Raw genomic sequence first — 72,089 nt, forward strand, 5'->3', positions numbered from 1 at the left:
TTCAGTTAGGGGTTTATTGTTTAGTATTTTGTTTAAGATATTGGTTATGATTGACTATACTGTTGAAGGCAGTTTACGGTTGAGGGCGTAAAGGGGGAAGTGTACATTTCCGGAAAATACAAATGTATTTGTTAACTTCTACATTTTCGCTTTACAGCAACACACAAACGATATAAAATTTATAGATATATTATCGTAAAGCAATCCATGTACCCGGAGGGGTAATTGATTAAAAATTTAAACTTTAATAAGAGGAATTTAGCCATCTTACTACTGTGAAGAAACATTAGGCAGGACAGTGACAAAGTGAGTTGCGAAGTTTATATATTAAAATGCAAATTAGATTTCCTTCCAGATTACAATCCAAACTATATAGGCCGGGAAAAGAGCAATTTATATAAAATGAAATTACGTATTACATAATAGAACATGGTATTGTATTATAAATATTAATAATTCCTAGAACTAATTATAAAACACATTAAAAACTCACAGGTGTTTAAAATTTACGTATAAAATATACAGTTTAATTTTCTTACCTTATATATGTATTATATGTTGTATAAACATTGTTTTATAATTATATCCTATGATCCAAATATACTTGTTGTTGATCAATGAAACTATGAGTAAAACCGCGAATAAATGGGTTATGTGAACGTTAAACAATAATAGTTTGGTATTCAATAGAAGGTAATCTTTTCACGTTTTTTTAAATTCAACACTGAAAATTCAAACATTACTTGAACTGCACACAGATAACATGCACTGGAAATAAAATCTCATTAATAGTTTCGTGGAGTCCAGAGGTATACGTATGTGTTAGAATGTTGTGTGATGTAAGATATAGTAGCGTAAAATAAAAATTCATATACCTATAATATTGAGTTACTTGAATATTGATCTGCTAATGCAGTCTCGGTTGGACTAAATATTTTTGAAGGATTCAAAATAAAGCAATAAAAATTGGTACTGCCTAGCCATGTCCAGTATCCAATACATTAATGGTACAATATACAGTTATTAGGGTAAATAATGTATTGATTGGGAAGGGAAAAGTATTTAAATCTAATTACATTGTAAATAAATGTTGATAGTAGTAACTGGTAAGGTATAATAAATTAGAGTAAGATATTAGTGTGATATTATAATACTAGTATACTAAATATGTCATACAACAAAGTGGTAACTTTCATTACCAAAAAGCAAGATTGCTTGTTCAAAACAAGGGTATACTACGTCAAATTGTTTGGACTTATCTAATGCATAATTACATTTCATAATTTTAAATTTAATTTAGACAATGACAAATAGAAACATCTCTTTTACTCAGTTCGAAGCATGGGGGTATTATGTGAAACATAATGATAATGAATTGTTTTTCACTAACTTTACTTTTGCTGTCTGTGGAACTATAACCTGTATAAGAGTGCTCTCTGACTGTGACACTACACCACTGGATTAAAGTGGATCTATAGTGGAACTTGCTTAATGGAATAGTAAAGGATTCAGGACTACTGGTTAGCTAGTGGTATGGCTATGGTAAAGTGGGCTAACACTGTTGTTCTAATTTGTAAAGATTAAAAAAATGAATAAATTTCCATTTTTTATTCATAAAAATATTTAAAAGTGCGACAGGTACTTTCTAAAAGATACAAAATATCATTGACTATCTAAGTTTAGTTTTCTTATAAGTATGTAGTTTAGGATGAATTAATCTTACCAACCTCTGTCCTCTTCTAAGAAATTTACTTCAAAGATTCCAATAATTGAAGTAAGAATTTCAAGTCGCCAGCAATTTACAGCTCCAAGGGGAAGCAGACAGACGTAAGACCAGACCTCAACATAGACCTACTTATCGTCCTTACAGGAGGCTGAACTTTAAATTTTCTCAGTTTCCGAGGGCTCTGGTCAGGAACTGGATCGATCTCTCTTATATGAAAACATAATATCAGTAATTGAACTAATATAAAAGTGTTCTGTTTAAATCCTACTTTGTATTCATGGAAACTTGTGCAACTTAGTTGATTGTTGTTCAGCTGTTGCATTCAACATGTTTACTGTTTATGTGACAAATATGACGTCATAACCTAGTCGAGAGGCTTTTTTATTGTTTCATTCAATCTTATATTAAACAAATAACCAAATACCATGGTTTCTACTAGCATGCTTTATCGTGCCAATAAGTTATAACATTTTTACGTAACTTTAAATGGTATACGTAACTTTGTAACGTAGGTTCTGAGAACTTTGCCGGATAACAGTTAAGAGTTTGACTTGTAATATTATAAGATAAGACTATGCGTCCCAGTTTTGTTTTTAATATTGTTGCTTACGGGAAGAAGGATGTCGCTGGCATTTGCCGGGGTAAGTCCTAAGGGAAGGTAGTATCTGTAGTGTTACATTTAATATTTCTTATGTATTGTTAGGACGTAATTGTTTTTACATGTATGAATTAAAAAACGTGCGATCCTGATGCGTTTTTTCTAGGAGGGTAATTTATCCAGTACATTAAAGAGATAAATATCCAGGAGGGTAATTTGTCTGTGGCTTGCGTAACAGGCTTCGCTGGTGTTGCATGCGCATGCGCACACCATAGCTCATTTTATTCTCGAGACGTCCCGCGGACATATAGACAGGCGAACAATCATACAGAAAACGTCATACTACTGCGTGCTGATGCTTCAATAATACTTAGCTGAATTTCATGGTTGAACATGCATTACCATACACACCATTCTTGTCTATGTAAACATTAAGTTTGATGCTAAACCTAAAGCCCACAGGTTTTCGTGATATCTCGCCATATGATACATTTATATTTTTATGTATTGAGTTAAATTTCATAGCAGAGAGTACTACAGGGTAAGTGTGGGCTAAAATAAAATCGTATGAAAGAGCTTTGTAACATTGACGTTTCTTTATATCATGTTTATTTGTACATGCAATCCAAACATTACAATTACTAAATTTTAAATTTCCAAATGCTTGTACTCAAGTTGTCTTCTAATCGATTTATTCTGCTATTTTTTATACCCATAAGACCGATGGAAAAATATTCCCTAACACTCACCATCATTAATAAAATGAAGTAAATATTAATGATAAAAATTACACAACTATTAAAAGTAAATTAAGTAATTAAATTCATTAGGCTTATTTGTAAGAACCAAAGATCGTAGTTTTTGTTCTAATTAGGTTTTTTTAAATTAATATTTTTAAAATATCGTATAATTATTTAATACAATTTTTGGATCTTTAGAATCTTACTGAAAGTATATTTAATGATCTTCAATACGTTTTGCTGTTTACGCGTTTAAAAGTTATACACACATTTACACACACACACACACGCGCGCGCGCGCGCGCGCGCGCGCCTCTGGTGTAGTTGGCAGAGACCTCACATTACGTTATCTTACCAACATATTATATAGTACCCTTCTCTAAACTTGGAAGTATAGTCCTCGAGGTCCGTGATGGACATGAGCAAAAATCTTGTCTTAGTCTTCTTTTTGTATTTCCTCCAGGCTCAGATCTCGTGAGTTAGAAGAGCATGTACGAATTGTTCCGTCTATACGGCAAATATTACCAAAAATTCAACAAAATTCTTAAATCATATTTGAATATGTTATACTTATGTCTATAATGAATTATTATTCACTATGATAAACATGAATATTTGTTTGATATTGCCTTTTAGGGTTGATGTTCTAATGTGTATTACAAATAAGGGAGATAATTATCTGTTAACTTTTAAAATGAATTTAGAATAGAAAATTACCAATCTCTTGCTTGATACATTGGGATTGAGACATTCCTTCCAAGGCATGAGGATAGATTCCTTAATGCATCAAATGAAATCTTGTATTTTTTCGGTGTGAAGTGTGTGAGTGTGAAGGTGTCACTTAAAAGGAATTTCTTTGTTTATTATAGATGTAGCCTCGAAAAGTGTTTGATATAAATATACAATAATACACGATTTAACACTTTTTATAGGTTTTATTTTGTACAATGTACATTTTGAATTCAACGAATTCATCAACAGGTGCTTTTTGTAGGTTATGGGAAATGAAGTAAATAAATAATTAAAACCAAATCTTCATATGTTTTTAACTTGTTGGCTAAATTTGTATATTTAATTTCGTATGTATGAATTTATATTGTTTAAAAGTTAACTGTTATAATTAAATAATAATTTGTTAATTTTGTAGCAATATTTACCAAGATAGTCATTAAATGTACTCGTATATGATATATTTATCTTCTTATTTTCTTTCTTTGTATGGTTTTTACAGTCGTGGTGTGGATAATAAATCATTCATGCTTGAAAATTTAACGTCAAAAACTTTTTAAAATTTATTTTTCGTGTATAATTGAATATCCTAAGTTGTAATTTTAATGAAGTTTTTTATAAGCTAGCTACGGTTCTTACCATATTTGGTAGCAAACCAAGACCTCATAGAAATAAATGAATTGCTATTTCATATGAATCTTAAAAATTATTAGGAGGAGGAGAATATTATTGTTAAATAGTAAAAAAATATACAAGAAATTTAATGTATTATAAGTAATTATAAGAGTTACGCTAAATTAAGCTGCAAACTTTGCTCTATTCTCTCATATTATTGGATATTTTCTAGTTAGCAAAACAAAAAGAAATTAAGTAAGTGGTAGAAGTGGACTCGGAGTTGGCGAAGTTGGTCCTTTTACAACTGCTGAGTCCAACTTTGGCCCTTCAGTTTTCTTCTCCGGAGAAGATTTCTAAAACCCTTAAGGCTAAACACAATTAAGATAATTTATATTTTGTAGTTCCATCTCCTTGTTCCTCCATCAAGTGCTTGTAAAGAGAAAGAATTACAATTATTAAACTATAAGAAAAAGGACAAACGCCACCTTATTATTAATATTATATATTAAAATAATGTGATTCTCAGTAGGTGCCTGCAGAAAAGCATGTTGTAAATAGTGTGTACACTTCACAGTATAGTAAAATATAATATGAATTAACTCACTCATTATACAAAAAAAATTTTAATTTATTATTTAGATATGTGACATGTAAATAGTACTTCGTAAAAATTAAATACTGTATCTTTGCTTCTGTTTGATGGAAAAAACACTCAGAAATTTGAACATCACAACGTCTACTCTTATTAATTATTATAAGAAGCGACACAAACAGGGTGTTCCATCATAAGCTGTTGAACAGGTCGCTTTCTGGTCATTACAAATTTATATTATTGCTATTACAAATAAAAATTCTTGTGAGCGTTCATTTTTAGTAAAATGCATCATATATGTAATGAGATAAAAGTTCTTTAATAAGTAGATTGCAGAGAAAATTAATAGTAATATAAAACCTCTTGTTTAGTGATCGCTAAAACTCTTTCGAAGCCTTTTGAAATATGGGAAAAGCAACTAGATGAGATTGGTTTGAAGAGTTTTCCAATCCAAGAGTAATCAATCTCATCTAGTTGCTCAGGGATACATGGAATCCGTCCTAGTAAATTGAGAGAATAAGGAGAGCATATATTGAGGTTGGCGTCAGTGATGCTAGGGCACTTTATCCTTTTTATTTTATAGCATAAAATAATATAATATGGATTTCGAATATGAACCTTCGTGGTTTTTCAGCCGCAAATTGTGATGTCGCATTGTACTATGAAGCCCTCTCATTATTTTGAGGAGACTGATTTTCGTTTGATGATCACAACTCATCTTACTTAATGGGAGGTAGATTATTACTCCTTTGTTACATGCAGTCATGGATTAACAAGATAGTATAGAATGCAAATACTGGTACTTATTCATAGTTTGATTGTATAGAATGACCTCAGAGATGATACGTTGATATTTTTCTTTATGTGACACCCCACTAGCAATCCTAGAACATGGTGTAGATCAATATAAGTTACAGACATGTAATTTTATTCCAATGACCGCCACTTATCTCAAAGGTTTTACAAACATTTTGCTGCTCCTACTAAAATCCCAAGTGACCTCTATGTTTGAGGACATGTGAAATGCTTAACTGTCATCCCAGGATTTTGTAACGGCGTCGGACATATCCCACATCATAAAAAATCTAATTTAGAAAAGACAATAAAGTTAATTGCTTTTCTTGAACTAAGACATAAAAGGCTAAAAGTAGATATTACAAATTGTGTGTAGATGCTATAACGAATCGCAATACTGTAATATGAGTTTTCGAAACAATTGTAAACTCTAGAGTGAATTTCATTCTATAAAAAAACATTCTTATGAACAAGGGAAAAATTAAGTAATGTTATATTAAATATATGCTCTATTATTTTAGATATAATCAATTAGGTTATCATGGAAAGACTGAGCTTAAAACCTACTTGTTTGCTTCAATCAACATAAGTTTAGAAATAAAAGACTTCCTCATATATAGTAAAAACAACAACCGTCTATAGCAAAAATTATAGATAAAAAAATTTACTTAATGGCCCCACCAAGATATCTTTGGTACAATAACTATAAACTGTAAAAGTGTTATTAAATCTGCTGAAATTACATTCACGTACTGAGTAAACTCAGGCAGGCAAAATGCTTTCCCAACTGTTATATTATTTCTTGTGTTACTCGTGTGTAACCAAATTACATAATGTAAATAAATAAATAAATAAATATATATATATATATATATATGTATATATATATATATATATATATGTATATATATATATATATATATATATATATATATATATATATATATATATATATATATATATATATGTATCGCACACTTTCTATTGTCATTTAACTTTCGGGATTCCTGTAATTTATAGTAGCAAGTTTGCTAACGCGCAAACACTATTATTGTAAGACAGAAACTATCAAACTTGTTACGAGCCCTAATTTGAAATTCAAGAGTATCCAAAAATAAAAAATTACAAAAAATGCAACCTGAATCACTGTGATTCTAGAATAATTTCATCTGTACTAAGTTCATACGGAATAAGATAAACCAAACAGGTCATATATTTACAAATAAAGTATGGAAGACTGTGCGATTAATTTTTGGTAGTGATTCACATTTATCTTACAATCTAATTTACCAAATTATTACTACTATCATGTGTAATATTAATTATATTAAGATTATTAACTCTTATCATGTAAACATATACTAAACCAATTAATATAAGTGTGCCATTCTGAAACAACAATTTTAACCAAATTAGTTTAAATATGTAAAGTAGAACAATACATTACCTAGTGTATGTGTCGTGTGTGTATTAGTGTGAGTGGGGCGACTTCCTGCCGCATTGGCCGCATCACCCTGTAACAATCAGAAAATACAGCATGTATTACTGTATCATGATAAACCATATAGTTCCCGATACCAATATAATTATAGAAATATACCTTCATTAAATAAATATTTTTAATATTAAGTTAACATTCAAGGAACAAATATGTATATTAAGTTTAAAATAAGCAGATAAATTTAGTTACCTTAATATGTTGTGTAGTGAAGAATAATTGTTTTCGGTTATATGTAGTTCTACACGCACGCATACTTTCACACTTTTCCATTCAATCATCATTCATACTTTGTGTGTTTTGCAACACACGTGGAGTAGTGTTATGTTGTTATGTGAAAGAGGGGACGTCAAACCAACGCAGGACCGAAGCCACCTGAAAATAATCAGAACAAAACTCTCGAATCACAAATATGACATCAATTAGTAGGCTGATTTATTTATAATACCTTTTAAAAGTCTTGAGATTTGACTAAAAGTGTAGTTTCAGAATGGCATTAAATTTACACCTGAATTGTCCCAAATACTTACCGTACTATGTCATCTCGCATTGAGGATAAGAAATATAGCCTGCTGAAACATGATTTCAAATTAATAGTAAAAAAATAATTATTAAATTAATAAACTAATATTTAGCACAGATAATATTGTAGTGGTGTAAAGTGAATATATATGTATATAAGTTCCGGTAGCCAAATTGTCTAAGACGTTGAACTTTGGACCTAAGCTAGAGATAGCACAGGTTTAACTTTTGCTTTTGCACAGAAAAATTAAAAGATAGTATATATGATATATTTTAAACTAAGTGGGATTAAGGTTTCTTCAAATGTCTGATGGAAGAATCATTTAAATAAAAACAATCTATTACAATTTAATAAAACGTCTTGGCTATTCTAATTACTAGTGACATTTTTACGCAATAAGTTTTGTCAATGTAGATAGTCTTGATGGAGAAACTAAATATCATGATGTTGAAAAAGATAAATGAGGCCTAATCTTAATATTTTATCTTAAGATCTTAATATAATCATTATTACTCATTCAAACGAATTCTTCGAAATCCAACGTGCTAAATTTCGCACTGCGCCCAGTGGACTCCCAATGTGGGTCAGTTGTCATGTTGGCAGATTCCATATTGGAATTAGACTACTCCGCAAAATTCCTTGGAATACTCCTCGATCGAGGGTTGAAATGGAATAACCACATTGACCATGTGTGTTCCAAACTGTCCTCAGGAATATATGTTTTGAGGTCCTTGGCCCGGTATTGCCCCAGTCAGGTATTATGGGCTAATTCACTCTCACCTTTCCTATGGGGTGGTGTTGTGGGGGGCCTGTGCAGGCAATAATTTCCTGAGGGTGTTCAAATTACAAAAAAAGCGATTCGTACTATCGCAAAGTTGAATTTCAGAAAGTCGTGCAGGACAGCATTCAAAAATTTGCAACTGTTGACTGTGCCCAGTCTCTACATTTTAGAAACATCTTTGTTCTGTTTTTCTAAATGTGCCCTAACCAGGGGACGTGACATACACAGGTATGAGACTAGAGGCAGAGATAACTACCGAACTGGAAGACACAGAACGGTGGTTTATGAGCACTTGCCGTCGCAGGCAGGTGTTCATTTCATTAACAGATTATCAAAATCAATGAAAAACGCCCAAACGCCCAAGGCGTCAAAAGCTCGTCTTAAGCGTTTTCTGGTGTCAAAGGCATTCTACAACGTTGAGGAATTTCTGACGTTTAACTGTAAGACCGCCCAATTCGATGACTGACTCCAGTGCTGGAAGTGGGTTGAGATTGGCGAAGAATAAATGAGACTGGAGTGTATGAAAAATTATGTAAGTTTGAATGTGGTAGTAGTGTGGTATGAGAGTTTAAAATTTAGAAATAATTATGACGTTTTCCATACAATGTGAATAAATTGTTGTGAGCAATTAAAGATTTGATTTGATTTCAGGCCACGAAAAAACTGAGGCAAGAAATGACTGACGTCAAGGCAGGCCGACATGAGTACCTTAATCGCCAGTCCGAATCGCGGTCGAGTCCTCATCTGCGCTCCAGCATCCGAAATAGAAGTGACGTCTCGCTGGAGGTTCGGAGACCAAGCTAGAAAGTGCACTATTCCCTGTCAGGACGCTGCCAGACCTCGGGAAATGAGCTGGGAATCACTAGCAATCCCTCGCTAATGTCAATCCACCGTCTCTTTATCACGGGCAGAGTGACCAAACAGTCATTGGAGTAGACATTTGTCCATAAAAAATTCTGCTTTAGTGGGGAAGGGTAAGATTTGAGAGAATTTGCATGGAATATTTCCTCCATCACTTAAAGTCTCTTTACAAAAGATGAAAATAGTCAGGTGCTGTTCTGGATCTGTGACGTACAAAAGAAAAGGGATAAAAACTGTGTATTATCGTAATATAGACTCGCAATTTGTAATATGGTATACTCTTATAACTAAGCATGGAAAGAAGTAATAATAGGCCTACTACTGTGAAGAGTTAACAATGTAAAGCTTAGCTCAAAATTACAGTGTAACTAAAATTAATTTCTATGAGTAACGTACTGAATTCAAATAATTAAAATATGAACTTATGATCAAGAGAAATAAAGTGCTATATTCATTTTTTAGTTGTTTTTTAATTCTGCTCAACTTTGTATTTATACAGTAGCAAAACATTTATTTGTACTTTCACTTCGGTAATTTTTAGGAACTCTACTTACATGTACTCATACAAATTTCACTGTATGCTCCGCAACAGACACTGTTGGAATTTTAGGCAATAGGCAAGGCTTGTGACGTAATGTTAATTGCGTGCAAAACTATGTCTGCCATTGTAAAAAAAAAAAAAAAAAAAACGCTTTGGAGAAAGTCTTTGGTGCAATCTTTTGTATATTCTTTTGTAACTGACTAAGCAATATTAGAAAGGTAATGAATAATAATTGAGCTCTTAGTGTTTCTTCTATAACAGAATTTAAAAGTATACAATAAACAAGTAAGTAAAAAAATCCTAATACTTAAATATTATAATTATATAACGGAAACGGCTTCTCTAAAAATAGAACGAGGTATATCCAGTCAAGGACACGCACTTCAAGTCAGTAGTTTAATTTGTTATCGATATATCCTCCTGATTGATAGGCAAAGCTATTATGAAGTTAATGAAAATTCCAGTTCAATATGAGTTCATGTTTAGTTCAGAGTTCAAGTCTAGAAACCATTTGATCCAACCAGGTTACATAATATATTTCATATAAAGGGAGACTCACCTTAGTATGCTACTGTAAGATTCTAAAAAACTACTTTTAGATTTGTTCTCTATTTTGAACTGAGTAAAAATGTCTGATTATCAAAAGACATAATAAGTGATATTATGTTTTAACGAGTCGGCAAGTTTGAAATAAACTAAATTTTAACGTGAGAAAGTTACAATTATCAGTGATTTTTAATACGGCCTTACTTTAATTCCTTTAATGAACAGAAGTTTCTATTTATTACATTATTCCTTTGCAAACGATTTAAAGTTTTTTATTGTCTCTGAAGTAATGCGTCATATAACGTGTGTAGAGTCCACTGGATCTTGTGATTACGAATATTTATTGGAAAACTAAGTATATATTATATTAAGTGAAGAATATTTCGTAGCCTCAAAAGACATAAACCCCACATAAAAAACTGTAATTAAAAAATCAAAAAACAATAACATAATCTGTTACATTAAAGCAATACTGTAACATTTGTTCCATAGCACGTTTATGTTATTGAAGTCCAGTCACTTAGGTAGACACTCTTTGTTCAGAACATTTAGATGTTACTTTAGTAGTAAGAAAAATATTTTGTGAAACAACTGTTGTTTGGTTTTGATTTTGCTTTGGTCAGTAGAATCTTTTATCTTTTGCAAATTGAAATTGTTTCTGCCCACAAAATTTAAAGCAAATTACTGTGAAAGCAAAGTAAAAGTTTGAATAAGTAAACCAAGCCCGAAAGATACGCAGAATAAACCCTACAACACCATAAAAACGATATATTGAAAACAATCAATAGTCAGAAACAGAAATAAATTACAAATCAGAATCAGATAATAATATGCAGACGGAAAATACGTCACGAAGGAAATGTATATGAGATGGAACTTTCCGATCCCATATAGAGAAGAGAATGTCAAATAAATGTATTAAAATGTTAATTTAAGTATTTAAAATGACCAACCTTGGCAGGGATTGGGACTGCCTGTGCTTAAAACAGATGCCTTGCATTCACCACTGTTACTAGAACCAAGAGCAATGGCTGCAATGACGCTGTTATAAGCACCCAGGTTAGAGCATTCCATGGTACTAGGGCCAGTCCTTGGGCAGGTCGTCACTCTTTTACCATTTAATACTCCCCTCATTTATTAGATTGGTTAATTTATATATGTGGGTTACGTCACGTGTGCTGCAAATCTACCGCAGACAACATGCACTTCCTCGACAAGAGAAGAATGTAGATCCGTAAATTCTCACTAAGACGTATTGAACTTTAAAGTGTAAATATTTGATAACAGCGTTTAATGTTGCCTTATTATTGTTATTATATATTTTTAAACTATTATTGAAGTTTGAGTACATTTATACAAGAAAAAAGTATTTTTTTTATGAAAGACCGCTTGATTTTAAAAGAAAATGTACACCGTTCTCGCTTTTAATGTAAGTAATAAATAAAAATAGGTTACTCCATACGTTCTTCGATTTGACACAAATTTCTGCAATGATTGTACCAAATCACTCAATTGCACAATGTGCTGACTTAAGACATGTAGAAATACTATTATAAATAAGTTTGATCTAATATTAGGATATGATAGGAATTTCACGTTCCATAAGTATAAAACGTTAAGACGAATGCTAAATATTGGATTAACCTTTTAGTTAAGATTATGTTAAAATAGGTTAAATACGACTAAATATTAATGAATTTAGTTTCTATGTATAAGAGATAGGACTTTCCGATCGTATATAGAGAAGAGAATGTCAAATAAATGTATTAAAATGTTAATTTAAGTTTTGAAAATGACCAAACTTGGACGGGAATGGGACTGCCTGTGCTTAAAACAGTTGCCTTGCATTCATCACCGTTACTAGAAAGAACAGAAATGGCTGCAGTGAAACTGCTATGCGCACCCAGGTTAAAGCATTACATAATTAATTGGGCTAGTCCTTGAGCAGGTAGTCGCCATTCTAACATGTAATACCCCCCTCCCATATTAGATTGGTTAATAATTATTGATATATGTAGGTTACGCCGCGTGTGCTGCAATCTACCGCTGATAATATGCACTTCCTCAACAAGAGAATAATGTAGATCCGTAAATTCTCACTGACACTAGTTGAACTTTACAGTATAATTACTTGGTTATAGCGTTTATTGTTTCATATTACATAATGTTTAAGTATATTGTAGTCCGTGTAGATACAAAAAAAGAGCATTTTATGTAACAAAGAGGTTGATACTTAAAGGCAACTTATTCTATTCTCGGTTGCAATTTAAGTAATATTAATATAGTTTTTTTTTTTTTTTTTTTTTTTTTTGAGGGAGAGGCAGTAAAAATGCAATTACGCACACAGGTGGCCAGCCTGTAGTGTGGGACTCCCCTAAAAACGGGTTTACCCACTAAAAAACCTCCTCTACTCTTTAGGATTCTAACCTGGGATTGTTTATCACATTACTTCAGGCTAGGCCTAAATTTGGCTTAAGCCCGTGGGGCTCGCTCCTTATCCAGCCGCTCGGTCAAGGGATCTGGGCCACTTCGCGGTCCAGATTGGGTCTCTTTTCCAGGAGGATGCCCCGGACGAACTGTGACAAACAATCCCAGTTCCCCTCATCCTCCATTATCTTTTCGCAGACCGTATCCACCGAAAAAACCCCGAGTTTTCTTGTGGCCTCCAGGCGGGGCCTTTCCCAACGCGGACAGCGGAAGAAGGTGTGTTCCGCGTCGTCGGGAACGCCCGGGCAGTAGATGCAATCCGGTGAATCGGTCTTGCCCATCCGGTTCAGGTACGACTTGAAATAGCCGTGACCTGTCAGGAACTGCGTGAGGTAGTAATCCACCTCGCCATGCCGCCTTTCGACCCATGGTTGAACCTGCTCGATGAGTCGCGCAGTCCATCGTCCTCGGGTTTCGTGCTCCCAGCTGTGTTGCCACTGCTGGAAGGTTCGGGCACGCTCTTCGGATCTTGCTGCGTCCTTGCCGATCTCGCCTTGTCTCTGATAAATCGCCTTCCTCTCCCCTGCCAAGAGCTTGACAGGGATGACTCCGGCAACCACCAGGACGGCAGGCTCGGATACTGTCCGATAGGCGGAACACACCCGGAGCGCAGCTTGACGCTGAACCCGGGCGAGTCGCAACCTATAACATTCCTTGGTAAGAGCGTCTGCCCACACCTCTCTGCCCCATAAAGGAGTACGGACTGGACTGCGGACATCAATAACCGTCTTTTGCTGGACCGAGGACCCCCAACATTGGCCATCAGCTTACTAAGATAAGAGACCACCTTAGCAGCCTTGTCCGCCGAACGGAAGATCTGGTCTCTCCAGCTAAACTTATTGTCCACCATGACTCCGAGGTACTTGGCGGCACGCGTTGACTGGACCACTTCCCTTCCCACTCGCAGCGGGACGACGGTGTCAATTCTTTTCTTTGTGAGAATCACGATCTCCGTCTTGCTCAGAGCAAGCGAAAGACCGTGATCGGACATCCAGGCGTTGACCACTCGCATGACCTGGTTCAACTTTAGCTGGGCCAGCTCAACGTTGCGTGCGGCGATGAGAGCCGCAACGTCATCGGCGTACCCAACCAAGACGGTTTCCTCTGGCATCTCGGATCTCAGGAGGCTGTCATAAGCGATATTCCAGAGATCCGGGCCGAGTATTGAACCCTGCGCGGCACCAGAGGTGACTTCCACCGTCCGCGCTCCGTCTCGAGTGTCATATATCAGACGCCTAGAACGGAGGTAGTCCTCGATGAGCCGCAACAGATACGTTGGAATTCGGAAGGTGTCACGAAGTGCATCCAACATATCGACCCATCTCGCCGAGTTGAAGGCATTCTTGACATCAAGCGTAACAAGAAGCACTACTCGGCGGGAGAAATGGTTGTGGCTCTCGGCTCTTTCAACTGCTTTATGTACTTCCGTAATCGCGTCGATTGTTGATCGTCCCTTTCTGAAACCGTACTGACGAGGGCATATACAGGGTGTATATTATGTCTGGAAACACCCAAATATATCCTTTAATAATTTAAATATAAATTTGAAACCTCTTACAATCGTGATAGAGGTTGGGCATCTACTTTTTGGAACAATGTTTTGTTATGTCACACCAACGGGGGACGTCCTGCCGAGGGTATCGTGAATATTCTTAATGGAAGCCTATACCTTGTGATACATAATTTTAAAGGTAATGGCTTACTGAATTGAATGCCACAAACCGCATCTCAAAGGAATTATTCTATCAGAAAATAGAGCATTTTTAGTATTGAAAATTTACTGATGTTCAACAATGTAATTTTAACATGGTTCTTGCCACAAAATGTGTTACACTAATTTTTTAGCATTTTTTAAATGTTCAATTAAAATAAAATAAACAATTTATTTTTAAGCTGGTTTCATTAGTACAAATTTACCAGTTTTTATTACAATGAATAAAACTTATGAGTCACTTTCTCTGATTACTTATGAATCTGTACTTGGTGTTTTCCAGTCAGCAGGAAGGTTTAAAGAGACAAAGGTCACTAGCCTATGAGAAACATTATTGTGTTATTAATCATCTGGTCTACAGGTTTCAGTTTGTTGAGCATGGAGCTTTCACTAGACAGGTCTAAGCTTGGGAATTACAAATGGACAAAGGTCATATCATTCCTGTCGAGTTAATCAGTGTCTCTGAAGCATTGCTGTCAACAAGTTATCTAATTACAGTAGTTCAGTTTTTATTTGGCATTTTAATGGAATTGTCTGAAAGAGAACGAATTACTCTGTTGATGATGCGAGGATATGGCGATCGTCAAAGATCTTATCGGGAAGTTTGTAATTTGTTTAATGACACTTTCCCAGAAAGGAATCCCATAAGTGTTTCAACAATATCAAAAACTATTGAGCGTTTTGAAATGACAGGGAGTGTACGTAATCGGCCAAAGTCGGGTAGGATACAATCTGCAACAGATGAAGAACATGCACTAGATGTTTTGCAAACATTTATTGAAGACCCACATACATCGCTCAGAAAAGCTGCACAGCAACATGATATGCACCCTATGTCTGTGAGTAAGATTTTGAAAATTAATAAATACAAACCATTTAAAGTTCATTTAGTCCAACAGTTAAGTGCGGATGATTACGACAGAAGAGTTGAGTTTTGTGAACTTGTGATGCGCAAGTGTGATGACAATAGAGATTTTCTGACCAACATACTATTTTCTGATGAGGCAACTTTTTTCCTAAATGGCAATGTTAACAGGCACAATTGCCGTTACTGGGCTAGTGAAAACCCACATTGGATTACTGATTCCCATTCACAGCAACCACAAAAACTGAACGTATGGTGTGGAATTTTAGGTAACAAAATTGTTGGACCCTTTTTCATCAATGGAAATTTAAATGCCGAACTTAACTACAATTTGCTCCAAAATGAAATAATCCCAGCTATTCAAATTGCATCAGGAGAATACTTTGATAATGTATGGTTTCAGCAGGATGGTGCTCGACCCCATTATGGGAGACAGGTAAGAGAGTATTTGGATTTAAGGTTTCCTCATAAATGGATTGGCCGAAGAGGAGAAATCGAATGGCCTCCAAGATCTCCGGATTTGTCACCAATCGATTATTTCCTATGGGGTCATTTAAAATCCAATGTTTATAGAAGAAAGCCTCATAATTTGGAAGACCTAAGAAACAGGATTATAGAGGAGATTGCTTTGATAACTGAAGAAATGTTAGGCAACTCTGTCGAATCATTTTACACAAGATTGGCTCATTGTCAAACCGTAGAAGGAACACAGTTCGAACAATTGCTTTGACACCAAATGCAGGTAAAACGTTTGTTGTAAGACTTTTCTAACAGCATACATTATTTTTTATTTGTAATAAGAAATCAATAACATAAGTATTTCCATAATTGTACTGTAATAAAAACTGGCAAATTTGTGCTAATAGAACCAGCTTAAAATGAAATTTTTGTTTTATTTAATTGAACATTTAAAAAAATGCTAAAAAATTAGTGTAACACATGTTGTGGCAAGAACCATGTTAAAAATTACATTGTTGAACATCAGTAAATTTTCAATACTAAAAATGCTCTATTTTCTGATAGAATAATTCCCTTGAGATGCGGTTTGTGGCATTCAATTCAGTAAGCTATTACCTTTAAAATTATGTATCACAAGGTATAGGCTTCCATTAAGAATATTTCACGATACCCTCGGCAGGACGTCCCCCGTTGGTGTGACATAACAAAACATTGTTCCAAAAAGTAGATGCCCAACCTCTATCACGATTCTAAGAGGTTTCAAATTTATATTTAAATTATTAAAGGATATATTTGGGTGTTTCCAGACATAATATACACCCTGTATATATTAATATAGTGCCTACCCCATATATAATGTTGTTACGTCTGACGAAGGATTTTTTATCCAATTCCACCCAGTCTTTCAAGTGCACAGTATGCTGACTTGAGAGACGTATCAATATTATTATTAAATAGTTTGATATAATATTAGGATATGATATGAATTTCACGTTCCCTAGGTATAAAATTTAAACATTGCACTAACCTTTTAATTAAGATTATGTTGAAAAACGGTTCAAAACGAACAATATTGAAAGAGTTATGAATTTAATTTCTATGTATATGAGATAGAACTTCCCGATCTATATAGAGAAGGAAACGTAATATAAATCTATTAAATTTTTAATTTAAGAATTTAAAAATGACCAACCTTGGCAGGGATTGGGACTGCCTGTGCTTAAAACAGTTTGCCTTGCATTCACCACTGTTACTAGAACCAAAAGCAATGGCTGCAATGACGCTGTTATAAGCACCCAGGTTAGAGCATTACATATTTACTTGGGCTAGTCCTTGAGCAGGTAGTCGCCATTCTATCATGTAATACCCCCTCCCTTATTAGATTGGTTAACAATTATTGATATATGTAGGTTACGCCGCGTGTGCTGCAATCTACCGCTGATAATATGCACTTCCTCAACAAGAGAATAATGTAGATCCGTAAATTCTCACTGAGACTAGTTGAACTTTACAATATAGTTACTTGGTTATAGCGTTTATTGTTTCAGATTACATAATGTTTAAATATTATTGTAGTCCGTGTAGATTTAAACAAGAAAAGAGCATTTTATGTAACAAAGAGGTTGATATTTAAAGGCAATTTATTCTATTCTCGGTTGCAATTTAAGTAATATTAATATAGTGCCTACCCCATATATAATGTTGTTACGTCTGACGAAGGATTTTTATCCAATTCCACCCAGTCTTTAAAGTGCACAGTGTGCTGACTTGAGAGACCTTATCAATATTATTATAAATAAGTTCGATATAATATTAGGATATGATATGAATTTTTTCGTTCCCTAGGTAAAAAATTTTAAGACGAAAGCTAAACATTGGACTAACCTTTTAATTAAGATTATGTTAAAAACGGTTAAACACGAATAAATATTGAAATAGTTATGAATTTAATTTCTATGTATATGAGATAGAACTTCCCGATCTATATAGAGAAGGCAACGTAATATAAATCTATTAAATTTTTAATTTAAGAATTTAAAATGACCAACCTTGGCAGGGATTGGGACTGCCTGTGCTTAAAACAGTTTGCCTTGCATTCACCACTGTTACTAGAACCAAAAGCAATGGCTGCAATGACGCTGTTATAAGCACCCAGGTTAGAGCATTACATATTACTTGGGCTAGTCCTTGAGCAGGTAGTCGCCATTCTATCATGTAATACCCCCCTCCCTTATTAGATTGGTTAATAATTATTGATATATGTAGGTTAAGCCGTTACACTGGCGTAATTATTATAGATACTTTTGTTTTAATATTTAGATCTGATATGATAAGAATTCCATATAAATGATAAGATTAAGATTAAAACGATAAGACTGGTGCTAAACATTGAACTACAACGGACAAGTTTACAACGATTCCAAGCGAGTTGATATTGAAACCATTGTGAATTTCGTTTTTGTAGTAACTTTCTAACAATGGAATTCATAGATTTATGAACCTCATGGAATCTTTCCTTTTATTAAATATTCTTAATAATATCCTCTGTTAATAATTTTTATCCTGTTCTCACTGATACTGTGTTGGAAGTTAGCCACGACCACAGGTAGCGGAAGTTACGACCATTACCAACGTCCTGGTGACGTCAAAGGAGACAACACGAGGACCAACTCGTAATTGAATATTTATTTGAGTCCCAGCAGTGGAAAACGAATTTAAATGGGCTGATATCACAGGAGATTTGGAAACTAAACCGGTAAATGTACCAAACCTTGTCAGTACCCCATCAAAGTCTCGGGAAAAAGCCGGGGATCACTATTAGCGGCTAGTGATCTCGCACTAATGTGATTCGACCGTTTCTTTTACAAGGAAAGATTGAAGAACAAACTTTCCGTAGAGACCTTGGAGCAAATGTATATTTATCCCAAATCTCTGCTATATAGGAGAAGGTTGAGGAAAAAAATTTGAGCGCTTCGCAGTAAATAACACATGTATTCTTCCTGTGGTTTGGTGACGTTGAATATATATTTCTGACTCAGACTACCCTTAATATGGAGTTTAATGATAGCTAAAGTAGCCAAAACCCATTATTGATTAGCAAACTTCTGTTCCACTATGATCAACTAGTGGATGACACTCTTTGGTTGACAAAAAACCTGGCTTTTGTTAAGTTGTATGATATAATGTTAACGCTTGTAACTTTTGTATATTTTGATTTAATCCAAATAAGAAAGGACTAACAATAATGCTTTAAAACATAAACATCTAGTAAAGCTCTTACAACATTGTCTAGTTGAATCAGATAATACAGTTACAACGCAGGATGACCTACGCGTGTTCATATAAAGCTTATAAATGACACAATCAATCTAAGTTTACTGGTTGACCTGGAATAAATCTATTGTTAACCACGCTACTCTTAGTGGAATCAAAACGACACAGCATAGAACGAGATACAAAATATAAAACTGAAACTTTCCTTAAAATTATTCCGGGCTCTTTATACTTAATACTGACATTTAGGTAATATTTTAATCACTGTCAGGAAATTAAAAGGGAGAGATATCGTTAGTTAAAATGTCTACATATAATTACAAACATAGTTACTTGTCTGAGGGTCAGTTTTAGTGTGTAAAGTTTAAGAAATATAATTTTAGAAAAACAATTATTTTTTTCATATTTTTAACCCTATTGATACTTTCCTATGTCGACCATTACCACAACTCCCAAAACTATTTTTTTCTCAGATAAACTTTCCCAATAAATTCAAGAACCAGGTTGAGTACTTGAACTATTAAAATTGGCTCTGGAATACTGAATGTACACCACTTATAACAAGAAGAAATGAAAAAATACTTTTCAAAGTAAATATCATAAAAGAGAAATTTTATAATAGGTTTTGGCAACAAGCAATGGTGGCGCCAATTTGACAGTTAAATGTGTTTATTATTACACTTGTAAACTCGCAAGTTTTTCTTTTCGTTTGTTTGTGTCTACTATACTATACACACTTTCTTGCAGTATAAAAAGCCTAAATTAAGTACGTCTGAGGAAATAGACTTAAATTTTGATTGTGATCAGTGCAAAACAATCGCGTGTATAACTTCATTGAAGTGTAATATGTTGAGTTTTTAATTTATGCAAATATTTAATCAAATTTATTGCCTCAGCGGTAGTGATAATAATGTACTTGTATCTGAAGTAGTGGCCGGAGTCAATACAGTAATTACGTACAGCTAATATACAGTAAAATAAGTAGGTTATAGTACTTCTGCTGTTCTACAGATAAATAAGTCAAAGTCATGAGTTGCTACAGAATAAACTCAAGGATTAATTGTTTAACACAAAAATTCAGACAACAAATACAGCCATAAATACAAGACAACATCTACGTGAATTTTATTCAATGAAAAATTTTGACTTATCTATTTGAAGAATATTCCAGTCAAAGCGGCACAGGTTCAGCCGTGGTGTTCAGGTCGTAATTCGGAAGAAGACTGAACTCTGCTAACTTTGTACGTTTCAACTTGAAGGAAAATTATTCACGATGCCTCTAAACCAAAAATTTTTCAAAGAAATTAGGTTTTAAAATTGTGTTTTCATGGTAACGAGGAATAATTATTGTTGGTTAAGAAATATACTATTCGTATGGCGTAAGTTAGTTATAGAAATTATCAGCAAGAACATTCTTAACGTTTACACCAGAAAAACTTATTTCTCTAATTTTGTATAGATTTTTACAACAGAATGAGTATATAAAACCATTACAGAAAGTTGTATTAAACAAATAGGTAATGCCAGTCGTATGCTGGAGTAAAATTAAATAAATAGTTTCATTAATTAGACCATGTTTGCTTTAGTTTTTGCTGAAGAACTATAATTTGACCCAACTCAGAAAATAGTTATTTGCAAAATGGTAGTGTGGCCAAGCTAAGCGATATACCAACCTGCCCAAGCTGGGATTATTGACAAAATTTACCCTCTTTGACTCTAATTTCTAAAGTAATTTGTATATATTAAATTAGAATATTCATAACACAGTAAAACATAACGAACAAATGTGTAATCCTTAAGCTAAGCAACATGCTTGCTCGACAAGGTTGATTTTGTTATAAAACCCCTTATTTTTTCTTGTCGCATGTAACTCTTGTTTATTATTGTTAAAATATTCAAATAATCTGTCGGAAAATATTTCTTGAAGTAAATTTCTATTGGATCTATTATAATGTTTACAAATAACCAATTTTAACAGGGATTGGGACTGCCTGTGCTTAAAATAGTTTGCCGTGCATCACCACTGTAACTAGCATCAACAGAAATGGCTGCAATGACACTGTTATGCGCACTCAGGTTAGGGCGTTACATAGTGCTCTGGCCAGCCCTTTTTCAGGTCGTCACCCTTCTACCATATAATACTCCCCTCCCTTATTAGGTTGGAGGATTTTGATTTCTCGGCATACGTTACCTGTGCTGCAATCTACCGCAGACAATATGTATGAGAATAACGCAGATCCGTGAATTCTCACTGACATATATTGGAATTTGAAGTGTAAATACTATATAACTGCGTTCTGGGGTTTCTTATTATATATTTATTAATTATCATTATCACACACATCATCATGATCTTTAAAATTTGTATGATAATTTCTTTCTACATAAACAACATTAAGTTATATGATTGTGCATATTCAACCGTGGAATTTAGTTGAGCGCCATTGAAGTACTTAGTAGCCTGAAGCATTTCGTTTATGTTTTCTGAGGTGATGTTTAAGTTTACTTTTCCGCATGATCTGTCTATATGACCGCATGACGATAATAAAATGAGCTACTTGCTTAAAATTTAGCATGCAACCTTAGTGAAGCCTATTATTCGACACGTATTGTAGCGCACTCGTACCTTTTATGTATAAACAAACAATAAAATAAATGAATGTGGTCCATGTAAAAACACGTGAATAGTGAAGCATGTAAAGTTAGGATTGTTTTATGAGAATTCACAATAAACTATGCTGGACTAACTTATCTCGTAGTTGTGTTCATAGATTCTAATAATTCTGATGTAATATATACAAATTAAGTAAGTTATGTTTCAATTGTTATATATGTTGAATTTTAGAATTGAAAGGAGAGGGTAAATTTTGTTCAATTTCCACCAGAAAAGCAATAAAACCCATCGGCAAGGTATTTTAAAAATCGTAAAAAATTAGCAGAGTCTTGACTGTATGGATTGATAAAATACCAACATATCGTGACCTAATGAAAATTGCAGTAAATTACAACTTTAAGAAAAAACAGAGCAAGCTCATTAAAATTATGTTACAGATAAATATACCTTTGGATTTTAAGAAAAGTTTGTCTATAATTTCCAAGCGTTGCTGGATATACAATTTTTTGTCAATACTATTTACTTAATTTATGTCAGCTGTGCCACAGAGATTTAATTGAAACATTGTACACCAGCTGGCTTTATTAAATGTTGTGTTATGTTTACATACAGATTTTTTATTAATAGCGTGTTTCTAACATATTAATTTGTCGTTTCTAGCAAATCAAGAAACAGTATAAAAAAATTTTGCAGTAACCTATTTCGGAGACGTAAATAATTTAGATTGCTTTAGGGTGAAACATTGTTTTATTTAACAAAGCATACCGGTGTCTTCTGTATGAAAACCAATTTTTAAATGTTCGACATGTTGTCGTAGTGTCTTGATATAACGTGGACTTATATGTGCATTGCTGTCTCCCAGTGAGAGGTTACTGATTTCTTGTTTCACTGAACGATGGCAAATGTCCGGAAAAATCCTGTTTCCTTCACAATCATTCCATCGTCAAAAATAACCTTCAAACAAAGAGGTTACAACAGTTAGTGAAAGTTAACCCACTCGTACACTGAAATATGGAATTCCCACTAGATCTTTAACCCATTAGTGCCCAGGAACTTTTTTTTTTCTCAGATTTAGATTTTTCTTTAATATTGTAACAAATTAGTCCTATAAACACCAAATATATGTGTATTAGGCTCAGTATATACTTAAATGCTATATTATGAGGTGCCAACAAATGTGGGGCACTGGGCATACATGGGTAGGGTCAAAGTTATTAAGCAATTGTTAAAAAATACAGAGTTAGTGGTTTAGGTTAGGTAAATAACCACTACAATTGTATCATATATTCTGTTTATTTTATTACAAAATATATAAAAACCATTAAGGATTAAGAAAAATAAAAAAAATGTTACAAATGGCAGGACTATTTACATACATGTTGTCAAGTTCAGGAGTGAAAGTTTTCAAAGCATTTTATATGACATCCAACAAGACACTGTTTACACTTTTTCCATGTGTTCTTTCTACAGAGGCCACATCGTATTTTCTGTCGGGTTAGTTTCCAGGACATGAAGACTGTTGGAAAGCCGCACACTTTCTTCAACCCGTTCTTTTCCAGTGACAGACACACGGGAAGCTCTCTGACGTTGTGGGGTATATTTCTGGAAGTATGTCTGCACAATATGTCTTATACTTATAAAGGACAGTAGGTCTTTGGGATCTTCTCTTCCTTTTGGGGTGAGCCTGTATAATTGCCAAGCATTATTCATTGTAGCATTTAAAAGGTACGCTAGAAGTGCCCAATACCATTTCCGATTTCTAATGCCAATTCTATAGGTTGATATATTCTGGTCAAGTTGATCAAACCCCACCCATGTAAGTGTTGTAATTATGATACAGGCAGGCTGTTGAACATCAACTTGACGCTTTAGCCACACGACACCATCTCTTGGCCTTACACATGGGCTGTACGCCACATCTTGTTGAAGCAAACAGTTACAACATTGTTGTCATTATACCTTACCAAGGTGAATACCTGTTTTTTGTTCAGTAAGTTGATCGTATGAAACCTCGTGATTCCTTTTTCAAAACAGTTGCTTCCTTGAGTGGGGGCATTTTCAACTCGGTTAGCCTTTAATTGTGCCTGTAGCATCGTGCCCCTTTTCTGACAAATAATCTAGTAGTTTTAAAGAGGTAAAAAAGTTATCCATATAAATACTGTATGTCTTGTTTTGAGGCAGCTCACTAAGGATATCTATTACAACTGAACCACCCACTCCAATTTCAGGGATGGTGTTACCTGTTTTCTTACCTTGGTATGGTTTCAGCCTGAATCAAATACCCCAGGCGGGTACATACACACCAAACTTTTGTACCCAAACCGTATAGGTTTCCCGTGTATATGCTGTTTAGCACCATGTCGTCCAAAGTATGGAACCATTGATTCGTCGATGCTTATATTTGCATCGCCAGGGTAAGCTTGAAGCCATCGTTCATTCAACATATTCCACAAAGGACGTATTTTGGCAAATTTATCTGAGACATCTAAATTTGCATTATCACAGACATGAAAAATATCGAAGAATCTCTTCAAACTTGTTTCTGCTCATAGCTTTTGACACAGTGTCATGATGAGTGTCCGGAGATAATTCCCAGTACATCCTCTTCCGTGGTACAATACAATATCCACTCAGAAACAATATTGCCATGAATATTCGCACTTCTTCTATTGAAACATTAAAAGATTCATTACCACTTTGCAAGGCATAAATATTAGTACTCTCAACAACATGTTCGATCGATATCTCATTAGTTAAAAGTTTTTCAAACATTTCTGTTGGAGTGAAATCTTTTTCGAGCCACGAAGGCCTTCAAATTCCCTCTCAGGGCTTATTAGGAATGTCAACATTATTCCATGTTCTTTGTTTATCTGTTTTTTGTCTTTTTTCTTGCATTTGACTTGTGGGAACTCGGTTTTGTTTTTAATTTTTCTTTTCAAACTTGGGAGCGACTGAGATGGAAGGTATTGTGATTGATTTATATTGTTCACTTGTAAAGGATTGAGAAGTGCTTGGTTCTGTAGGTATGTATTGTCTTGTAAAGAGTCTGATTGTACCGATTTAAATGTAGACACAGTTTTTGCTTTCGGAATTACAGTTATAGGTAATGAAAACTCGCCGCTTAGATTGTTATCAACTATGTCTTGTTCTGTACATACATCTACTTGTACAAATACCATCATTTGTGAACTGTTTTGCCTTTAACTCTGCGGCTCCACGCAGTTGATTTCCTGTGAAGTGAGTGAAGTCGGTGTCGCCATCGTCAACCGCTATCCTCATCACTCAATAGAGGGTTTTTTCAGGCGGTTGAATAAAAACATCAGCCTCCAGAAATTCGACTTCATCGAATAAGGCAGTGACTTCTTCAATGTTTAACCTGTAAAGGAGCAAAAATATTACATATCAACCATAAATTTATATCATGCAGCAAAACAATAGTCTTGAATTCAAAGAACTCAAAACCCACTGATCAATCTTAGTTTTACGTATTAAAAAAAATAAATGAATCACATTTTTACAGTTACATAGCCTCTATTTTTACTACCCCCAGTGAATCATAATTTTTACCAGTTTGATTCATGTTATATACCATTAAATAATAATAAAACACCACCAGCATATATGCCTTAGATTGATGAAAAAATACCCCTACTCTCTTGTGCCTCACTGCCAACAAAAGTGGGCAGTTCACTTTAACTAACAAATTATTCTTACAATTATTTGAATTTAAGGGCTAAACTATAAAAACATATTAGTTTAAGTCCTATGTAAAAAGCAAACATAACATTATGATTTTATAAGATTGTATTTGAAATATTATAGTATTACTTACCAGTTGTTTTGATCCATTGAGGTTAGAATACACAACAAAACAAAGCTTGTAATTTGTAAACAACTGCCAACTACAGTACACCAGGTGCTTTAGTGAGTGCAGAGAGTGGCCAACCAGACATATTCCAGCACCAAATTTTCCCTCGATAAATTTTTAGTGTATTGTGACGTATTTTAAAATGCAGCGCCCACAAAAGTGGGCACTGGGCACTAATGGGTTAAATCCGAGTGTCCGCAAGAAGAACCTGAAGGTCCGCTTGGTACCTCTCCAAATGGTAAATCAAAATATTTTATTTGCTTCCTCGATTGTAGCCCTTGTTGTGTATGTATAATTTTATGTTTATTATAATTAAGATTAGCATGAGTTACAGAAACTATCATTAGTCTACATAATAATAAAACAGCTTAACTATTGGTTTTTATAAAATATTTATAAATTCGATATTTTTATCGGATAAAAAGTACACTGACACTTATAACATTTAGAATTTTACAAGTTCCCAAATTGGTTTAATTAGCAAACTGATACCATGCGATCATAAATTTTAAATCTTTGGTGTTTCATCTAAGTGATAACCATGTATGTAGACTTGTTAAGAGGGTATTAATTTACCTTTTAAGTTAGGGCGAGGTAATGTTTCAGGTTAGAAGCGGCACTACTTTTATTATTTTAGATTCGTTTAGAATAATTTGCTTGTAGTTGTAATAAAATTAAATCTTTTCTGAGTAAGAATAGGATATATATGTAAATTACTTCAACTTTAATCTAATAAAATATTACCCTAAAGTTGGAAAGACTGATTCTTAAACTTCATGCACGGCTAATATAAGTGATGAATAAACCGTGTTTCATTCTTTAGCAAAATTAAACAAAGATATTTTAAATGTTATTGCAGTCAAGTCAGACAATCATCAATATTGTTCTTTAGAACTGTAATAGATTATGTATAAATACAAAGGGAAAAGCGCACTATAAGGAAGTAAATGACGTAGATCTCATAACAACCCAACCCTATCATCACAGTTTACTATAGGAAATAACAACTTATTGCAAGTAATGTGCTTTGTACTTTTGTGATGTTCTGTTAACTATTGCGTCTATAGAAGATCGTTACGAATTTATAATTGATTGATAAGTGACAGAGAATCAGTTGATTTCTCCCTGCAAACTAACTGTAGGTAATTAATACACCTTATGTTTCTACATCGGTCACAGCAGCCAGAGATTATCATCAAGTTATCAATTGTTTATATAATGATCACGTTCAAGTACAGAAACTATTAGATCCAACCATTGAAGATCTTCTCTAAGATTCTACAAAAAAACTTTGTGATTTGTTCTCTAATTTTAACTGAGTAAAATGCCTGTTTTCCAAACGAGTTAATAAATGAGATTATGGTTAGATGACCCCGTACGTTTGGAACGAATTAAATTCAAAATATGAAATAATTTATAATTACCACTGATTTTAATACAGCCTCACAAAAGTTCCTCTAATCAACAAACGTTTCCATTTATAATGTTATTCCGTTTCAAAAGATGAATTGATTTTCATCGCCTCTGAAGTAATGCGTCTAATGCGTTGTGTGTAGAATCAACTGGATCTTCTCCTTACAAATATTTAAAAAAAAACTAAAACCGTAATTTATGTGAGAACTAATTCATTACCTCAAAACATATTAACTAAATTCAAATAAAAGAATAAATTGGGAAAGTTCAAAAACAGTGAAATCCTCTGTTATATTTAAAATAAATACTGAAACACATAATCACTTATACGTTAATTTTATTTAAAGTCCTGTCACTTAAGGAAACATTTTTCGCTTAGGATATTAAACTGTTACTTTGGTAGGTAAATAACTAATTTGTGCAACATCTGCTGTTTGGTTCCGATTTTGCTTTGGTCGGTAACATCCTTAATTTTTGTGTAAGTTGACATTGTTTCTGCACATCACTTCAAAAGAAAATTACTGTGAAAACAAAAAACAAGTAAGAACAAGTAGACCAAGCCTGAAAGATATGCAGAGAAAAGTCTTCATCATAAAACACTTTACATGAAAAGCAACCAACCATCAGACACAGAAACTAAGTGTCAAATCACCATATATTACCTATTTACTATATATGTCAGGTAATAATATATACGAAAAATATCAGAATCACGAAGGAAATGTATATGAGTTATATTAAAATTTAACTTTCATAATATTTAATGAGCAATCTTAGCGGGGTTTTCGAATGCTTGTGCTTAAAACAGTTGGCGTGCATTTACCACTGTTACTAGAACCAACAGCAATGGCTGCAGTGACTCTGTTATGCGCACCCAGGTTAGAGCAATACATGGTACTAGGGCCAGTCCTTGGCCAGGGCGTCACACTTCTACCATATAATACTCCCCTCCCTTATTAGTTTGATTATTTGAGATATTTAGTTTACGTCACTTGTGCTGCAATCTACCACAGACAATATGCACTTACTCAACAACAACAGAATAATTTAGTTCCGTAAATTCTTACTAGACGTATTGGACTTTACCTTATTAATACTTGATAAAAGCGTTTAATGTTTTCAGATTACATATATTACATAATTTCAGATATTCTATTTGCAATTTAAGTAATATACATATAGAGGTTACTCCATATTTTGTTCAATTTGACCTTGAATTACACTCCTAATTGCACCCACTCTTTCAAGTGCACAATGTGCCGACTTGAAAGATGTGTCAATATTGTTAAAGATAAGTTTGATTTAATATTAGGATCTGATAGGATTAGACTTAACTTTTCATAGAGATTAACTTCACAACGGTTAAAAATTACTAAATATTGAAACCCTTATAATTTAGTTTATATCTATTATTAGATCTATTAAAATGTAACTTTAAAAACTTCTAATGACCAACCTTGGAAGGGATTGGGACTGCCTGTGCTTAAAACTGTTGCCGTGCCTCCACCACTGTTACTAGAACCAACAGCAATGGCTACAGTGACACTGTTATGCGCACCCAGGTTAGAGCATTCTATGGTACTAGGGCCAGTCCTTGGGCAGGTCGTCACCCTTCCATCGTGGAATACTCCCCTCCCTTATTAGGTTAGTTAATTGAGATATGTAGGTTAAATCACGCGTGCCGCTATCTACCGCAGACAATAAGCATGTACGCTACAAGAAATAATGTACATCCGTAAATTTTCACTCAGATGTTTTGAATTTTACAGTATAAATACTTGATAAGGGACTAGTGGTTCAGAATATATTTTTTTAGGATTATTACTGAAGTCCCAGTAGATTTAAACAAGAAAAGGGTATTTATATTTGACAACTCGGTTGATATAAAAAGTAAATTTATTCTATTCTCGGTTGCAATGTATGTAATATAAATAAAGAGGTTACGACATTTGTATTTTGATGTGATGTCGTTTTCCGTCACCTCTCTCGCCAATCATTCAAGTGCACTATCTGCTCGAAAATCGTTTGCCAATTTGTCTCTTAAATACGAGTGTCCTTAGATTTTTATACTCAAAACGTTTTTATTTTCCTTTGTGTGTCTTTACATTACTACAAACACTATGGTTCAGTGAAAAAAAACCAAGATTAATTACTTCTGAGGAATACATTTAAATTTAGAATTGTTAACAATGCACAGAAATCGCCTGTATAACTTCATTGACCGGTGTCAAGAGCGAGTAGTTATATTTTTAATTTATGAATCTATTTAATCAACTGTACTGTTTCAAGGGTTGTGATAAAAACTGAAAGGTATGTGGTGTAGTGGATGGAGCCCATACAAGTAATTACATATAGCTAAATATACAGTAAAATAAGTAACTTCTAGTAATTCTGCTATCCTCCAGGTAATAAGTCAAATTATTGAGTTGCTACAATCTAAACTCAAGGCCTAATTGTTAACATCAATATTAAGACAGCATCTACAGCCATACAACACTACATATAAGTGAGTTATATTAGAATGAAAAATGTTATGTTTTGACTTATCCATCTGCAGAAGTTTCCCGTCAAAGGCTCAGCCGTGGTGTCAGGGTCACAGCTCGGAAGAAGACCGAACATTAACGCTGCTAACATTGTCCATATTAACTTGAAATAATACTAATTAGGATTCCATTGTACTGAAAATTTTTTTGAAAATATTAGATTTTAAAATTGTGTTTTCATGGTAACTAGGAATAATTATTGTTAGTTAAGAAATGGACAGCTTACAGTTGTATAAATTCTAAGAAAGAGAGATAGTGTAGATCTTTGCACTAGGATATGAAACGTTCAATGTGTACTTACGGAACGCTATGGATTGTAGATAAAATAATATCAGTTCCTTATGTTTTGGCCATCAAAAATATACACGTTTTTGATTTGGAAACTTTTTGCTCAAAATCCGTGTTAACGCGCTGTTTTTCCTATAAATATTCTGAGGGAGAAAGCAGGTTTGCATTAAAACACATTCTGAATATATGTATTTTATTGTTTAATCCAGCTGTATAGGTTGGTTATAAATAAGGTACTTTGAATAAAGATAGTTTGAACGTAAAGGCGAATTATAATATGCATTTAAAAGAAAAAGGTTTATTTTGGATAGGGTAAATAAGAAAATCTAAATAGATTTATCTTACCCGAGGAAACATTTTTATTTCAAATTCTTGTCGTCTGTAACTTTCTTGTAAAAGTTACTTATTAAAAAAGTTATCTTATAAGCTTCTCTTCTATTAACTCTGGTGTAGTGTATTTCGAATTATATTTTTCATTTTTAAATAACGTCGTCTTTATCTTCATAAGATCGAGTTAAAAATGTATAACAAATGTTTAATCGCATCATATAAATTAAGCACTAAATCAAAATTAAGTAAATTGTGAAAATTGTCATCAATTGTTACACTTTTCGTCTAATTTTAAATAAAAATTAATGTAGCTAATAAGGATAGCCATGTTTTTATATCATTATACAAGTACTCTGATAAGTTTATTGAAACGAAGAAAATGAGATTTTAAGTTCACTATTTACTTGTAATTTATTAAGGGTGACAATTATGTAAGGTCTATTAATTATAGACACATCTCTCTCCAAAGATATTTTTTAATTGTGTTATACAGCGTTAGTTTTTAATCTCATCTGTAGAGCCGTCCTCTTAGTATTATCATGTATATGGCTATTATTTATGTAAGCCCTTTTCTTGCTGTTGTATGTCATCTGTTTTCTATAATTTGTGTTGTTGTGTGTTTTTCTAATAAGGAACAAATTTAATCCCAAAATACAATTTCTGTACATTTCTGATCTTTGAGAGTACTCTATACCAATAATAGCTGGTAAAATGACAAACAATAACGCATTTTCCAGTAAGAAGAAATCCTGTGGTAATTAGTTTGTAACTTTTCTAAATCTATAGTCTTCAAAAACTTACTTCTATTTCTAAAACATTTATTTTAAACGTAGCCCAATCTCCTAAATTAAAAATAAAGTCTTCCCTATTGATTACAATGAAATTTTCGATAGTTTTTATATTGTGCTTTTTAAAAAAAGTGTTCCTTTACGTCGAGTAATTTTATGATGATTAGTTTATGAATAATAACTAAATAAACGTATAAAATACCTTGAAAATATCAAACGGACCATAAAATTATATTTATGTTTAAAATTTGAATTTTTATAACTTTTGGACTATAAATATGAAGGAGAAAGTAAAATCGTAGTGATCTTAATTTAAAAGTAATGACTAACTACATATTAAGATATCACTGTTTACTCAAAATCGTTTTATTTATATTACTACATTTGAGCACGCCATATATTCTTTGTTTATATATTCAAAACAATAAAGTGATTGTTTTAATAACCTAAAAACTCTCAAACATTTTCAAATTCCGTATCTATATTACTTATTTATTAAAGATAACGATATTTAGTAAAAATGTAGGTAAAAGATTAAGATCGTCGAACTGACATATAAGTAAAATCTAATTTTGCGATATTTTTCACCTTTCCTCAAACTAACATTAAGTAAATCACCAGCCGAGTAACTTGTTCCTAGCCACAGTAGTGCATTAAAAGCGTAGCTACTACGGGATAGCAAGCCAAATTCAAGCCAATTTACTTGATACGAAAATGTATTATTCAATCTTGTTAACAAATTAATAAAGAAATGTAAATCATAAATTTGAATTAATAAAATTTTACTGTTTAAAATTTGAACAAGATCTGTGGCCTAAGATCAATTTAGTGTAACATTTAAATGTAAATTATCCGCTTCATTAAAATCGAAATATTGTTAAAAATAAGATTTAATACAGTTACAATTTAATTATTTAATTTAAAACAGAAAATTATTATACTTGTTATATTTACTGCAAATAATTCACAAATTTAATAAATGTAATATTGAACTTTTCTTATAAATATTTGCTTATGACTGAGACAATTGAATTCAAACATACAGTCACAGACTCCATTATAAAACTGTTACTTACATTATATATTGTTCTAGAAAGTTTAAGAATTATAGTTTACAAACTTTTAGAGAAATGTTAAGAATTTCTAGATACGTAGTATTTAGAAACATTGTGTGTTAAGATTTAAGTAAATATCACAATGAATGAAGTTTTGTTTCATAATTTCGATAATAATTAGTTAGTATATTAACTCTTTCAAGTATTTATATGAGTAATGAAATATTGTGAAGTATCATTCCATTAAATCAATTTGAATAGAATGTGCCAAGTAAATTCCTTGTAAAAACACAATTTTGGCTGGTCTTCAGTTAAACCTATAAATATGGCTCGAAGAATTTAATTTCTCTCTGTCTGTCTATTTACTTTCTGTCCACACATTTCGGAAACAAAAGAACTACACAGTTGAGTGTTACAATTAAGCTTCATTTCTACTAGAGGAAAACTGAGTTCAATAATTTTTGTATGACTCTCAATGGAATTGAAAAAACACAATGAAAAAATTTTATGAATTAAATGGGAAAATACCTAGAGAAAGATTTTATTCGCAGACTTCTAATTGTGAAAGAAATTAAATTTTTATATTGGCAAGAACATGTTCGAATATGGTGAATTTCCAACCATGCCATTTGGCTAAACGTAATGTTTGAGTCAATACCTTGTCTTTCTATCTATCCGCTCGCAGGACACCTCCTGAATTAAATTAGTTACGGTATAGATCAGAAATTGTGCATGCGACCTCAGAAAAGGAGGTTAACCAAAAGTGGTGTGATGTTTTCCTACCTTTTATAATTATGAAACGAGAAGTTCTAAAATAACACAATGTATACTTCATTAATAGAATGTCTACAGTGTGATTTCCCCAAGAAGCGGCGAGTTCAGTGCTCAATTGACAGCTGGAGATCTATCACATATCGCTGTCAGTGCAGACACCTGGCACCGGGCATACTGTCACGTCGCTTTGCAGTCTAGTTAATTAACCTTTTCTCTTTATCCTTTACCCAAAAAGGAACACTCTCTAGTAAAAATATATTTTATAAAACACTTTAAAATTAGTTTAGAAATTTAGAAGTTTAGAAATCATGTCATAAAAAAAGTTTATAACTATATTAAATAAGAATGTTATTATGATTAAGGAAATGTATAAGTATTTGGGGTAATTTTATTTTATATCTCTGATAAGAAATTTTGATAATATTTGTATGTGCTGCAACCAAATTTCAATAAGGAAAAGATTTTTTTTATATTAAACTGATAGCCCTTTGTAATAAATTACCCGAATTCATGAAAATTAGAACAAATTTTAACCACTGAACGCGAACTGGGAGGTTTATAAAGTAATAAATATAGGCTTACTTTGAAATTATGGTCTATATGACATGTTTCAACTTGTACATGAGATATATCTTCAGGCAGTAAGATGTTTCATTTTATGAAAAAATCTGTTTTTTAAGGAAAATAAAAATTAAAAAACGGGTTATTTCTATAATTAAATTTCTTAAATAATGATTTTGGTAATAAGTTATAAAATAAACAAAATATGTGTCTCATCTCCGAAACTATAATTTTGTATGTTCTTAAAAATTACAAAATTTCTCTTCCATAGATTTTATTTGTGATTTTTTGTGAAATGGCCTTTAATTTTAAACTACAAATGCCTATAATTTCAGGTGGTAATAACAAAAGTATAAACTTTCAAGTAAGTTATCTAAATCAATTAAAATTTAAAAATCCCAATCCAATATCGTATTGTAGCCTCGCTCTGCAGATCTCTTAAGTACATTTTCTTGTTCGAACTTAACTTTAAACGTTTCCTTTGAAGTAAGTAAATAAACTTTGTAAACAACTGGTTAGCAATGATTTCAGAATTAATAGTATAATCTTTTTATTTTACTTAGACAATTTTGTGCTAATTTAATAGATTTTAGTAACAGAAAGAATGCTAAGATATTATTTAATAGGTACAATACTAATATTTCATATTGTATGATAAAACAGTTTGTTCTACGAGACATCCATTATGAAACCCAAAACGGATAAATAAATAAGTTACAAGTCAATGAAAGACATGTCTTAATCTATATTAAATATTTCTAAAACTTACCTCTCCCCCGCTTATTAAACTCATTCTTCAGTTAATTCATTAAATCTGAACCATCGCATGAAGTTGCTTGAGCCGGCTTTGAGTAGACCAAATAAATTCGAAGTACAGCTATAGGATATCGTCTACATCATAACTATACGTGATAGATATTGTTTACCGTATAAATTTTGGGGATTAAGAAGTACAGTAGTACAAATGTTTTATTCAATTTTTTTCCTTTTATATACGGAACATTGCATTCCTCCCCCCCCATGCACGGTACTGGGTATAGCAGAGTGATTTTCGTCATTCAGTTCCCATGGTTACAGTTTGTTAGGATATGAAGTGTCAATTTATTCAAGACATGTGATTTTTGTAAACAAGTGTCAAGTATAAAATGTTGCCATAATTAATGTTTTCAGAACTGCAAAATAAGAATGTATAATGAATTTTAGTAATTTTCTTAACTAACCTGAAACCCAGAGAGCGTTTATATTTCGAAATGATTTATCTTTTTGCGGTAAATTTACTTGAATATTAATAGTGTGAATAAATAATTTACTGAATATTATAAAATAAATGTAGTGAAATCCAAGGCTGACTTTGATGCGTTTCAGCAGCTAGGCAATGACATATTTAATGCTGTGCTAGAATCTAATAAAGCAGAAGAAGTTTTATAAAATGAAATTATGCAAGCCCATGACTCCAAGACTAAATTTTACATTGTGAGTATTTCTACTGATAATTTTATTAAAAAAATAATGATGAATATTTAGCTATAGGTCGTCAACGTACTGAAATTTCAAATTAATAGGGGTAAATGATAATTCAAATAATTACCCATGCAAGAACTCATTAAGTTTTGCGATGTAATATAAGACTGGGTATCTCATTGTAGGGCAAATTTCGTAAAATGTATGAATATCGAAACATTGACAATGATGATAAGGTTAAGTATCCAAGTGACAGACACAAAGTTAAGCCAAAAAATACGCTTAATTTGTCGTGGCCGCGTGCAGGATAAGGTAAGAATTTATAAATGTCAAATGTTGGTTTTATATTATAAAGGAAGTACTTTTATAACTGTCTAATATATTAAAAATCAGCAACCTTTTTATTTAGCAATCACTGATAACAAAATATCTGGTTATATTAGGTTATAATACCATCACTTGAAGGTATGCACTGAGGTTTAAGTTTAATAGAGTCCATTTAGGAGATGACAACTATTTTAGAGATATTTTAAATTGTATGCAGTGATTACGCTTACTGATTTATCCATAACAAAATTAACTAACGGGAGAGCCAGAACCAATTAAAACGTTTAAGTTCGATTACAAAATATGGGTATTTTACCCAAATTCAAATAGAAAATAATAAATAAACCAAACCACAAATTATGGGTATTTAACTTTCAGTATTTTCTCATAATTAATAAATTAAAACTTTTACAATAACTGATACAAAAAGGTGTCAACAATATATGATCACGGCTCTTTGAAGATACAGAAAAATTAATTTAAATCTCGAAGGGTTGTAGAACAAGATAAAACCTATTTATAGATGATTTATTTAACTTAATATTTCATGTAACCTACTTATCCACCTTACAGTTAAATGCAGGAATACGGAACATCATGTATTATATAACTGGGTTCCCTAAAGCTACATGAAAATCGTCAAGTCTGTAGCAAATTCATTACGCATTACTTGTTACTCAGTTTTCTTAAAAAATATTTATTTTGAGATATCTCGAGTGAATGTATTTTGAGAAAATCAGAAATGAAATGCCCTATCATCAACCTCTTCAAAGTTTATATATGTTCAAGAATATTTGGAAACTTATCTCGAGTTCAGGAAGTAAAATCTTTTAAATGAATATTAGGGCTAAGAAATATTTGTTATTGCTGTTAGTGAATCTAGATTAAGATTATATTGTGCCACATACAAGCCCTTTTCAAAAACCTCATATATTAATTGATTTGGACTCTTTTCTCAAAACTACGATCCAATCCTTTATATACTTATACCTTGACTCGTGGCAACATTAAGAAATATTAAAACAACTTTTGTGCGTATTAACTGTGTTGGTATTAAAATAAACCTCAACTATATAATAATTAAAAAAGTACTACTTATATAATTTTAAGATCCGGGTTTAAATGTTGTTAAACCGTTCCTATATTTTTGCTCTGAAAATTAATAAAGTTAATGTTTATTTTCTCGTAATTGGCTATATAATTTTATTTGTATTATTGTTAATCGTTTTCTTCCTTGCTTGACAAAAACATTTGAACAGCAAAAGTATTCCCAAATGTAATGCTGTACATAAGTGTATCTAGGAATAACTGAACCTTAAATTAAACCGAAGGAGATCAACGTCAGTAGAGGCAGGACAGCCAACTTGTCAGAACATGTTAGAGTGACCATGATGAACGAGACTACCGAGCCGCGCCGACAGTTAGACCTGGATTAATTTTTTTTTCGTATTTGTTTCTAATAACCTATATTTGTACTAATACTAAATAATGTGCACAGTTACAGCACTAATCCTTAACTGTAAATTTGTCCTATATCTCTTACAGTGAACCCGGGATAGTGAACTACATAACAGACGTATATTAAAATTTATGTTCAAAAAGTCCATTTTAATAAGTTTCACTTTAGGAATTTATAATTTAGATATAATACTTTTAAAAATTATTAAATAGTGAACATTTTTTCTAATACTTATTCTCAAAACACAAGCATCTACAACACATCTATAAAAACCCAATGAGGAAACAACAATGGTGAAAATTTACAATATTTTCAGCTTAGAAAAATCACTTCATTTCCATGATACGGCATGCCGCGGTTTTTATGGCAATTTCAATATATTGGCTAAAGTAAGCTATAAATTATTATTTATTTATTCGTCGTTTTATATTTGCTATTGGGATACGTTTTAGGTTACCTATAAGACCAACATATAACGTTTCTGTAACGCTCATCTAATTCACGCTGAGTGACATTTGAATTTCATCTATTCAATTTATGTCGCGAGAAAGTTTCCATCATTAACATATAAAATACTTTCAACACTGTAAATTTAAGAACTAATAATGAAACGATATATTCCCACTAAGCTACACTTCATATTTGGTCAGAGCATCAGTAAACATATCCGTATAGTTAGTATTTGTTGCTAAACATATGGTGAGACCTTAAGCAGGGATCTTCCTAAACATTATTGACCTTCATAACAAATTATAAACAAGGCGATAACAAACACAATTATTACATTTGCAGAATAACATTTCTTTGCCACGGGGAACACTGAAATTTTGATTAGAACTTTACGTCTCATCATAGTCATATTCCACTGGGGACAAAGCCTCCTGCTTATTTTAAAAAACTGCAATATTAAGTATTTTACAGGTCCATAAAAATCACTATTAAGATAGTAATACAAAATTAATTTAAGTCATGAACTAACAATTGCCGTGAATCATTGTAATTATATTAAGATTAAAAACTATTCTCTACAAACATATAATCAGCCATATAATCAATATTATTGTGCCATTCTGAAATAACTATTGTAGTCAAACTTAAAATAAAATTTTTAACTAGAACAATATATTACCTAGTGTATGTGTCGTGTGTGTAATAGTGTGAGAGGGGCGGCCTCCTGCCGCATTGACGACATCACCCTGTAAGAATCAATAAAAATAGCTTATAATAATGTATCATTTTAAACCACAAAGTTCCAAAAATACATATAATTATAGTAATATACCTTAATTAAATAAATATTTATAATTTTAAGTATATTCATAGGACAAATATTTAAACTTAAGTCTAATATAAGCAGATAAATTTAGTTACCTTAATATGTTGTGTAGTGGAGAATAATTGTTCTAGTTAAATGTAGTTCTACACGCACGCATACTTTCACACTTTTTTCCATACAACCAACATTCATACTTTGCGTGTTTTGCAACACACGTGGAGAAGTGTTATATGATGAGAAGTGTCACAGAGAGGACGTCGGGTCAACGCAGGACCGAGGCCACCTGAAAATAGTTAGAACAAAACTCTCGAATCACAAATACGACACAAATCCTTTGGCTGTCTAGTCACTAATACCTTTAAAGAGAATATTGTAAAAACTAGAAGGTTTGACTACAAAATCAGTTTCAGAATGGCATTAAACAATTTTTATGTCCCAAATACTTACGGTACTGGTTCTCTCATATTTAGGATAAGTATTATTGCAGCCTGAAACATAAATCAAATGTAATTATCAGAAATTAATAAGTATTTGCTAAATATTACTGGAAAATAATGAGAAATTTAAATTTGTCATAATTTATAAAAGGTACTGTGATCATGTTTTTTTGAAAAGAAACCCATGGATATTAAATTTATTATAAAAATAAACTTTTATATTTTGGGTCATGCTTTATTTCGAATGAGATTCTGTTATTACTTGTAATGTTTTATAAATGTGGATTTAATCCAGATAGGAACGTGCTATCATTAATGCTTGTAAACATAAACATTTTACAGCATTTATAACACTGTCTAGTTGCATGAAATACTCGTAGTACAGTAACAATGCAAGATGAGCTTCCCATGTCCACATGAAACGTATCAATAACACCTAATTAATCTGAGTTTCCTGTTAGACCTGGAAAACTCCATCGTTAAACACGCTAATTTTTATTAGAAGTTAGAGTGAGAAAGTATGGAATAAGTTAAAAGTATGAAGTGATAATCTTTCTAAGATTTTTTCGTGTCTCTTCATATATTCAATACCATCCCTCAAACAATGAAATAATAATTATGATAATGTCAGGCAAATATATAATAGAAAGTCATTGCTCTAAAGGTCTTTAAAATATATAATTTAAAACATGTTTACTTGTCTGGCGGTCGGTTTTATGTGTAAAGCTAAAGAAATATGATTTTAGAAAAAAGTGTTATTTCATATTTTAAAACTCTTTTCATACTCTTCCTTTTTGACCTCCACCACAACACGCAAAACTGACGATTAATTTCTTTCCTAAAATAAATTTCCTTATCAATTATAAGAACTAAGTTATGTACTTAAACAATACAAATTAACTCTGGACTCCTGAACGTGCTCAAATAAATACAATAAACAACTAGAGAAATATTTTTCAAAGTAATTATCATACATGAGAAGTTTTATGGCAGTTTTCTTGCAACAAACATAAAAAAATGTAAATTTTGAATTTTGGTCAAGCCAAACTAATACGTTGCTACAATTTAAACTGAAGGAATAATTGTTTAACATCAATATTCAGACACAATCTACAGCCATATATATGCAAGAAATCTCTACGTCAATTATATTCCAAGAAAAATATAATGTTTTGACTTATCCTTTTGAAGAATATTGCAGCAGAGAGGATAGAGGCTCAGGCGTGATGTCAAGGTCACAGGTCCGAAGAAGAGCGAACGTGAACACTGTTAACTTCTTCCGTATTAACTAAAAGCACATTGAATCAGCAAGCTGCTGTGTTGAAACCATTTTGAAAATATTATGATTATAAAATCGTGTTTTCATGGTAACGAGGTATGAATTACTGTCTGTTAAGAAATAGCACATTTACAATACCAGCTATGTAATTATTTAAATAATCATGTATAACTCAATTTGGTTTTTGTGACTTATAAAAAGGATTATGGAATAAAATATTTGTGCGTATTAACTTGTTTAAAAGGTTCATTACATTAGACTTTATATTAATTTTCCCTTACTCGTAAATCTCAAAATACTCAAAATGATGAAAATGGGGATCTCAACCTTACTGGGAAGGTAACAGTTGGTAGTATAAGAACAAGTTTACGAAACTTTTCACCAACATAACGATTATATTCCTGACACAGTTACGTGATCAGCCTTAGACGAGGTTTGTCTCACCGGGCGGATGGCCCGAACAAGAATTATTAAGATATGGTAAATAACACAATCTCCCACTGTCACTAGTAACATGAGGTACATAATTACAGTTTTTATACGATGATTTATACGAGATTTGTCACACCGGGCGGATGGCCCGAACAAGAATTATTAAGATATGGTAAATAACACAATCTTCCACTGTCACTAGTAACATGAGGTACATAATTACAGTTTTTATACGATGATTTATACGAGATTTGTCACACCAGGCGGATGGCCCGAACAAGAATTATTAAGATATGGTAAATAACACAATCTCCCACTGTCACTAGTAACATGAGGTACATAATTACAGTTTTTATACGATGATTTATACGAGATTTGTCACACCGGGCGGATGGCCCGAACAAGAATTATTAAGATATAGTAAATAACACAATCTCCCACTGTCACTAGTAACATGAGGAACATAATTACAGTTTTTATACGATGATTTATACGAGATTTGTCAAACCAGGCGGATGGCCCGAACAAGAATTATTAAGATATGGTAAATAACACAATCTCCCACTGTCACTAGTAACATGAGGTACATAATTACAGTTTTTATACGATGATTTATACGAGATTTGTCACACCAGGCGGATGGCCCGAACAAGAATTATTAAGATATGGTAAATAACACAATCTCCCACTGTCACTAGTAACATGAGGTACATAATTACAGTTTTTATACGATGATTTATACGAGATTTGTCACACCAGGCGGATGGCCCGAACAAGAATTATTAAGATATAGTAAATAACACAATCTCCCACTGTCACTAGTAACATGAGGAACATAATTACAGTTTTTATACGATGATTTATACGAGATTTGTCACACCAGGCGGATGGCCCGAACAAGAATTATTAAGATATGGTAAATAACACAATCTCCCACTGTCACTAGTAACATGAGGTACATAATTACAGTTTTTATACGATGATTTATACGAGATTTGTCACACCAGGCGGATGGCCCGAACAAGAATTATTAAGATATGGTAAATAACACAATCTCCCACTGTCACTAGTAACATGAGGTACATAATTACAGTTTTTATACGATGATTTATACGAGATTTGTCACACCAGGCGGATGGCCCGAACAAGAATTATTAAGATATGGTAAATAACACAATCTTCCACTGTCACTAGTAACATGAGGTACATAATTACAGTTTTTATACGATGATTTATACGAGATTTGTCACACCAGGCGGATGGCCCGAACAAGAATTATTAAGATATGGTAAATAACACAATCTCCCACTGTCACTAGTAACATGAGGTACATAATTACAGTTTTTATACGATGATTTATACGAGATTTGTCACACCGGGCGGATGGCCCGAACAAGAATTATTAAGATATGGTAAATAACACAATCTCCCACTGTCACTAGTAACATGAGGTACATAATTACAGTTTTTATACGATGATTTATACGAGATTTGTCACACCGGGCGGATGGCCCGAACAAGAATTATTAAGATATGGTAAATAACACAATCTTCCACTGTCACTAGTAACATGAGGTACATAATTACAGTTTTTATACGATGATTTATACGAGATTTGTCACACCGGGCGGATGGCCCGAACAAGAATTATTAAGATATGGTAAATAACACAATCTCCCACTGTCACTAGTAACATGAGGTACATAATTACAGTTTTTATACGATGATTTATTTATACGAGATTTGTCAAACCAGGCGGATGGCCCGAACAAGAATTATTAAGATATGGTAAATAACACAATCTCCCACTGTCACTAGTAACATGAGGTACATAATTACAGTTTTTATACGATGATTTATACGAGATTTGTCAAACCAGGCGGATGGCCCGAACAAGAATTATTAAGATATGGTAAATAACACAATCTCCCACTGTCACTAGTAACATGAGGTACATAATTACAGTTTTTATACGATGATTTATACGAGATTTGTCCACACCAGGCGGATGGCCCGAACAAGAATTATTAAGATATGGTAAATAACACAATCTCCCACTGTCACTAGTAACATGAGGTACATAATTACAGTTTTTATACGATGATTTATACGAGATTTGTCACACCGGGCGGATGGCCCGAACAAGAATTATTAAGATATGGTAAATAACACAATCTTCCACTGTCACTAGTAACATGAGGTACATAATTACAATTTTATACGATGATTTATACGAGATTTGTCACACCGGGCGGATGGCCCGAACAAGAATTATTAAGATATGGTAAATAACACAATCTCCCACTGTCACTAGTAACATGAGGTACATAATTACAGTTTTTATACGATGATTTATACGAGATTTGTCACACCAGGCGGATGGCCCGAACAAGAATTATTAAGATATGGTAAATAACACAATCTCCCACTGTCACTAGTAACATGAGGTACATAATTACAGTTTTTATACGATGATTTATACGAGATTTGTCAAACCAGGCGGATGGCCCGAACAAGAATTATTAAGATATGGTAAATAACACAATCTCCCACTGTCACTAGTAACATGAGGTACATAATTACAGTTTTTATACGATGATTTATACGAGATTTGTCACACCGGGCGGATGGCCCGAACAAGAATTATTAAGATATGGTAAATAACACAATCTCCCACTGTCACTAGTAACATGAGGTACATAATTACAGTTTTTATACGATGATTTATACGAGATTTGTCACACCGGGCGGATGGCCCGAACAAGAATTATTAAGATATGGTAAATAACACAATCTCCCACTGTCACTAGTAACATGAGGTACATAATTACAGTTTTTATACGATGATTTATACGAGATTTGTCACACCGGGCGGATGGCCCGAACAAGAATTATTAAGATATGGTAAATAACACAATCTCCCACTGTCACTAGTAACATGAGGTACATAATTACAGTTTTTATACGATGATTTATACGAGATTTGTCACACCGGGCGGATGGCCCGAACAAGAATTATTAAGATATGGTAAATAACACAATCTCCCACTGTCACTAGTAACATGAGGTACATAATTACAGTTTTTATACGATGATTTATACGAGATTTGTCACACCGGGCGGATGGCCCGAACAAGAATTATTAAGATATGGTAAATAACACAATCTCCCACTGTCACTAGTAACATGAGGTACATAATTACAGTTTTTATACGATGATTTATACGAGATTTGTCACACCGGGCGGATGGCCCGAACAAGAATTATTAAGATATGGTAAATAACACAATCTCCCACTGTCACTAGTAACATGAGGTACATAATTACAGTTTTTATACGATGATTTATACGAGATTTGTCACACCAGGCGGATGGCCCGAACAAGAATTATTAAGATATGGTAAATAACACAATCTCCCACTGTCACTAGTAACATGAGGTACATAATTACAGTTTTTATACGATGATTTATACGAGATTTGTCACACCGGGCGGATGGCCCGAACAAGAATTATTAAGATATGGTAAATAACACAATCTCCCACTGTCACTAGTAACATGAGGTACATAATTACAGTTTTTATACGATGATTTATACGAGATTTGTCAAACCAGGCGGATGGCCCGAACAAGAATTATTAAGATATGGTAAATAACACAATCTCCTACTGTCACTAGTAACATGAGGTACATAATTACAGTTTTTATACGATGAGTTATACGAGATTTGTCACACCAGGCGGATGGCCCGAACAAGAATTATTAAGATATGGTAAATAACACAATCTCCCACTGTCACTAGTAACATAAGGTACATAATTACAGTTTTTTATACGATGATTTATTCGAGATTTGTCACACCGGGCGGATGGCCCGAACAAGAATTATTAAGATATGGTAAATAACACAATCTTCCACTGTCACTAGTAACATGAGGTACATAATTACAATTTTATACGATGATTTATACGAGATTTGTCACACCGGGCGGATGGCCCGAACAAGAATTATTAAGATATGGTAAATAACACAATCTCCCACTGTCACTAGTAACATGAGGTACATAATTACAGTTTTTATACGATGATTTATACGAGATTTGTCAAACCAGGCGGATGGCCCGAACAAGAATTATTAAGATATGGTAAATAACACAATCTCCCACTGTCACTAGTAACATGAGGTACATAATTACAGTTTTTATACGATGATTTATACGAGATTTGTCAAACCAGGCGGATGGCCCGAACAAGAATTATTAAGATATGGTAAATAACACAATCTCCTACTGTCACTAGTAACATGAGGTACATAATTACAGTTTTTATACGATGAGTTATACGAGATTTGTCACACCAGGCGGATGGCCCGAACAAGAATTATTAAGATATGGTAAATAACACAATCTCCCACTGTCACTAGTAACATGAGGAACATAATTACAGTTTTTATACGATGATTTATACGAGATTTGTCACACCAGGCGGATGGCCCGAACAAGAATTATTAAGATATGGTAAATAACACAATCTTCCACTGTCACTAGTAACACGTAGTACATAATTACAGTTTTTATACAATGATCAATAAATTGTACAATCGTGTTTTTGACATGTTTGTTACTTGTATTAAAAAAATATTATTGTTAAATAATAAGAAATCAAAATCGTGAAAATTATGATGATCATTACAGCAGTATTTGTCATTTATTTCATTGAATGTTCCTAGAATTAAAATATTTTTACAAACTAGACTGGTTATCATATAATCTTTTAACAATATATGTGTCTTGAATACTATTAGAAACAATTATACATTGAAGAAGCTTCTTTGTTACTGGATTTCATTTATTAATTTAAAAATAACTCCAATAATAATAAATTTAAATTGTTTAACTGTTATATAGTGTTTAAAAAAGAACTCCTTAGTTTTAATGTGTCCTAGAATCATATTTGGTTCTCCACAGAGTTTAAACGTTTCTTATAGTTTGAGAAACAGTGACTTCTATTATTATGATTTTGAAGTGGATATTTTAAATATTTACAAGAAGGTTCAGTATGAAAACATATGTGTAATGCCAAATAAAAATTGAACTCAAACTTGCTGAACACAGCAATAATCTTGGGAATAATCAAATTATAGAAAATATAAATTAGTTACTTATTTTTTTCCATCAACTATTATTAAATGTTAAAACATTTATGAACGGGCTATATCATGTGCATTAAAATTGTTTTACAAGGGAGGAGTACGCTGCATGATGTATCGCGTAACAGACTTCGCCGATATTTAATACGATTTCTAAACCTCATTTATAGGATGGGGATAAGTGGTAGTTAACTTAACATAATTAGTTATAGAACAAATAAAAACTTCAGAACAAATAAGATTCAAATGCGATTTGTCAGAAAACGGATATCCAGTGGAATGAACTATGGCCAGAAACAGTTATCAGGGTGCAGCCACATAGAACTGTCTCATTTGACAGTTCCTCAGAGCCGAGGAATTGTCATAAAGTGTATATTCATTAAAGTTTACCAAGTCGTCGGAATTAAGATCTGTGCTAGTGATAGAGCGATTTAAATCCTGTCTGTGACCGTAGGAATTTTTAACAAATTGTAGAACTTGTATTGAATCGATTCTTCCCCATAGTACAGTTTAGATTATTAGACCATCGCACAGGCAAATGGCTTATGAGGACAAGCAGAATAAAGTTTGTACATCACACTGGTGTACAATTTTAATATTCTTGCCTTGTTGAGAGTTACATTTCTTACGCATGTATTCTACGCTTGTATTACGTACAACATTTGCAACTGTGGTATTACATCCTGTAAGCATGCATGTGTGGTATATCATAGAGATGAGCAGAATTATGGTAAGGCGTGATTTACCAAAAAAAGGTCGAAGGGAAGAGTTACAAGGATTCAGTTACTGAAAGTTAGGACCTACGTAAAAAGGCAAAGTACGTATACAAAGTTAGGAAAAAGAGTCATTGTCATTGTATTATTGGATGAAGATGTAAATAAAAAAGCTGAATGCGCCAATGAGTTAAGAGTTTATCCTCAATAGGATAGCCACGTGTAAACTAAAAATAGAAATCGTTTATAAATCAAGTCAAGTTAAAACTATACGGATTTACAAAAAGGAGATGCTTATCATGGATGAACAGGTAATATACTTATTATACTGGTTTAAACTTGTTAGGCAGCTATAATTATAAAAAAATTGAGAAATGTACAAAGGGAAAGCAAGTAATAAAATTGCTGAAAGCCATGTAAGGAATGTAAGGTAATAATAATATTAGAGGGAGCTAAATATACAGTAATAAGCTCATCTGGAGTACGCATGTAATATTATTGCCTAGAAAAAAAAAACATTAATAATTAATTTAAATGCTAATTATACGTCCAAAGAGGGACAGGGTGAACAGATTAATTAGTGAGGTAAGTTTGGTAACACGACAGTCAGATGTACACAAAAATAATTTCCTACAATTATGCGTAAGTAGGTAATATATTTTGTAAAGAACTAGAATAATTCGAAGTCCAGGCATAGACCAAATGGATGATTAGCCTGAGGTTGGATACATAGATATCACGGATTGAGGGATAAGGAGGGATAGGGAGATAAGAGTGTCGATATTAAAGCACTTAAGCAATATTTCAGGTACTACCGTGGCGGTAATTGTGGCAGAGAAAGATTGGATATTATCACCTTCACTGTGCATATGCTGAGAGGACAGCTTGCACGTTATGGTGTCTGCAGTAGTCAAGTTATAATGCTTTTAAATTACTTTCTCCTATAATACATACAGTTAGGGCGAGAACATTAATATTGTAGTTTATCAATTCTTTATAAAGCCTCGATTGCATTATTAAAGTCTTTGGCAACAATTTTTTTCGATTTTAATTAATTTTATCTCTCCGCTTTAAAGCATGTAATTTACAGTTAATTCCCTACCTACTTGTTTTCATGTCGTTTAAACTAGTCATTGTCGTAGTTTCCCATGCAGTTCAATGTTTTATTCGTCACTTATACTAATTATCTTTTAAAATACGCTGGAAAATACTGAAGAAACATATTAATTTATTGATAAAAATATTGTAAGTATGAGTATGCATTTCTCATTAAGTAAGAATATTTTATTGTGCCTAAACAATTTTCAATACCTGATTTTAACTTTTAATTTACTTTTAATAAGCATAAAAATAAAAACAGGTCATGAACACGCCTCTATAATGTAGATAACAAAAGTTGAGACACAGGTAACAAATAAAACATCTTTACTTACTAGTTAGAAGAGGTACCAGGCTAAACCTCTGGTCCCTTTTTCACAGTCTCAGGTGTGACGATTTGGCGAGGATTCCAGATGGTAGTCAACAAGTTGAATATTACTGACTGTTGTAACATCTTCCAGAGTTAGCAACCAACATACAAGTTTATTAATTTTTAAGCTACTACAAAAACATGAAGAATATAATAAAATTGATAAATTGGTTTTCATAGAAAAAACTATATGCATTGTTAGATAAAATGGCGTTTCACTCTCAATCAGTCAAAGATATATTTATATCTCCAAAACTAGGTTAGTGGAAATCAACCCCTTATAAACTGTTACTTGTGTGCCTTGAATTTAATCGAATTAATTACCTATGAGACATAATTAATAATAAACTTCAAATAAACGCATAGCACATCACATATGACTAAAACTATTCGGCGTTAAAAATCCGATATTTGTGGAACAAATGACATTAATCAAGTACATGGTTATGATTTATGAAAAGTTAATTAAAATCAATCAACCGTTTTAAACCCAGAAAGATTCTTAAAACAAAAAATAAAATAATTTTTATTGGTACAAATTTTATAAGATTTCTCCAGGTTTAAAAACTAACTAATCTACTGTAGTTTAATTCAGAATATTCAGATGTTTTTCCAGATTACTTTTATCGTAAAATACTGTTCAAATCTTTCCATATTTACTTTCAGAACAATATCTTGTCAATGATTTATGTTTTACTCAACCGTTAAAGTGTAAGGCATTTCACACACACACACACACACACACACACACACACACACACACACACACACACACACACACACACACACACACACACACACACACACACACACACACACACACACACACACACCGTACCTCACGCTGGTCCGGCCTGGAACATGTTGGTCCGGACCCACCAGTTATGAAGTTCTGTAAAGAGCGTATAATATACTGGACTAAAAACTGTTACTTGTACATAAAGTTCATTTTATTGTAAAGTAACTTGCCTAGCGTGAGCATAACGAACTAAATACTCGAATGAGGGGAAATCTCCCACAATTTTTGGACCAAGTCTTTCTGAGTTTCTCTATAGGGCATACTGTCGAACGTTCAACAAGTGTTTTCTACACAGTATGCTTTGATTATGAGTAGGATATTAACACGCACAGAATCGAATACACTAATGTTACTTTTTATAAAGCATAAAAGTTAATTTTGTTTAAAAATTATTTTTCAAAGTTTGTTATTTCACTTGTCATTCCTGATGTATAGAAAATGAGTTCAGCTACATTGTCAGCTATGATTGGTTTGAATTCCTACCAATTATTCACATTATTCGCACCAATTTGAGTGTAAAATTACTAAATATAGACTTGTAACATTGTTTTCTTCCAGTTTCCACGTTCTATACACCTATTTTTAATATTCACACTTGTATTTATTATAAATGTTACAACCTTATATCATATGTACACGGTAAGCAATTTTATTTCTAATGATAAAAAGGCAGTTGAATCCACACTATAAGCTAAACATATGAGTGATTATTAAGATATAAGACGAGTGTATCCTATTTGCGCCGATAATTTGAGTTTTCATAGGATACTTTTATGACCAAACTATCCAATACGACAAAGACAATACAAATTGACAAAATACAATACAATTTCAGTTTTGTATTTGGAGTACACAAAACTCACTTTCACTTTTTAAGGGCTTGATAACTTTTAATGTGGTAAATATTAGAAGGAAAAAAGTCGGCAGTTAGGTTGCGTTTTACAGCTCAATGGATGATGTTTTGGATGAGATAGCTTATAGTAGAGTTGTGAATGCATGCGTAAATAAAGTGGTAGGCACTTATCAGATTTTCTCATACTGTAGAATTGAGAAAGTCTTTATGAATTCTTAGTTTGAATTGTTATAGTTACATATAAATGGAAAAAAATTATGATTATTCTTAATAGATTTAACTATAAATTCGGCATTATTTGCCAATGGCACAGTGTAGTTAAGGCGGTTATCGCAAGATAACCAGATCAAGCAACGTCGAGCTTGGCTGCTGCTTGGATAGGTGACCGCTGAGCGATCCTGTCCTTGCAAAGCGGCCCGCTGCCCGGCCCATATATATCGGAAGTCACTATATATATATATATTATATATGTTATATAGCTTCTTAGCCCAATATAAATGGAAAAAATTATGATATTTCTTAGTAAATTTAACTAAAAATTCGGCATTATCGTTGTAATAGATTCTTAGCTAGATGAGAGTATTCCGCAAGTGGGTATGGATGGATATGATGTGATTGTTAACAAATGCAGTAAGAACCAGAAGAACGGTGTGATTTTGTTTTTATGAATGCATGTTTTTGCGTGTTCAGAAGAAATTTATTTGCATGGTGCAACGTGTATTAAAGTGGACATAAAGTTTTGTGGTAAGAAAGCACTGTACATCCGGCGAACTTGGGTTTTATCTCGACGGTAGGCAAAGTGTTGGGTCGGATTTGCACTGTCTGGTTGTAAACATAATTTTTTAATAGATACCGTGGATAAGCCCTCTCAAAGATACCTTGATTTTATGTATGAGGCGGGTTTTTGTAAGTTTATAAATGTATCTACTAGATTTTAGGGTTTTCTAATGGTATAAATCATATTTTTTTTTTTAACATTAACGATTGAAATGACATATGATTATTTTACCGTTGCCTTGTTTCAACCAAGCTGGACAAAAAACTAGGTCAGACTTTGTTTAAACATAAGAACAATTAACATCTCGTTGAGGTTGCAAGCCATCTTATCTCTTGTTGAAATTGGTTTCCAGTACTAAACAATAAACAAGTTGAATCAAGTTGTGGAAATTACGTCAAGCAGCTTCAAAAATATTTTTACATTGCGAACGAAAATATCACAATTTCCATAAAAAATTAAGCATATGAAACAATTTGGATGATTAGCGGTTTGATCAGATCAATCCAGACAAGAGAAGAGGTGGGCTATCGTTTATAAAGACAACGTTTCGACTCTGCTTTGAAAACCCAAATTAAAAATGGCCGTAATGTTTTAACAAAAATAATTAATTCCTTCAAAATTTAGACAACTATTCTAATAAAGTCAATGACTGGAAAAATACCAAATCAAAATATGTTGGGAAATATTGCAGAAACCTTAGGTATAAACAAAAATAAAGAAAAGATTCCAAATAATTGATCATTTCTAGGCGTCTATGAAAGGTTAAAACTCTACGATGTAAAAGATACAAGGTGTATTCAACAAATATTACGCGAAAGTTGGGGGACAGCCTAGCCGGTGCGGTTTCTCATGTATAACTGAAGTCGTCACGAATGAAGATGAGTACCGGGCAGACGCTTACCTCCGGCTAGAACCCATAACGGACCCAGAACTAGAGCACGTTGACACGGATATGAAGGGCGGCATTGATAACATTCTGGCTCCATTCCTTAAAATTTTGGCATATTTTAATTTTCCCTTGCTTCATATAATCAATAAGAGTATTGATGAGGGCATTTTCCAAAACACTTTTAAACTTGGAAAAGTAATCCCGATTATAAAGTGGACGGAATGATCATGATTTTGGCCGACGCTTTAAATTTCCCATTATAGATCTCCTGGAGAAAAGACGGAGAGAAACATTTCTCCTTTATATATTTTCTTATATATGTTCTATAATTAACCCTTTTTATGTAAAATTCTAACATTTAGTTTTAATACTAATAACAGGGACATCTTTGTTTCATATTGCACTCAAAACTTGGAACAAAAAATTGTATACTATGGATTAATAATACCTCATATTTCCTATTGAGTAATTCTCTTGGAGAGAAATTCATCATGTAAATAATAACTATAGAAGAATTTATAACCATTGTAACATTCGGATTATTAGACGAGAAATAAACAAAATAAACTTCATAATTTAATCAACTTATCGTTTAGTTATTTAATATTAATTAATCCATGATTAAAGAGAGCTAATTGAAATGGTCAGCTAATTACGCGGAGAAATTAATAATAGTACTACGACGTAGATTGGTATCCATCAACATCCATGCAACTGTGTAAACTCATTAAATTTACTTTGCGATTTCCTCTAAGTGCTGTCGGTACACAAATCTGTCAGATATTAAAATTTGATTACTCTGTATGAACTTAAATGTATTATGAATATATTATTTTCTTTATATTTTAACTACCTTTGCAACCAATTATATATCTCAACAGATAATTTTATCATTGAAGTAGTCAAGTATTGTGTAAGAGACATTGGTTTCAAATCTCTCATAATAATTAAAAATAGAGGAATAATATTATTACTCTAGTCAAAAGTTTTCAAACATTATGGCTTTACGCCTAGTGCTATTATACAGGATAATAATTTTATCGTAAGTAGAACAGCTCAATTCTAATGCATATCGTATTGCTAAGCTGTAACTAGGCATATATAAATATCATATTCAATAAATGTCACACCCAAGTTAAATATTCAGTGAACCAACGCGAGATACAGATGTATCTCCTTATCTCTTTGAGACGCAGCCTGAGGGATCTGTTACCTTACTTCTCTTTGTATCCAGTCATATGTGTCACATATGGATTTGCAGATATGATTGACTGAAATATATGAATTAAATGATAAATAGGCATCCGTGTATAAGTCTTTCTCGTGTACCTATAACAAGATTGTACATGAGGAATGTATTAGTTCCAATATGTTGTGTTTACTTATTTGAATTCACATTGGCTAAATACAATCTGCTATTCTTTTTTATTTGGCAATATTAAATTTGGTTACTTCATCTGTGTGGAAGTATATTTTGAATCTAACATCTAGCTATACATTTTTATAAAATGTAAAAAATACCAAATTATTCTGTTACACCATAAATCACCTTTTCCCAAGGTAAGGTGTAAAATTTAAATTTTAATATTGTTATATGTTATAAAAGGTAGAATACATCGTTCCGAGAGTTGGAATCTGTTCTCTTCGTCGTTAGTATCCCTCTGTAGCTTGTGCTAGTGTGATGTGTGATTGTGACCCTCGTACTTGAGCTCGGGACTTGTATCCTGTGCATTGAAAACGCCTGGACTGGGCTCCAAGCAGCTTTTTGGTGTATTTGAACTCTTTTCTTTCCCTTGATTACTTCATTCTGTTCTTAATTTTTGTATGTATTAATACCTCCTCCACCTGACAAAGAGAATAGATTTCAATCCTAGAAACGTTGTGTTATACCTTTTATAGCCTATAACGGTGGAAAACGTCCGTACCCTTGTATGGTTTCAAACCTTCCATCGTTAACTAAAATAATTACAATTATCAAGCGCCGATTTACTATAAATGCATTTTTAGCAGCTTAATTATTGTATGACGATTGCTTGACAAATTCGTTTAGTAATTTTCAATCGCAGTCTATAAATTGATACAGACAAATTAAAAAACATATTATTAGCACTGTTAATACTGTTAATACGAAATAATTGTAAGAGAAATCAAAGAAAAAACTCTCATCAGTTACGCATATACAGAGGAGAACTGTTTATTGTTCACTTAGAATTTACGAGCTGTCACATCAGTGAATATAATCAACTTCTGGACCGGAAATGACACCGGAAGTGAATCACAAATCAGATGTGATTTTGTGACAGTGAGTTCCTCTGGTTACGTTGGAGACTCGACAGCTGCTTTTTATACATCTTGTGAAAGCTTCATATCCTTTATTACAATATTCGTTTCATATATTTCATGAATTACTTCCAAATAAAAAATAAAACAGCTCAAATTGGTTGACTATGATATTTTTATTTATGTGTTTCTTTAAATACTTAAACTCAATTCCAGAAATTTTTGTATTCAATTTTTAAAATTTATTAAAATTAAAATAAAATTTTTTTGCTTTATAACCCTTCTCTATCTGAGTAACAAGAATCGAAAATCATTATTTCGTTATAATTAAACGGAAATTGATTAGTTTTGTTTACATTGCTTACAGATATAATACATGCACAAAAATTAAATATTTATTACAAGTTTTATAAAACTATTGATAATGGTAGTAAAACGTAGATATTGAATGATCATATTCTTTGTTGCACAAATGTTCTGATGACCAAGTTGGAAACAATAATGAATCAAAGCAGGACGAAACATTGTCTTTATAACAACAACGTTTTATTGTTTAACTTGTTACTGGAATTACTTTTCTGGTTTTAGATTGTGAATAACAGATATCGATATTAAGTATCAGTCAAATGGTCCAGACAAGAGTTAATATACGATTATGACTGTAGTATGATGTTAAGATGTTATGAGTTTATACTAAATAGGGTCCTAATAATCGGCCCTCCCCATTTGACCTATGTAAAATATTCACTAACGCTCAGCTAAATCGCATGGAGTAATATGTACCATCATTGAACTCAGTATTCTTTATTTATTTATATTTATCTATATCTTTATATTTAAGCTCGTGAAAAAAATGAAACATACAAACCTTAAATCTTTCGTTAAACATACAATACTTTAAATAGTATATTTTAATTTTAATTTTAGTTAGGTTTCAAATAATAATTATTTAAGTTTAAAAATATAATTTTAAAAGATAATGTTAGTTTTGCTGAACAAAACCTTGAAATTTGAAATTAAGTTTGTGTTAAAGTAATAAATATATTGGTTTTCGCCATTATTATTTCTAGATAAAACTGATGACAAACTAAACTAAAACTATTTCTAAAATTAATACTTAATTTTATTCCAAACCATAAAAATATGTGAATTATATGTCCAATAAACAAATGTTTTATTTTTATTACGAACTTTCGCTATAAATCCCTTATTTTGAGTATTAAATGAAGCTATACACCGGTTATATCTTAAACGTAAAAACTGATTGAAGTTTAATTTTCTTGTAACTTGTAATAACTTGTACATTTAATGGAGTTTTTTAGAATAAAAAACGAGACTTGCCATATTTGGTAGCATACTAAGACCTCATAGAAATAAATGAATTTTATTGTTCTTTTATACGAATCTTAAAAATTATAGCACTAGAAGGAAGGGAAATATTGTTGTCAAATAATAAAATATATAAGAGAAATTTAATGTATTATAAGTAATTATAAGAGTTACGCTAAATTAAGCTGCAAACTTTGCTCTCTTCTCTCGTATTGTTGGATATTTTCTACTTAGGAAAACAAAAAGAAATTAAGTAAGTGGTAGAAGTGGACTCGGAGTTGGCGAAGTTGGTCCTTTTATAACTGCTGAGTCCAACTTTGGCCCCTCAATTTTCTTCTCCGGAGATTTCTCAAAGCCCTTAAGGCTAACAACAATTAAGGTAATTTATTTTTTGTAGTTCCATCTCCTTGTTCCTCCTTAACTTATTTTGCTTGTGAAGAGAAAGAATCAATCTTATAAAACTATAATAAAAAGGACAAAACTATTCAGGATGCCACTGTGTTGATAATTTTTCTAAAAGCATTAAGGTTTAATATTGCGTTCTCATAGTAACGAGGTATAATTATTGTCAGATAAGAATTAGACTAATCATAAGGCTTAATATACAGTTATACAACTCTTAGGAAAGCTAAGAGGTTAAATATTCAAGGCGCATTTAAAGTGCTTTTTAAAAAAAATAGATATAAAAACGTCATCCGTGCTGGGCCATAAAGAAAATCCATAAAAAATATGACTGTTTAGGAAACGTTTTGCACATAATCTGTTGAAATAAGCAGTTTTCCCTATACCTACATGTTGGCAAAATAACCAGATTTGCATTAAAAGCACATTCTGAATATATGTTTTTGGACAGTTAAGCCAGTTGTATAGGATAGTTTAAAGTTAGTTGCTTGGAATTTAAAGACGTTATAAAAAAACATATTTATTTTTCACAAGGTAAATATAAAATTGAAATATAGTTTAATTTTACCCGAGGAAAAATTATAGTGTAATTTTTTTAACCCATCCCATTTTAACCTGTACCAAAATAGTACGGCTGTCGATTAATCTCTATCTTAGAAAAATCCCTGAGGCAGGTTGTTTGGTTATACTTAGCAAATTAGATCTATGAGCAAATTAGATCTCGGCTCATAGAATAATAGGTTTTGTAGTTTAGCGTTTTTTCTTTCTTAAGTATTGGAATTTAGGTATAAGAATTATATGTAATGCCACATTCCGTCATTTGCTAACTATACCGTTTTCTTCTAGACTTTGACAACTAAAATAGACCAAATACTAGTACTTTAAATTTTGTCTTTAGGTTTCATTAAAAAATTATAATTAGACAACTTATACTAAGTTATCCTTTATTTCGAAATTTATTTTTATGTTAAAATAACGTCTATACTTTTTTTAAACCAAATTTAAATGTATATTTTTAATACTGTTAATCGCTATCATATGAATTATTATTATTATAATCATAAATTATTTAAACTATGTACAAATATATTAACGTTATTTCCAACAGGCATTACATTTCTGTTACTCTTCTCTGATGCTACGAAAAAACCTGTTGGCAAAATTACAATTCGTAAAGAGATTGTTGAATAAAATCTTCATACGTTAAACTTGTATGTTACAGGTTGAGATGGAACGGACCTTGTGAACCATGGCAGATCACAAATCACTAATTCTTTCTTGAGATCAGGAGGGGTCTTATTGTTATAACAGTTTCCACTGGCTTGAATTGTATTGTTATAAATAAATATAATGTTAAGCTACTACTAAATTGATGTAATATGCTTTTGTTATCTATAGTTTTTAAGTTTTAACTTGATCATATACTTGATGTAACATTCCAATCGATCCTTACATTACGTCTTGCGTTATAAAGATATGTTTAAGAATTTTAAATGGATTGCTGATATTCATCTCTTAATAACAGGTTAAAACAGATTAAGTGACATTAATAACAAATAAAAGACCATGATCAAAATCAGACATCCTTTAATAATAAAATGTGCCTACACGGATTTCCGATCTTAGATTTTATAGATAACGCAGCTCCTGACGGTGGCTTTTCATCAGTACCGTAAATTTGTATTTGTATATATTCATTAATAATACCCTTTGATATGCTTGGTTACCAAAAACATTTTTAGGGTCTAAAACTTAGAGCAGAACAATTATCGAGTGCAACAGAATGAATGACTGAAATTGAGGCGGCCCCTCCAGAAAAATTACACACAAAACACGTGCATACATACATACAAATATCATTTTTCTATATATATGTTTTATATATAAAATAATATTCATACATTTACGGTGACAGAACATGTTACGTTGACACTTCACTTATGTCACTGGCATGTTATCAGATACTTGATAAACTGGTAAGGCCTTTATGATACACAAAAAGGAATTAATATATTGAAAATAAATTAGGTATGAAGTAACATATTTTTATCCATTTCGGATACTACAGGATCTTTTTATTGAATAATAATTAGTTTAAAGATCTACTGTGAAACTATTCAGTACCATGTATGATTTATGGTGACATATTTCAAAGGCTTATTATACTTTCACCGTCAGAATCACAATATGTGCCGTAGTGGTAAGTGGATTCGCTATAAAGTTAACATAACATAACTCAGAAACAAACAAATAAGTCAATAAAATATACAGCACATCATTAAACACGATCGTGAGTATTACTCCATTTAGGCTGTGGATCGGCAACTGAAGATGGATGACTATAGGAAATTCTCGGGAGTGTTACTTGTAATACTTAAATATATACATAGCTACTTAGATTATGAGATACGTTCTAAACTCTAAATCCCCAAGTTTAATGTTTAGTTACAAAAACTTTGCAAATATTAGATACTGCATACAGTTTGGTTTTATCACTTTTCATTCAGATTTCAATACGCAATATATTTCAATAAACAGACAATAATCTTTCAACTTATTTAACTAAATTCTAAAAGAAATTATGTTTGTGTTTGTGCTTAAGGTATAAATGATGTTTATATAATTTTACTATTGTACATATTTTCAAGAAAATAAATATTTTTTTCTATCTATCTATCTTCTATTCTAAAAGAAAACATAAGTATAATAATTATCCTTTTCTTGATAAAGAACTACCTAAACCTAATTAATTCCTAACTTACTTTAAAGTTCTTAATTGAACAAGTATACAACTGTATTATAGAGACAAAACAGATATAACAGAATATTAAAATTTCCGACAGAACATAAACCTTAAGTTATTTCAGACTTTAATTAGGAGCAAACTAAATACAAATTGTCAAGTTCATATGGTTATTCTATGAAAATGTAACCCACAGACAGTTATACAGGTAGACAGACGGATAAGACCAAGTTGTACCAAGTTTTAGTCCTCCTTTGTATTGAGAGTTATTAGGCAGAAGGACGGGTGGACGGACTATAATACGATTTCAATAAGGTTCTGTCGAGTCTTTAACAATGAACATGCTTGAAAGATAATTAAATAATGCTGTCTCCTATCTGTGTAAATGTGAAATATTACATATAATCAAGGGATGCTAAATAAAAGAATATTTAAATTATTACTTTTCACTTACCCATTTATTTAGTTGTACGATGCCCTCTCCGTAACTTCCCTAACCAAAACATAACTTTACAAACTTTCGAACACATTAATATAGTCACTCTCGGCTGACCAGCATCGCTATCCAAACCAGGGCCGTTGGTGTCCCGCCGCACCGCCTCCTGGATGTCGTCGTCGTCACCTCCGTCTCGTCCCGTCACCGCTCTCGGTCCGTCTGTCTGCTGTTCACTGTCCACTCTGCTACTCCCCACTCCATACCATCGCTTCTTGGAGGGAGAATCCCCTTAAATATTCAGACGAAGGGATATTTGTGGGGCCCCTTCGTCACAATATCCTTTAAAAATCTGTTATTTTTATATTAATAACTTAGGCTAAATAATTCAAACTAATTTTAATTCCCCAGCAGCAGATGAAATACTGTTTTAATATTTATTGCTGGTCTTAATATAATATGTGCCTGAACGCAATAATCTCTTTCAAACGTAATATGAACACCGCTGAAGGTTGTGCTGTACCTGACAATGTAAACTCTATTGGACAGAAAAGTATTTATGTTTTACTGACGACGTTGTCTGTCTCTGACAGTCTATTTTGTCATCTCGTACCTGAAGATGACAAACTTTGTATTACTATTTAGCTGTCATTCTTATTTGGCTGACAGGATTTGTAGAGCTTTTTGAATAAGGTATATTTAAAAATTTATATTTAATTTCTTTAATATATAAATAAAATTCACAGTTTAGTTTATATTCTAACAGATTTAATGTATATACTTTTTAACTGTAAACGCTGTACGTAGTTACTTGATAAATAAAGTTGCATAGTACCTAAATTAAAGGCATAAATTATTTACTATAAAATATTCTGGATATCAAATATTCATCATTTGTTATTTAACAAGTTTATACCTTATTACTACTAACAATAAAGTAACGTCTTTCATGTATGTCAGTTTATATATATTTCATAATATAAATATTTTTATGATTTTATTTCTTTTGGCTTTCAAAGCACTCTTAATTGATAAATCAATTCCATTAGTAAGTAGTTTTTAATTACAGTTAGAAGAACCTATATTTGGATAATTTGAAACGATAAGTTTCTGTCTGTTTGGCCATCCGAAGTATCAAAAATCATTTTAATCTTTTCTTGGAGTTTATTTTCCAAAGAGGTTGCAACAGAACTTAGTTTCATCCCGTAAAAAGTGCAGACAGATCAGCTAGATCTGTATAAAGCAACTACCGTTGATAAAGATTCTAACAGGTTCCATCAAATTCAAACCGATTACAGCAGAACTCAGCTTCATTTTGTGACAGTTGCTAAAACGTCACAGAAGAAATCCTTTTTCACCATACTTACATCACAACAAACACATTTCTTTCTTTTAAAAATATTTTATAATAACTTAATAAAATCTAAATTTTATATAGTTTCCATTGTCAGTTTGTAATTAAAGCTGGTTGGTTTCCTATAAAGTTTGTTAATAAATCATGTAAACAGGTATTCGTAAAAGTGGTGAGAAAAATTATTTACACCAAACGTCTGTTAAATCGTTTAGAAACCACGTTTAGTACAAACCAGAAAACGACAGTCTGGGAAAGCGAAATATTGACCACCTGAGAGCCTTTACGCACGAAAGGAAGCAGTTTACTCAGGACGTGACTGTACTGTCAGCGGAGGTCACCGTAACACCTTTACAGTTTTACACAGTTAATTTCCCAAGACACTAAGGTATAAAATTTTATTGTGTACTTTAACAGGTTTCATCAATCTAACCAAAACAGTTTCAAAATATTAATTTATGCGTTTTAAATATGGTTTAATAACTCAAGCAACTAAAGTCATTATTCAAGACGAGGTTTTAAAGTTTAAAACATTTAAAATTAGGACCTGTTCTAGATAGTTTAAAAACTTAGTAAATGAACTGGACTCAAGGAATAGTTTTTAAGTTAGTTAATGACTATTAGTATCCAATAAAGGATGGTCTACAAGGATTTTGGCAAAAATATTAAAAGAAAGCATATCCCAAGATGTGCATAATTATAAATTTGTTGTTTAGCAGATATAAATGAGCAAGGGAAAATCCTGGTATCGCTTATTATAATAAAGAGTTCTTATTTTTAGTTTGGACTTTGGACTTTACTTGATGTATTTCTTACATTACACTTTAAACGATGTACATCTTGAGCTATGGTTACGTTACATTTATTTGCTGAACTCCTTGTAGACTATCTTCCTCTGGATGTAATAAAGAGAACTTAAACATACTTCTTAAATCCAGCATTCATTTAAAAAGTGTAAAGGATAGTGAAGATGGAACTAACTCAAATTCTGACAAAAAATAAAGTGGATCACATGCACATTAGGAAACCCATAGAGTAGTGGCAGTTTTTATTAAGAGTTGGTCAATCCTATGTTTTATTGAATGTTTATTGTTTTCTTATTGCGACTGCTTTAGATGTTATTATCTTATTTTCAAATTAAATATTGCTTTTAGTAGAACTGTTGCTTGGTTTGTGTGTGGCTATTATTTAATATGTGTTTGTGTATCCCTCATCTGATGTCCTTAAAAGATGGGAGAATTATTAATAATTTTCTTGTTCCAATAAATACAAGCCGTTTATTTTATTTTTAAATAGATTCATAGATTATTTTCATTTAGTCATTTTAGTTCAAACATTCTGACACGATTGGCGAAGATAATCCGCTTAAAGTAATACAATAATATTTATTTTTTTTAACTCACTTATAAAAATATTATTAACCGAGATCATATAGCTAAGAAATAAATCTGATGAGTGGGATATGATTCAGCTTTGTGTATCCATAGCAGTTTAGTATAACTCTCACAGTACCTCTAATGAGTTTAAAGTGTAATGTAATTAAAGTTGTGTGATGAATTAGTTACATTCTAAATGAATTGCTGCTGGAAATTTAATCTCTGTAGAGCGACCTCTCATCACCGTACTTTCAGAGCATTAACTTTACTTCACAACTAGTTGACCATTACAGCTATAATGCTTTAGTTAAACGTAAAGTAATATTTAAATGATAAAGACACAATTATCTACTTCAGATGCTATGAATGTATGATTATGTGTGTGAAAAAATATCCATTGATTGAAGTTGTCTATAAAGATGAGTAGAGTATGCTATAGTTAATTAAATGATTATATTAGTTAACATAAATCGATATATCTAAATGTAAATTAATATGGCAAAACTTATTTCTTACAAATTTATTGGGGTTTGATTATGTCTGTTTGTCCGGGTAATTTCTCGGAAACGAACTGGCTCGTGGACTTGGAAATTGTGCATGAAGCTTCATTTGTATAGAAGAACACTGACTTAGGTGATGGTAAATGTCAGAGTATTGGATTCCCACTGAATATTTTTACACGACCAACCAAACCAAGAATCTTGGTCTTATTTAAAATCATGAATGCAGCATTAAAATATTAAAATAAATATATGTACAAAGGAACTCAGTTCTCACAAAGAGTTGGAAACACGAGACATATTATACATGATTCATGTGCCCTAGCTAGCCCGTCACATACGTAATTGTATATAGACTTGATATGTACACGTTTATTATTTAAACACTGAAACGAAACCCCATTAATAAAATGGCCAAGGTTTTAAACATTGCACGATATTGCGAGAAAGGCTTGGAATTTAAATTCGTGTATAATACTTGAATTCTGCAAGAGTGAGTTCTATGATGCGTAGTTTTAACGTTCCACCTCTTTTCTGTATGATTGTCAGTCTATCTGTCTGCCCGCAGAACATCTCAAGAGTAAAATGAGCTATTCATTAAAAGAATTCCTAGCAACCTCAAAAAAAAACCAGTTACGACGGGTGTTTAGTCTAACTTATGCATTGCATATTCTAAATTGTATGCAGCTTAGAGGAGAGGAAGTAGGGATGTTTATTGAGACCACAGAAGTCGAATAAATTTAAAGGGGTTAAGTGCATACCTGTGAAATGCTAGGCAACCAAGGCTCCACAACTCTGAACCGCGAGGCGACCAAGACGGCATAACTTTGAATCGCTAGGCAACCATAAGGGGATAACTGTTAAACATTGAGGTGACTATTAGAGACAACTGTGAACCACTAAACGACCGTGACAGCACAACTATGAACCTTAAGTGATAAACGCCATAAGTTAATCGCTAGGTGACCAAGACGCACAACTTGGAACCAGGAGATGCCCAAGACCAGCATAAAAAGGGCAAACATCACGATACTATAGATATACATAATATATAAATTAGCTCACCTCGGAGAGTTCTGAGCTACCTTACATCTTACCCACACTACCAAAGTACCTGGAATATCTAGATCCAGTAGGAAGTGGGTAAAATAATGGTCTAAAGACAGGCACACGCGCGCGCGCGCGTACACACACACACACACACACACACACACACACATATAACGTGCCATATTATAGATAGTCATCATACTTTTTTTATTTATGTATGTGTAGGCTGACTTGCTCCACATTATCAATATATTCTTAATATTACACTATTTACACGTGATATTCTGATAAATGCAATTAATCTTGCTGAGATTTTTTATAGTTTTAAAGCCATCAAGAACTAGTAATCTGCTAAAAATGTCAAAATGCATTAAGATTTATCATACATGATTTATAACTGTCTTTGTAAAAACTCTAGTGCCAAGCTTTTTATCCAAACTTTTTTATATCTTTAAAAAAAATTTTAAAAGAATAACATTTTTTGTAGATTTAGGTCCGGAATACAACTACTTCAATTGATTTCTAAACTAGATCGTTATTGATCTATATTTTAAGTTTATTTCATTTTAACAAAACATTTTTAATCAAATTCTGTTTAATCTATAACTATTAACTTAATAATATTTAAACCTGAAATGTTTTACTTAGCAACGAAAAAGTATTTCTTTAACCTTATAACATTTATCAAACAGTTTTGTACAGCAAATGATTGCTTATGTTACCTGATCATGATATTTTTTTAAAAGCATCGGTGTAATCTTTGAAGACTTTTCTCAAGATATGGTTTGAAGTTGAGAGGAAGACGATGCGACAAGTAATGTGGATGCAATAAACATGTTCGCTTTAGATTTAGTAAGAAACCCGATTAATTGTACTACATTAAGTGTCTAGTTTTTCTATGGTCCTTTTATCAAAATGTTGTACCAAGTTTTAGTCCTCCTTTGTAATGAGAGTTATTAGACAGAAGGACGGGTGGACGGACTACAATACGATTTCAATAAGGTTCTGTCGGGTCTTTAACAATGAACATGCTTGAAAGATAATTAAATAATGCTGTCTAACAACTGTGTACATGTGAAATATTACATATATACTCAACATGACTATAATTATACTAACCAATTACAACATTAGCACTCTTAGGTAATGTCTAAATGGACACTCTACTCTAGTCAGCAATCGTTACAATGACACTGTTATGGCGCACCCAGGTTAGAACATCCAATGGTACTAGGGCCAGTACTTAAACAGGTTTTCGCCCTTCTACCATGTAATACTGCCTCCCCCCCTTATTAGGTTGGAGAACGATATCTAAATTTAGGTCACGTGTGCTGCAATCTATCGCAGACTATATGCATCAACACGGCTAGAGGATAATGTAGATCCGTAAATTCTCACTGTGATGTCTTGAACTTAGAATTATAAATACTTACTATATAACTGGGGTTTGGTTTATCAGATTATATATATTTATTAATTATCATTGTAGTCCAAGAAGCCTCAGATAAGAAAAAAAAACAATTTTATATATAAGACGAACCCCTTGATATAGGAAGGAATTCTATTTGATTCTCGGTTGCCATTTAAATAATTTAAGAGTTCATAATATAAGGCTTACTCTATATGATTATTTGATTAAAACCTTGTTCTATCCGGATTAATTCTACAAAATCTTTCAACTGCTTAATGTGGTTTTATATGAAATTTATTTATGTTGGCAATAAGTTTATCCTACTACGAATCAAGTTACAAAAGTTGTAAAGTTACTTTCAATCGATAATTTACACACATTTAGCCAACCTTAACTGATCTGCTTGCCGTGGACTGTTATTTAGAATTCTAAGGAAAGTAAAAATATGCACACACAAAACTATGGACTGAAGGAAGTCGAATTTTTACTCAAATCGAGTTCAAAATGTACATACCAAATCTTACTTTAACTCAATTAACGAGCGTGTATGAATGACAAAGCTAATTACTATTACTCTTTTACAGGACTAGGACAACTTATCTTGTATCTGCTAAGACGATGTAAAAGTAAAAATTCTTTTCTCAATAATTAGGGTCCGACTGTTTTTCCACAGAATATCTCAAGAATTAAACAGACAACATACTTAAAATTCTGGCATCAAATAATTTTTTTTCTCAGCTTATTACAGGATGAATTATTTCATCCCAAATAAATCTAGTATTACTGGAACTCTCACTACTATATTCGAAGAATAAGAGAGCAGATTTGCAATGTGTCAAAATAAATGATTTGGGGATAAATATCGCTTATTTTTCTTTAATACTTGATGAATCGGTGCTATTTTTGGGTGCTATACTAATGTGGTGATATATCAATATTACTGTAGATAAGTTTGATCTATTATTAGGATATTGACAAGATCAGAATTTTACGTTATCGGATATAACATGTCTGTTAAACAATGTGGCCTTTTAAAAAAATATTTCTAAATTTTACAACTGTTGGAGACGAGATAATTCAGGAATCACTATAAATTTAGTTCCTGCAGTAACTTTAACAATGCTATTTATAGACGAATAATTGTCAAATATTTCGTTGTATTTAATATTGTGTAGTAATATTGAAATTTAAATTTAGCAGCAGAAACGTTTTACTTTTTTACATGGAAAGTCAAACTAAAGATTTCCTTAAGATTTCAATATGAAATAACATCTCATTGTGAATAAATGATTATGCAATGTATTAGAGAAACTATGAAAGGTATTATTTATATTAAGTATATTTGTATCATAATACAGTTGTCAGAGGAAGCACAAGCAATGCCTTAACCATTGTAACCCCTAGAGTCAAACCTAAACGAATTTCTATGAGTAATGCGCAAAATGCAATGTCCAATATGTACCTTAAATTATTTATGAAAAATACAGGGTTTTATTTATTGTTTTAGTATTATTGTTTAAACTTTTTGTTATATTAAGATAATAGCGACAGGAAAGTTCTGGTTTGAAGTTTTTTACATAAGTAAATTTTATTCGATACCACATAAATCTACTTAAAATTAAAATAAATTGTGCAATGTTTTACCTTATGCTTTACATCAGACGACTGTTGAGTTTTTGGCAAATATGAGACACGAATCTCATTCCCTAGTCCTTTCTATAATATTAAAACTAAATTTAGGGATAAGTTTTTATTACACCAAGTGACAATTTCTTAGTACGAGTGAGAGAGAGAAAATATTGCTGCGCGTTCATAAAAGTTGTTGTCTTCCAGGATTTCTTGATAGAATAATAAAAAATTGAGAGATAACATCGACTAAAGTAGTAATAAGTTACTTGTAGGGTATCATATTTACTTTAACTAACCCAACTTAAGTATAAGAAATACCTAAGTAGTAGAATAACAATAACGTGGGTGGTAGGAGATATTTAGTTTTTGAACATATTTTGACGGGATATGGAGGTATGTTTTGCACGGGCGAAAACTTTTTGTTTCGCTTTCACGGAACGCGACGTCACACTCGTTCGCTATTTAAACCGCTAGGGGCGGTATAACGCGGCAATGTTTGTTAGGGCAGGGCGTTGCTCAGTAGCTATCCAGGCGTGCTAGTGAGAGGCTGCTGTCTCTCCTTGTGGAAGTGACTTAATTCATTTTGCGAGCTATGGATGTTTTTTGCACGGGAAACATTTGTTTCGCATCACTCATGTTTATGTGCTTTCGAAGCAGAATTACTGTTTTACTGAGACGTAAATAAACCGTTTATGTAAGCTTGAAAGGGAAATAATAAACCACAATAAGTCAGAACTTAAAAGTTTGACTGAAAACTCTATCCACCGTCCTCCACAGTTAAGTGAATTGTATAAACTACAAGTAACTTTCTGGCGTGTTTGAAAGTGTACTTGCAGTGCACAAAGAGTAAACAAAGACTAGAACTGTGAGCTGCTCATCTCTTAGCATCATATAGTTGGTTGGTTATTGCGCTGACCAAACTGGGTACGGATTTACCATTGATTCTATGTCTATGTGGTATGAGTCTACTATAACCCATTCTCGGTTACAAAAATTACCCTTATCTCCTAAATACTTAAGTGGCAAGAACTGGAACTCATCTTAGCGCAGTGTTATCCACCGGCATCTGCTGTGGAACTTTCCTCTCCCTCTTACCTTCCTAGACAGTGTGACATAATGTCTTTAATTTAACAGTAAATTTCTGCTGCCTTCCCCCTAGGAACAATGATTTTTTGTATGATATTATATCTAATATACCCCATCAGGATATATGAAGTGGCGTAACTTTTTTAAAACCCCTTTTGTAATTTTTAAAATATCATTGCATATTATTAAAACGTAAAAAACCGAATATCCAAACATTTTTAATAGCGACCTTTGTTACAAAGTGTATAATATTCAAGAAATACAATTAAATGCAAAACTTTTTAAATTTTAATTTGTTTTATATCTTGCGCCGTTCAAGAGCGCTAAAAATATTTTAATTATAGTTATAATATATTATTACAGATAGTCCCATACCACATACTCAAAACAACGCTATTGACTTTAAACCATTTCTCCAGCCCTAACAAGCCCTTTATATAGCTGATACGTACAAAGTTTGGTATTCGAGTACTGTGATGTAGCGTGAGAGAATTCCATATCGATATACTTAAAAGTGAAGGATATATTTGAAGACCATACTTCCTTTGTCAAGAACGCGCGAGAAAGGCAAATTTTCTGACTAAGCATTATTGATATATCTTGCCTCTTATGTCGTAAAGAATTTTACAATATTCCAGGAAGAGTACTGTCATAAACCGGAGAAACACTATTTATCAGTTGTAAAATTATTTATTTTTAATAGTATTAAAATTAGGTAAATTTTGTAGACACATATGTATTCATTTTAAATGGGCATATGCAATATACCGTAAGCTAATAAGTACCGTATTTGTAATTAAATCCAGATTGATTTTTGTTCAAAGACATTAGCACATAGATTGGGTGAGTTTTGAAACAATAACAAATATGGCTTCAAATTAAATCGGCATATGCAATTATACCGTAGGGTAATAAGTACCGTATTTTGTAATCAGATCCAGATTGAACTTTGTTGAAAGACATTAGCACATAGATTGGGTGAGTTTTTAAACAAAACAAATATGTCTTCAAATTAAATCGGCATATGCAATATACCGTAAGCTAATAAGTACCGTATTTTGTAGTCAGATCCCGATTGAACTTTGTTCAAAGACATTAGCACATATATTTGGGTGAGTTTTTAAATAAAACAAATATGTCTTCAAATTAAATCGGCATATGCAATATACCGTAAGCTAATAAGTACCGTATTTGTAATCAGATCCAGATTGAATTTTTTGTTCAAAGACATTAAGCACATAGATTGGGTGAGTTTTTAAACAATGTTTTTTATTTAAATAATGTAAAATGTAGGGAACTATCTTCTACAAAAAAATTTCATAATATCATTCTCTAATACGTATCTTTTTATGTTCTGCGATCTCTTCAGGTTTCTCAAAATAAATTACAGGGGCTAAAGCATAAGAACCATGACACTTTGTGAGGGCAAGTTTGGGCCATAATCTTCTGGTATGAAATTTTGTTCCAAATTTGCAATTTTAGATATATAGCGGTTTTTTTACTTACATATATTTATGTTAATCAATGACTACCTAATTTTTTATTAAAATGTATGAATTAATAATAAAAGAGTTTTACCAATTTAGAAATAAATTAAGAATTAAATTTCTGCAATATAAATAATGCTTATGAATTTTTTAAGGCTCTTAAATTAAATAACTGCCATAAAAGTCTATAATGTAACATATAATTTGTGCTATAGAAATCTTAGGTGCTGGACATGTTAAAACTGTAGTCCCAAAAACATAATTAGAAACTGTACAAATATACCCAAATTGAACCTAATTGTGTTCAAACTAAATTTTTATTATATGCATTTTAAATTTGTATATCACAATTTTTAAAATGATTGATAGATCGACTTAGAATACAAATCATTATTAGAATTATATACAATGTAATTTGTTATTGAATAGAAACAAGTGTGTAAGTTTCGTTTTTGCGATATTTTATGGTATCAAGAAATTTCCTTCAATACGATAGATCTAAGCCAGTGTGCAAGGAAATGCATCATTTCTATTGCTTATCTATACTTTCTGGATCTCTATAATTTATAGCAAAATGATTGCAAACTCACACTCACTTACACTATGATTGCGAGACAGAAAAACTAATACACTTGTTAATAGCTATAATTTGGAGCTCAAGAGAACCCTAAGATAGAAAGACAAAAACCTCTAAACTAATTCACTGCAGTTTTACAATAGGATCTTCTGTTCTACGTTAAAAACAGTGAATTAAAATAAACCAAAGGGGTTCTTTTTTAGAAATAAAGTATAAAATATTTTACCATGCATTTACTGTTATGACTACACTTATATTAAAATATAATTGAAAAATATTGACAAATGTATTACCACTGTTATGAGTAAGTTTAACTATATTAAGTTTTATACACTATTCTTATAAAAAAATACACTAATTTAATTAATATAAGTGTGCCATTCTGAAGCAACAATTTTTAGCCAAATTCATTATGATGTTTATAAGTAGAACAATACATTACCTAGTGTAAGTGTAGTGTGTGTATTAGTGTGAGTGGGGCGACCTCCTGCCGCACTGGCCGCATCACCCTTGTAACAATCAGAAAATACAGCATATAAATGATGTATCATGGTAAACCATGCACTTACCATAACCAATATAATTAGAGAAATATACCTTAATTAAATAAGTATTATTCAAAATTAAGTATAATTATGGAACAAACATGTAAACTTTAAGTATAATATAAGCAGATAAATTTATTATTACCTTAATGTGGTTGTGTAGTGGAGGTTTATTTGTTCTAGTTAAATGTAGTTCTACACGCACGCACACTCTCACACTGTTCATTCATACAAAACATTCATACTTTGCGTGTTTTGCAACACACCGTGGAGTAGTGTTAAATGTTAGTGTCACAGAGAGGACGCCAAGCCAACGCAGGACCGAGGCCAACTGAAAATAATCAGAACAAAAACTCTCGAATCACAAAAATGACACAAATGAGTTGGCTGTTTGATTTCTAGTAAACTTATAATAAAATGTTTACAGACTAGATATTTGACTACAACTGCAGTTTCAGAATGGCATTAAATTTACACCTGAAACATCCCAAATACTTACGGTACTGAGTCTTCTTGCATTGAGTTTTAAAGTAATATTGCTACCTGAAACATAATTACAAGGAAGTAATAAGAACAGAATAAGTATTTATTTGCTCATATAGATAATAACGGGTTATAGAGTATTTAAATATATATAAATATATATAATTATATATATATATATATAATATATATATATAAAACGCACCATTATATACATGTCTTAAATATATACATATTGTACAAGACTTTAACTTTTTTACATGATAATATATAAAATATGCCTATTATAAAAAATACTTTTAATGATATTATATATGATATATATATATATATATATATATATATATATATATATATATATATATATATATATATATAAATATAATATATAAAATATATATATAAATATATATATATATATATAATTATTATATATATATATATATATATATATATATATATATATATATATACAGGGTGTATATTATGTCTGGAAACACCCAAATATATCCTTTAATAATTTAAATATAAATTTGAAACCTCTTACAATCGTGATAGAGATTGGGCATCTACTTTTTAGAACAATGTTTTGTTATGTCACACCAACGGGGGACGTTCCTGCCGAGGGTATCGTGAATATTCTTAATGGAAGCCTATACCTTGTGATACATAATTTTAAAGGTAATAGCTTACTGAATTGAATGCCACAAACCGCATCTCAAGGGAATTATTCTATCAGAAAAATAGAGCATTTTTTAGTATTGAAAATTTACTGATGTTCAAACAATGTAATTTTAACATGGTTCTTGCCACAAAAATGTGTTACACTAATTTTTTAGCATTTTTTTAAATGTTCAATTAAATAAAAACAAAAATTTCATTTTAAGCTGGTTCTATTAGCACAAATTTGCCAGTTTTTAATACAGTACAATTATGGAAATACATATGTTATTGATTTCTTATTACAAATAAAAAATAATGTATGCTGTTAGAAAAAGTCTTACAACAAACGTTTTACCTGCATTTGGTGTCAAAGCAATTGTTCGAACTGTGTTCCTTCTACGGTTTGACAATGAACCAATCTTGTGTAAAAAATGATTCGACAGAGTTGCCTACCTAACATTTCTTCAGTTATCAAAGCAATCTCCTCTATAATCCTGTTTCTTAGAGTCTTCCAAATTATGAGGCTTTCTTCTATAAACATTGGATTTTAAATGACCCCATAGGAAATAATCGATTGGTGACAAATCCGGAGATCTTGGAGGCCATTCGATTTCTCTCTCCTCTTCACGGCCAATCCATTTATGAGGAAACCTTAAATCCAAATACTCTCTTACCTGTCTCCCATAATGGGGTGGAGCACCATCCTGCTGAAACCATACAATTATCAAAGTATTTCTCCTGATGCAATTTGAATAGCTGGGATTATTTCATTTTGGAGCATATTGTAGTAAAGTTCGGCATTTAAATTTCCATTGATGAAAAAGGGTCCAACAATTTTGTTACCTAAAATTCCACACCATACGTTCAGTTTTTGTGGTTGCTGTGAATGGGACTCAGTAATCCAATGTGGGTTTTCACTAGCCCAGTAACGGCAATTGTGCCTGTTAACATTGCCATTTAGGAAAAAAAGTTGCCTCATCAGAAAATAGTATGTTGGTCAGAAAATCTCTATTGTCATCACATTTGCGCATCACAAGTTCACAAAACTCAACTCTTCTGTCGTAATCATCCTCACTTAACTGTTGGACTAAATGAACTTTAAATGGTTTGTATTTATTAATTTTCAAAATCTTACTCACAGACATAGGGTGCATATCATATTGCTGTGCTGCTTTTCTGAGCGATGTATGTGGGTCTTCAATAAATGTTTTGCAAAACATCTAGTGCATGTTCTTCATCTGTTGCAGATTGTATCCCTACCCGACTTTGGCCGATTACGTACACTCACTCCCTGTCATTTCAAAACGCTCAATAGTTTTTTGATATTGTTGAAACACTTATGGGATTCCTTTCTGGGAAAGTGTCATTAAACAAATTACAAACTTCCCGATAAGATCTTTGACGATCGCCATATCCTCGCATCATCAACAGAGTAATTCGTTCTTCTTTCAGACCAATTCCATTAAAATGCCAAATAAAAACTGAACTACTGTAATTAGATAAACTTGTTGACAGCAATGCTTCAGAGACACTGATTAACTCGACAGGAATGATATGACCTTTGTCCATTTGTAATTCCCAAGCTTAGACCTGTCTAGTGAAAGCTCCATGCTCAACAAACTGAAACCTGTAGACCAGATGATTAATAACACAATAATGTTTCTCATAGGCTAGTGACCTTTGTCTCTTTAAACCTTCCTGCTGACTGGAAAACACCAAGTACAGATTCATAAGTAATCAGAGAAAGTGACTCATAAGTTTTATTCATTGTAATAAAAACTGGTAAATTTGTACTAATGGAACCAGCTTAAAAATAAATTGTTTATTTTATTTTAATTGAACATTTAAAAA

The 72,089-nt window shown here is 32.1% G+C and overlaps 1 long non-coding RNA gene across 1 annotated transcript; it reads left to right on the forward strand.

The window, feature by feature from the left end:
- The first annotated feature begins 26,005 nt into the window (after nucleotides 1-26,005).
- On the forward strand, nucleotides 26,006-56,273 carry LOC124370395. The gene is made up of 2 exons (XR_006923181.1): nucleotides 26,006-26,060; nucleotides 56,127-56,273. It is a non-coding gene; the product is annotated as an uncharacterized LOC124370395 (long non-coding RNA).
- Nucleotides 56,274-72,089: the final 15,816 nt, after the last annotated feature.

The sequence above is a fragment of the Homalodisca vitripennis genome, unplaced genomic scaffold, assembly GCF_021130785.1.
Source record: "Homalodisca vitripennis isolate AUS2020 unplaced genomic scaffold, UT_GWSS_2.1 ScUCBcl_157;HRSCAF=1438, whole genome shotgun sequence".
Lineage (NCBI taxonomy): Eukaryota > Metazoa > Arthropoda > Insecta > Hemiptera > Cicadellidae > Homalodisca > Homalodisca vitripennis.